At 34.4% G+C, this 72,089-nt stretch overlaps 1 protein-coding gene and 1 pseudogene across 1 annotated transcript; both read left to right on the forward strand.

The window, feature by feature from the left end:
* The first annotated feature begins 16,682 nt into the window (after positions 1–16,682).
* On the forward strand, positions 16,683–19,191 carry LOC149541236 (U-box domain-containing protein 17-like). Its single transcript, XM_089802798.1, has 2 exons — positions 16,683–17,156; positions 18,601–19,191. Exons 1-2 carry the CDS (start codon positions 16,683–16,685, stop codon positions 19,189–19,191), a joined length of 1,065 nt encoding a protein of 354 aa, XP_089658924.1.
* Positions 19,192–39,198: 20,007 nt separating this feature from the next.
* On the forward strand, positions 39,199–44,163 carry LOC149541237 (uncharacterized; annotated as a pseudogene).
* Positions 44,164–72,089: the final 27,926 nt, after the last annotated feature.

The following is a 72,089-nucleotide window of genomic DNA, read 5'->3' on the forward strand; positions in this document are numbered from 1 at the left end:
CTGACCAAGTTTTCCAAAACCAATATTCTTTAAGCCTATCATATCTGCATTATCCTTAACATTATCACAGGTATTTTCAAGATTAGATTTAGGTGTATGACTTACCACTCTAAATTGACTTGTATCTTCAGACTCTATCTTTTCATCATCTATTTCTGGTTATGCAATGTATTTTCTCCTCTGTTTCTTTTGCGTTGGGCCCTTCTATTGATTAACCTTTTTTTTTCTCTTTTGCTTTCTCTTTGGCCTTTGGCGTAGTAGCCCTTGTACTTGCCTTGGTTGTTGGTGTTGTTGGCTTTTCTAGGTTGGGCTTCATAGTTTTCTTTGCTTTTGGTTTAGCCACAGGCTGAGCCTTGGCCTTTCTCTTCTTTGGTGCTGATGGCATTGGTGTCTCTTTGATTTCCTCTTCCTCGACACCTTCTTCTTCTTGGTCCTCACCCATGCCTTGGGTCAAAATTAGAGGTTCTAGAGCTTGTACCTCTTCTTCTTCTTCCTAATCACTTGCTTCCTCACCAAATTTTGCCTTTAATTTCTTTACCAATTTGTATTTCCTCTTCAATGTTGAAGCTGTCTTCAATTCTATTTCAACTTTAGACTTCATTACATCATAGTTTCCAAATATCTTGGTTGTTTTGTCAATCTCCTCTTCTAGGAGTGCATTAATGGTAGTTGCGACTTCATCAACATTAATTTCATAGCCTAGAGGTCTCAACCATCTTACCCTGGGTATTATTGCCTGAATGTAAGTGAAATAAATATCTACAAGGAAACATATGTCATTATAGTGTTGTTCTACTATTGAAATAGGTATCCTCAATCTCTACTTCATGGACTTCTTGAAGTCTTAAAAATAGCTTGTCATAACTGACTCAAAGTTCTCTCCCATTTGCTCAATATATTCATTAATTTGGATAGCCATTGATCTGTTGGTCTTCCACCCAACTTTGCCAAAAGATGGGAATTCATTTTGTACATAGAAGAATATGCACACAAGTATTGATCCAAATTTTCATTGTGCACTTTTTGTCTTTCTAATGGCACCTAGGTTCTCATTTATCTATTGTAATTGAAGTTTTGCAAGATCATAGGTATGATCTTTCTTAACAATTTTGTAACCAACATCGACTACTATGTAGGGTAAACTATTTAACTTACTTGACTGATAGAACTTGTGGAAAATAACTCTTATTGAAAATTCAAGTAAAGGATCTGTAATGGTATCTATGGTCATTCCACACTTGTTCCATTTAGCACATGTACTTTTCTCAATTACCTCTTTAGAGTCACTACATAGGGTCTTTGGCCGATCTAGGGTTGGATAACTAGTCACCCTATGAACAATTCTCTTTGAAATCTTGATAGGTGCACCCTCTAACTACAGAAATCCATCATGAATTTTGCTCAAAACTATTTTTATCCATTCAGTTTTGAAAATCGTGGAAAAATCTAATTCACGGGTCAAACCCTTTCTCTCCACAATCTTAAATTCTTCCTTCAAGACTCCATTTTCACACAATTTATCATATGTTTGTCTTATCTCCATTTCACCTATGCCTCCTACTTTGCAGTTGTAACATTTTCTCACATCTTGTACCATTATGACTTTAGGCAGAATCATGGATAATGCGCCTGACAGATCTTGTTTATAGGTAATGTCTAGGATGGCCTTGAAATTGGGTTGTTTGACCTCATTGCTAACTAATTGAACCTCAAAAGCTTCTTTCTCCTTTGAATTCTTTGAACTAGAGGCCATTTTGTTAAACTAAGGTTTACCAAATTTAAACTGTGCAACTCAACTTATGAAGAATACCTTTAAAATTTGATGAACTGGTGTTTGATCATCACTAGAATCCTTGTGAATTCTTTGAACTAGTTTGAGAATTGCCTCTTTTCTCTACTTGTTCTTGCTTTGAATTCATAATGACGAAAAATAGGTGAAAATTGACCTTATACCCTTCAAAATGTCAAATTTAATGCTTGATACTTGTACAGTTGTAAAACTCAGCATCAACACAATTACTATTCCATTCGACATCTATAGAGACTTCCTTCACTCAATAGCTACTACAAACTTGGCTCCAACTAATTTTGACTAGCAGCTGCATTAACTAGTTTTTCACTCGGCATACATAGAAGACTTTTCATACTTAGCAACAACATGAAGACTTGAGGATTTAATCTTGAACTTTCCACAACTTGCATCTTAATTCATGCTAATATAATCATTTCAATGCTAATTTATTTTGGAATTGCTGTATAATACAACACACTTTAATATTAGTCCCACATACCTCTTATTTGCTTAGTTTGATGCAGTGTGACCACTTGACCCACTAGGTGAAGTGATCCCTTCTTCATTTGATGTGTTGCTAGCATCTTTCTTCTTCCATGTCTTTTTCATATCATTCTTGATGTATTCAACATCTGCCTTGCCTTTACCTTTATCAAATTCACAACTTGGTGCCTTTGACTTAGTTGGACAATGCTTGTTGATGTGACTAGTCTTGTTACAACTGAAACATGTGGTTTGACTCAACCATCTCTTGTAGTTACCACTGAAGTGAGTCCTAATGCAATTTTTAGGTACATGTCCATATTCTTGACACTAGTGACAGCTGTATATTGTATTGTAATCCCAATTATAGGAGTTTTCATAGCTTCTTACCTTTGTTGGCTTGCTTGATGACCATGTGGACTTGGATTTGCATTCAAAGACTCTAAGTCCATACTTCTGACAATTATAGTAGTGTCTTTGAAATTTTGGTGCATGCATGATTTTGGTTCTGCATTCATGTGCCTGATGACCTTATTTGTTGCACTTGTGACAATGAGTCATGTTCTTAGGCTTAGCATTTTGATCTACATTCTTGCTCCTGCACACATTAGTTGTATGTCCTTTCTTACCACAATTATGAAAAGTAGGTTTGGAATTCTTACCTTAATTGTTTCTTTCCTAAATAGCTTTAGATGATTTTCCTTCTTAAGTGCTTGTGTAGCCCAATCCTAATGTATCTTTGCTAGATCTAGGGGATTTTAGTAGTTACTCAAAGTACTTGATGGCTTCATTTGTCTTGTTGAAGCTTTCAGCAAATTCCTTTTCTCTTTTTAGGTCATTCTATGATTGTTCATTATGCAACTTTAAAGTAGTTATCTCAATGTCCTTTACATTCAACTCATGATGAGCATTCATCATTAGGCTTAAGGTATCCATTTGCATGTTTGAGATCCTGGATAGCTCTATTGACTTTTCTTCCAATTTTTTTGCCAAAATTCTTTTTTCTTCTTCAATCATGGCCTTGTCTTCTATAACTTTCTTCTTTTGTTCAGCCACCTCACACAGTAGTATAGCTTGTGATTTTCGCACCAACTTGAGATTTTTGATCTCTTTAGCTTGTACTCTATTCTTTTCCATTAGATCTACAATTTTTACATCGAATTCACTAGAGTTACCATCTGCAAATAGCTTTGTGGTGTCAATCTGTTTGTATTGTATGTCATTTTTTGCTATAGCAATCTCTTTCCTTCTCTTCAGGGAACTCTTCAAAGCATCTCTGGCTTCATTCAGTTGATGTAGTATGAGATGTATCTCAATCTCCTAGTTCTCAATGGTCTTTCCAAACTTGTAGACTTCCATTTCAAGATCTTTCCTCTAAGATGCAAAGCTTCTTCTTCTGAGAACTTATCTCTGATACCAATTGATGGAATTACAAATGGGAACATACACTTCTGAGGGGAGGCGAGGTAGGTGAATTAGAAGCTTAAACTTCAACTACTAAAACTTTCACCATTTCATTAGATATGATTACCTAGAAACCCTCCAAATGAGAAGGTAAAATTGGGGTGGGGATGACACCCACAATTCTTCAATACTGCAGCAATAAAGTGTCACCAATTAAGGTTACAATGATTTGACCATGAGACATGATCTATCTTGTGAAAGGCCTACTCTGTTAAAGGCTTACAAGGACTATTAAATCCCACCTTCTTAGAGGATTTCAGAACCCTATTATAAGTGTGCCTTGCTAAAGGACTTTGAGAACATCCACTTGGAATGCCACCCTATTAAAAGATTTACAATAGTCTATTAGGACTACTCTACTTAGGAGATTTAACTAAAATCACCTGTTAGGATGTTTTAGCATAGATCTTGTGATTAGCTCTGGTAGCTTGATTAAAGATCAAATCTATACAGTGTCCTTCTTGATCCTCTCTGATCTGATATGTCAATGTTGTATCCTCTATCCTTTTTTCTTCTCAAACTGATTCTAAAATTCGGTCTCTACTACTTCTAAGCCTCCATGAATGCTTTTCTTTTTGCATGCAAACTTCATTATTCTTCTCCTTCAATTCCTTATACACTTGCTATGAATTTTAGGGTTTCGTCCTCCTTAAGAAGACTAGAAGACTTAGGGTTAGGTATGAATCTATGGCTAAGATTCCTCTTTTTTTGCCACTTAATCCTTCCCTTTTTGCCAAATTCGTTGCATGTAATTGCATAGGGAATCTATATATAGATTCGTCCTTATCTTCAAAAGATCGTATTCTATCCTTAGGTTAGCTAAAAAATGGTTTACGTAGTTGTTTGTGCAATCACAAAAAAAATGTCAAATCTATGTTGCTTGACACTTGAGGTTATTGATACTTGGAACATATTGTAATTCTGTCTTTTAATTGGCATCTAAACTGCTCAGCATCATTTGTTTTCTCGACACTTGAATCACTCAGCATGTATTGTCTGCTTGGCACTTAAGTATCTCAGCACTCATTGCAACTCAACATATACTACAAGTTTATTATGAACTTAGTAAATGACTTAAGTGTGTTGACACTTAATTGTCAAAACCAATCTAAGGTCAACAGGAACATCTATCCTTGACAAATTTCAATCCATTCTAACAAACACCAACAAGTGGTTGAAAATCAAAGGTCTTAAAAGGCTCAATCCAAAGTTGGGTTTGGATTGTGGAAGTTTTGGTTCTCCTGGAAGAAAGTCACAATTATAAATTGTTGGAAAAGATGGATCATTTTCTTTTGATATAAAGAACTACCTCAAATTCAAATTAAAAGGTGGAAAGGGATTTAATTATCTTATACACCTGAACAAGTTCAAGAGTTAGAAGGAGTATTAGACAAAGAACTTGATGAAGAATATGAGGAGAAATAAGAAGTCATGATCATATCTCCTTCGACACCTGGACAAACTCATGAACCATCAATTCAGGAAGTGCCTTTCTAGGTACGATAGATGATGATGTGGATTCATTTTCCACTATTTTTACACCTTCCATCCTAACTTTAAAACTCAATACATTAAATCTTCTTATATATTCAGTAGCTCTTCCTATTTTAACAGCTGAACAATGTGAACATGTAGAGATGTGTTTGAAGATTTTACAACTCTTACAAAAGGTCAAGTTTCTCAACTTGATGCATCCCTAACTAGTTTTGAGTTGTTCATGATAGAAACCTCCTATCATGCACATATGGATTCAATCGTGCAAACTAAATTGTTCTTGGTCACAATGGAGATAAAATCAGGATCAATGCCAATGGTCTCCAATGTACATGCTTCCATAGATGAAATTTTTAGCTTGCTTGCATGGTTAAGAAGGATCACAATGAATAGAAGAATGTTTGTAGTACCCTAAGATGATCTTCTTATTAAGAAAAATAAGTCCAAATATTTGAAAGATAAGAATGTTTCAAGGATCTTAGTTGATTCTAAAAAGACTAAGTTTGTCGAAATTGTTAAGCAATTGGTGAACAAGCCAATTGAAGAACTTACTCATCCTGATTACAAATTCACTAAGGTGGAAGTTGGGAAATAGTCATGATTGGGTTGTTTATAGGATGCTCAAAATGCATTTACTAATGTGTCAAATAGAAATCATGAACTATGGGAAAAGAAAAATTAGCTCAAGCAGGAGGTTTCTTGCTTAAATGAGGTTATTCAACAATAATCCTCACAACATGTGTTTGTTCTATCTCAAACACCTAAGGAGAAAAGAATAGTAGAAGTTGTGAAGTCTTATATGGGAGAAATCATTTCTGAAGGAGTACAAGTCATTATAGACACGACTAGAGTTCTTGGACGTATAAAAAATGTTGAAGAAATGATACGTGATTTTTTTGTATCTTTGGATCAGGAGGCTAATACTTTGAAAGAAATTTTGAATGATTGGGATGAGATTCCTAAATTTGATCTAGATGCCATGGTTACATGTGACGTTCTTCCATCCTATGAAATGTTCTATAGATGTCAATGACTAATGGATTACAAGGAAGAGACACTAAGAAAGATTGTAACAAAGTTGCAAGTTAGTTTAGGAGACTCCCAAGCAATAGAAGTTAGGATCATGTGTGACTTAGAACAAATGGGATGCCAAACTCTTGATGAACATGGTAATTTCATTTCAATTGAAGGCGTAACTTCATAATATACAATTAGTATTAGTGTTGATTTAGATTCTGAAGATTTTGGTTCTCATACAATGAACATGTTTTCCTTGTATAAGTCTTTAGCAAAGCACTTGCAAGATTCTTTGGCAAAAAATTCAAAGATTTTAAAAGAAACATATGCTGATGCAGTTAGAATGGAAGCCATATCAAATATAATGGATATTTTTAATCTTCCTACAATGTGTGATGTTATCATCAAATTCAAGGCACTAAAGATCAATCTTTAAGATTGTTATTTTGTTTTTATGTTTGTAGATCAAAGAGGATGTATTGCATGAAATTATGTAATTACATGTAATATGAGTTTCATGTGTAATGAAATGTAATTCAATAGTTTCTCTTTTAGTTAGATTCGGTCAAAGATTGGTTGAGTTGCTCCCACTTTTTCCTCAATATTTTTTTCAACTCCTTCACCTATATAAAGGAGTGTTTTCTTATTGTAAAATCTATCTTTTATTGTATGCAAGAGAGCTTTGGAGAAATTGTGCTAGCATAAATTTGATTGTGTAGCGTCATTTTGGAAGAAAAGTGAATACAAAGAATCAATTGAGACTTAACTTTGATTGAGTGAGATCGTTACTTATGCAAGTTAGAAGCTTTGACTGTGATTTGCATTTGTTGTCTTTGATTCACATGTTTTGCATTCTTGATAATTGAGTTTTAAAAAAGAGATTTAGAAAGCAACCATATTTGAAGCTTTGACTAGGGGTGGTTGTAGAGATATATATACTAGAAGCTTTGTTTGTAGCTTATATCTCTTTGTTGATTCAAAAAATAATTAGAACATCTTTACTTTTGGAAATCTTTGTGCCCCAGTAGTAAAGCTTATTTATATAGAATTACAACTAGACTTAGAGCCAAATTGATACACTTTCGACAAGCCTTTGAGCTAGTGTTGGTTTATCGATATCATTGTTTCTAGCTATTACATAGAAGTGTAGTTAGAGATTTCATCTTGCCCATTACTCACTCCATAGGTAAGTGGATTCTTTCCTAAAAGTTAAGAGGAAATAATATTGGTAACACCCCTTTATAAAATCTCTCAACTTCTTTCTTACCTTGAGTTGATCTAAGGAACGATGAGAAGGGGGAGCCTCCCCTTTAAGGTAGGAGAGACTGTCTCACACGATGTTGCTGGTCATCCTATTTTATGACTAGATTTTATCCAAAATTGTCGGTTGCAAAATATCCACCCAACACATGAAATGCATACACATTCCACATTTTGTATGCATGCCTTCTTGATTACTACTTTCAACTATGCATCTTATTTATTGAGCAACTGAAAGTCTGTAGGACTAGCTTTAGACTTTTCATTTTGAATATCTCTTGAATTTCCTATAAACTCTTCAACAATATCGGTATTTGAAGATACCATAATTATTTCATATCATTATTTAAGATGATATTCATTAAGGTTTTCATCAAACAACTAACTTGTGTCATTGGTCATGGTTCGACACTTTACATCGTCATCTAAAATTGTATTACATTGTAACATCACTTAGGTCATTCTGTCAAATAGTTTATGTGCAATCTCTATGCATCTATATTTCACGTGTCACTATTTGAAAATTTGCACATTAACATATGATAAACATTTGAAACTGTTATATGTATTTGATGGATGTCCATGTGGTCTTGAGGGGATCCTTTTTTAGTGTATCAACATGCTTGAAATGATCATAGATTTCAAATTCATGCCTGCCTAATGTAGTTTCTTGATTTTTTATTGAAATTTTATGATAGTCATTTTATTTATTTATTTGAAAGGGCATCTCTGTTAAGCCATTTGAAAAAAACAATTCAGTTTCTTAAGTTGCATTCTGTTTTTTACTTGCATGCACAATTATTCAAGGCATTTTGTTGAAAAAATAACTACTCCATTTATAAGATCTCATTTCCTTAGGATACTTCTATATTATGGTTTATACACATCTATATCTATAGTTTTCCATATTCATCTTCATGTTGTGCCATATCTTTATTCTTGTATGAAAATCATGATTTGTATCCCCTTTTATTTTATCTAATAAGGAGATCAAAACAAATGAATCCGTCAATATTCATTAAAACACAAAAAATTTATCTTAGAAAGATGTTAATTAACCTTTCATTTTTTACTATTAAAAGGGTCGCTAACTATTTTGAGTTTTTGGTAAGTTAATCAACCTTTGAATATGCTTTCTAGGCTTGACATTCATTCTGTCAAGGCATCCAGAAATTGGTGATGGTTTATGTATACATTATTTTGTAGCTATAAGCCCAAAATGAGTTAACATTAGCTAGTTCCCACTTGCTTATGGTCCACCTGGGGACGCAAATTTATCACAATCTGGTATACCATTGTTAAGCCTAGGAAGACCAATCTTGACCAGTGTAATATTTTCCAAGGCTTTTCTCTATGTTCTTGCCTTCAACATCTAGGTGTGCCTGACTGTAGGTGTTCCTTTGTGGACAACTTAAAAGATTTGAGTATATTTCTTGGTATTGTAGAAGAGCCTTACACTAATGGGTTTGGATTTGTGATTTTTTTTAGACTTTTTAGATCGAACCTTTCTCTTGGTATATGATCTTTCCATGAGATTTATGTAGATTTTTTTTTCAAATATTTACAAATATGAAATGCTTTAAGAATGAAAATCCTCTACATTTTATGGAAGGCAAGAAATAAAGTTTTATATACTTATAGCTTTCTTGCTATTAACATTTTTTGCTTTGTTAAATTATGCATGGTAATAATGTTATAATGTAGATTCATTGTCTACTTGCAAGAGTTACTCCAATATTTGAGTAGTGCTTCTTTTACGATTGGCAGAGTGCTATTAGATAGTTCTATCTTTGACAAGTATTATTGACCTCAGGGCCGCTAGCATTGCCACCTTGTGGTAACCAGACTCCTTATAGGCCTAAAAACCATGCAACTCCCTTTACTCTTTGTTTGTCTAGATGACCAAAATTTGGCAGTGATTTTGGGTGGCCTAATTCCATTTTTTCCCGTGGCTAGCCTTTGATATTTATCCTATGAGAATGAAGAATAAAGAAGAGAACACAAAAGGATGGTCCATTTTAGACCCAAATTCAGACCCAACTAATGTATTAGAAAATAAGGATGATCATGATCCACTTGCTAATGTTGCTTTAGTTGCATAAGAAGTTCTTTTTTGTGTTGTTGCCTTTAGGCTCTACCCATGTTTATGTTTTAAATTAGCTTTTACAACACTCTCTGTGTGACTCTCATTGAGCCATTTCATATCCTCCAATCCATTTTTTGCGAATGATGTATTTTCACACAATTAAATTTAAATAGAAATCATCCACTTATAAAAAAAAGGATGATATCTGAATCTAGGCCCAATTTGGAAATATATGAGATTGAATACTTAATAGAATAAAAGTTGTAATTTAGAGTGCATCTATTTGACTAAACTTTACAAAATGCATATATATATATATATATATATATATATATATATATATATATATATATATATATATATATATATATATTGATGAATAGTCCTTTTCAATTAATAAAATTTACTAAGATTACAATTCACAAAAAAGGGCCAGGGGATACAGGATCACCCCGCGAATGACTTCAATCGGCTGAAGCCAGAGTAAACAACATGGCCGCAACTAGCAACTAGAAACTATTCATCAAAAAAAAAAATTTAAAACAACCTCATGTTGCCAAGGCAGTACCAACAGAGGGTGGAGGATCATCTTTATCAGGAAATCCCCACGCATCAGTGGGATTTTGAGGTGGACTAGGAACAGTCTAGCCTTTAGCAGCTTCTGCAGGATCTGGGATAGTTGCAGTCTCCGCATCGCTCTTGTCTGGCCGCGGAGGAGAAATTGCCAAGGCTAGCCGGGGAAACTTGCCAGAGTGCGCCCGTCCAGGGGGAGGAGCCTTAGACTGGCCAGAAGCTCGCCCAGGGGGGCGAGCCGGGGACCAGCCAGAACCACCATGTGTTGGGGAAGTGGAGCGGCGCCTCCAACCACCATGACAACTACTGGGAGAGCGGTGGCGGGGACCCTGGGAGCACGGCGTGTGTGAATGGCAGCCAGAGGACTGGCATCTAAGACGACGACTGCGAGATGAGGAAGCATCAGCCGAGGCATCCGGAGGCACTCTGGCAATGGTACAAGGAGAATTGCCCCAGTGGTTTAACAATTCCTCTAAGTGGGAAACCTCCAGGGAAAATTTATTAGCTTGCACCTGTATCTACATAATGACATTGTTACAAATGCATGCCTTAGTGTACATTGCAATGTTAACATCCAAAAAATTGTGAGTGAATAAAACTGCATTCCTATCTTTCCATAGAGAAAACAAAATTTCCATCCTAAAAGTATGCCAAATCTGGGAAAACTTCCAAGGAAATCTGGGGGAATCACCCAGCAGGATCATGTGCCATGAAAAAGGTTTGGGCCTAAAAGGCTTGAAAAAAGCATGGATCCAGTGCCAATAATTCTAAGCACGCTTGCAAAACCAAAAAATATGCAAAAAGGACTCAGGTTGGCCACATAAAGGGCATCTGGGATTAGGAACTCCAATGTTCTTGAGCCGAGGCCCCAGGGGAAGACCTTGGAAAGCAAGGCACCAAGCAAAGTGAGTAATCTTAGGTTCTGTAATGGCACTCCAAATGGTGTCGAACCGTTTTCTCCATTGAGAAAGCGAAGAATGCAAATGCCACCATTGATTAAGCGTGTCCACCATCAGAAGGTGGGGTGAAAGCCATCTGTATCCCATATTGGGCTTATTATTGGTAAATGGAGTGGCAGGAAACCACTTCCAATCATACCACCAAGGTCGAACAGACTTAATCCCCACTTTATGAAGTAAGTGCACAGGGATGGAAGACAACTGAAGGTCATAAGTCTGGCAATTGGCACGTACAAGGTGGTATTGAACTTGCATATCCTCCCAAGACCTGAAATTCATGGTGACTCTTGAAAAAATGTCCTTGGTAGTGTGAATGCCACATTTAAAGAAATGCAGAGCACTGGCACCTTGAGTCTTTGCAAGAGGAATACCCTGGAAGGCAAATAGGGGAGACCACCAAATGTTCTGCTGACTTAAGGACAGCCCATTGCGAAACTCATCACCTACCCAACGAACCCAAGGTTAAATAGCTTCCCAAGCTTTCCAGATGCTCTTTATAACAAAAGAGCCTTGTATGACCACTGGTTCACGCATAGTGAGAAGGGTTTGAAAACCAATCCCCTTCCACGTCGGTCTATTAGTAGGGAAGCTTGAAGAGATGCAATGCCTGACAAGAATTTTCCAGGCTTCATCTCCAGAAATAGCTCTGATAATCCATTTAACACAGAAGGCAAGGCCCTGCTTTCGAGTGGAAAGCAGGCCGAGACCCCCAGATTCCCTTGGGAGGCAACAGAATCCCAAGTAACTCTGTGAAAACCATGATGGTCAGAACCAGAGGCCCAAAGAAAATCTTTGAGCAAACGTTCTAATTTGAGATAGGAAGCTTTGGAGGGAGCCCGACAACAAGAATAAAACACATGGGTGGCAGCCAAAATCTTAGAACAAATCTAGAATTTACCAGCAAGAGAAAGCAGCTTAGTGATCCAATAATCAAGCTTTTTGCTAATCTTTGTAAGCACAGCATTCCAAAGTTCCACAGGGGAAGCCTGGAAAGCAAAGGGAATGCTAAGAAAGTGGAAAATTTCTCCATGAGTAACCCATTTCCATTGGAATTGGTTGAGCCAAGGTGGAGCTGGCAAAAAAGATTGTCGGTAGCAGAGCCAGAGGCTTGACAAAAAGTGTCAAGACAATTTAAAGCATTTTTGATGTTTTCTTCATCTTCAAGAAGAGTAAGAAAAGAATCATCAGAAAAATGACCATTGACTAACTGGGAGGAAGAATCAGGCAAGGAAATGCCATGGACCAGCCCTGAAGACATAGAATGAGCAAGTAAATAACCAAAACCTTCAGCAACAAGGACATAAAGCGCTGGAGCTAACAGACAACCTTGTCTGATGGAACGAAAAAGTCCAAAAGCTTCAGATTGCAAATTATTGATGGTGATGCAAGCATTAGCATCACCAAAGAGCATCTCCATGGACTAAAAGAAATTGGGACCAAAACCCAGAGCCTGAAGCATAGCCAAAATGAAAGGCCATTCAATGCGATCATAGGCTTTAGCAAAATCTATCTTTAAAAAGATAGCCTGCTGCTTGGACTTACTGGCCCATTCCATACCTTCCTAGACAGCAATGATGTTGTCAAGAATATACCTGGATTTGATGAAGCCAGTTTTTTCAGGCCGCACAATTAGAGGAAGCATATGGTGGATTTTGAGAGAGAGCGCCTTAGCAATGATCTTATAAGACACATTCAGGAGGGTGATGGGCCTCCAGTTGTAGATGTCCTCATGATTATAGCTTTAGGTATGAATTTAATATTGCCTTTATTTATGATCGCTCCTAAGCTTTTAGAATGGTATGCTTCAAGATAGACTTTGTGCAGATCAGGACCAATTTGCTCCCAAAGATGTTTGTAAAATTCACAGGGAAATCCATCACACCCAGGGGATTTGTCATCTTGCATGGAGTAAACTGCCTCTTTAAGGTCTTGGAGGGAAAGAAGTTGCTCACAGAAAGCGCGTTGCTCAACCATGAGGCGGTTTGGAGTAACAGTAATACACTTTTTGAGAGCCTCCTCCTGAGCAACCAAATGGCCCTGCGAAGCAAAAACGTTCTCATAGTGAAGAACAAAGCTTGCAGGATGTTTGGCAGACTGGAAAGAACATCAGTTCCCTGTTTTATCTTTTTAATCCCAACATTGGTATGACGGGCTCGGAGAGCTTGGAAGAACTCTTTTGAGGCTTTGTCGCCAACCTCCAACCAGTGGAGACGGGCTTTGATTTGAGCTCCTCAGGCAACATAGTTATCAGCAATTTGCTTTTCATGGCAAAGCTTGGCAAGTTAAAGTTGAAGATCCACATCAAAGGGGTTGAAGGTGAGCGCTTCAGAGGCTTTTTTGAGGGCAAGGGTGTTGGCTTCATAAGATCATTTTCTGAAAATTGCCAGCTGACGCCTGTAGATGCGCAAAAAATGAGCCATTCTGGTAATGGCATCATTCCACCATTGAATCCAACCTCGATGGGAATGTGGACGTGGTTCCAAATTCCAGACACGTTGTATGTGGGAGATGGTGGAGACATGCAATAGCACAGACATGTTGAGGAAGAATTGAGACTTAACCACTTTGGGGACAACTGTTTGCTAAGAAATGCCAAAATAAATGGGATAGTGGTCTGACAATGTCACATTTGTCAGGGGAATGACAGGTAGATCACGATCTTCAGAAAAATAAAAAAAAATATTGCGCCGAGATCATAGCATGATCAAGATGTTTCAATATGTGGTCAAGACCGGCTTGAAAATTGGACCAAGTGTGCCAAGCCCCATTATCATGACGACAGCTAGTATTGGGATCAAAGAGGCCCAATTTATGACACATGTAAAACCAGGCTTCTCTTTCCCCAGCTATCCAACGGAAAGGCAGAATGCCATCTTTGTCAGAGACCACTTCAACCATATTGAAGTCCCCACACAGGACCCAAGTAGCTGGCGGCAGGTTGTCAGCAAGCCAAACCCACATTTGTGCCCTTTTCACAACATCATTGGAGGCATAAACATTAATGAATCCAAAAGAATGATTGTTAATGGAAAGCAAAAGCCAAATAATACGGTGTGTGGGGTCAAAACCGTGTGAAATAATAGCAGAATGAAGGCGAGGTGACAGGAGAGTAACTACACCACCTCGGCCAGCTTCATGCTGAGAAGAAAACATGACGCTATCTTGCCAAATGACGCGGCATGTAGCAGAAAGCATGAAACCATAAATCTTAACTTCTTGCAGGCAAAGAAAATCTAAATTCCCAAGTCTATGATGGGTATCCCAGACATAGAATTTTCTGGGGAGGTCTATAAGACCTCGAACATTCCAAGAGAGGAAGTTCATGAAAAATCTTCCATATCATCCTCGTCCTCGAGAGAGGAGTAACTATTATGCAAAAAGGTAGAAACCGGGTGAAAGTCAGACGAAAAATCCTCTGGACTTGCAGCCTGCCGTTTGACCCCTGATATCTCCGCACGTCTAGGAGGACTGCGAGAATGCCTTGTTGTTGGTGGTACTATGGAAGAGACTGCAAGAGGAGAATGAGCCCCAGCCAAGGACGAGGTCCTGGGGGCTACCTTAATCCCCTGTGAACCAGCAGGGTTTGAAACCTGCGAAATCGGAACAAGTGCAACAGAAGCCGCTGGCGTCTCCACGCTAGCAGGCGCTAACACTTCAGTGGAAGTAGGAGGAATCACGGTAACTGCCGCATAGGATGGCTTGGGGGCCAAAGGATTCAAGGCAGGCTTGCCTTTGCGCCCAACAGTAACCCATTCTTTTTTTTTTCTTCGACCTGCTTGATAGGCGTCGCTTTAGGCTGGGGTTTGACCCTAGGCGTGGCCAAAGGGAAATCCCTGATCTTGTGTTCCGTAGACTGGCACCTATAACAGGTGTTAGGTAGGTTCAAGTAAAGCACCTTCTGTGTGAAGGTTTGAGTGCCAATCTGGATTTCCACAGAATCCTTGAGATCTTTAGAAAGATCAACTTCAATGCAAACATGCCGCTGAGGGCGAGCGTTAAAAAATTTCTCTGGCTCCTTGGTAACAACTTTGCCAAGGGCTTGGGCAATAGACTCAATAAAAGGCCAACAAGGCAAGGGTAGACCTGGGAATTCGACCCAAACAGGAACCCTAAGCTTTTTATCATCCGAGACAGAGAAGTCTCGAGACCATTTCTGAAAAACAAGCAGAGAGGAACGCACAGACCAAGGGTCGTTGGTAAAAATCGTGTCTGCTTGCGACGGGTTAGCAAAGCGAAATAAAAAAAAACCTTTGGTAAGGTTTTGCACAGCGTCAAGGCGGACTCCATGAGGAGTCCAGCTTTCGTTGACCCATTCTTTGAGCATAGCTTCAGGGGGAGTCCTACCAACAAAATACCCTATCAAGGTATGTTGTTCTAACCAGTTACATGCAGCATCAAATTCTTGCAAAGGAAGGACAATATCAGGATTACCTCGTGGAAAACCTTCGGGACAAACTTGCGCAGGCGTTTGTTCGGTGGCGGTGCCATGGCAGTCTGAAGCAGCAACGTGAACACCAGAAACAACTGGTTCACCGCTGGCCAGAGCCATTATAACCTAACCTAAAGCTCCCGCAGTAAATGTGGTATGACAAGTGCCGACAGAGGGGGAGTGCAAGCGAAAGGCCGTACGCAACAAAAACTGAAAGTTCGCATGAAGTAAGAAAACCCTAGCAGAGCAAAAAGTTCCAAAATCAATCGCTCACTCTGCATATATATTTTAATAAATACATAGGTTCCAACTTTAAAAAAATAAATCCATGCTCAAGCAACTTTAAATACTAGCAAATAATTTGGATAAAAGAAATATCTTTATCATAAAACTTTTGTAAACATCTCTAAAGATGAAACTATCAAATTTTCAATTTTGGCAAACGGTACATTGTTAAAAGTGCTCCTAATAATATATTAAGATTTTGAAATCTAATAATTTAGATTATTCCCATATGAATAAAGTCATAATTAACTCATAATAATTAATCATAACACATAATAATAATTAATCTTAACTTAAGCATCTGAAAAATAATAATTTTTAAAAACATTACTTAAATAAAAGATCTTAGCTTCTACTTACCACATAAAAATAATAAATAATTAAACTTCATTCTATTACTTCCAAAAAAAACATCATTCCCATTTTATTAAAATTGTTATACAAATAATTTAGATGATAAAAATATATTATTTATTTATATCCAAATTATATTTAAATTGTTAATTAATAGAAAATATCATTAAAATTTTCTTATTAATCTTAATTATATTGAATATTATCATTTTTATTATAGCAAATATTATAACTGTAATTAATGATTCAGCAAATATGACACTACGTAGCAATTGTTGAAATTTCAATTTGCATTTTTGTAACTACATATATTAGCATTGAACCAATCTCCCGCAAAAGACCTTGGGAAAATCTAAATCAACAAGAGCCTTCCGAAGTTTACCATGTTGAAAACCTCCGAAGTTTACAATGTTTGAAAACCTCGGGAAGATCACCAAAAAAATATATTAAGTCTACAATGGAAAGGCCTTCTGAGAAGAAAGCGAAATGCCTGGAAATATGAGAGAAGATGCGAAGGGAAATACAGTCATGGATGATTTTATCTCAAACATAGGAAGCCAAGATAGGCTTTTAAGAACGCATGCTTTGCAAGGCCTTAGAAAATTGACAAGACTAAATGAAGAAAACAGGAATTTGGTGGCACATAACAAATCTGCAATCCCTTCTCTTTTGGAATTGCTATCTTCTTCTTCTTCATGTGAAGGTGGTGATCTTGAAACAAAGGAGCTTGCTTTGAAAATACTGCTGAATCTATCTGTGAACGACAAGTTAAAGGAGAGTATGGGGTCTCTTGAAGCCATTCAATGTATTTCACATTTGATAAGATATGGTGATTGCAATGGCAGTGAAGAACTGAGAGAAAATGGGGTTTCAGTTCTGTGCAGTCTTGCTGTTGTGGATAAGAATAAAGGAAAAATGGGTGTTGGAGGGGCCATTCAGGCTTTGGTCTACATGTTGGAGGTAAGTAATTGTGAATTTGTTTATATGATCTTGGATAGAGTGGTTTTGAAAAATTTCACATTCTAGACATTGATTGCTTAGATGGTTCAATCGGTTCTATTGAAAAAGTGAATATGGTTTTAGATAAACCAACTAAACAAGTCACAATTTAGATTGTGCTGCTTATGCCCATAATTGTCATGGTCTTAATGATTCTATAATTAGATCGTAGAATGATCTGAAAATTTTCAAATTCTGAACGTTGATTGTTTAGATGGTTTAATGGGTTCTACTGAAAAAGTGAATATGATTTCAGATAAACCAACTGGACAGGTCACAATTTGGATTGGGCTTAAATTTTATTTTCTTAGAAATTCTGTTAATGTTGATTTGTTTATAAACATTACTTGGAAGGATTATGTATGTGCTTATATGATTTTAGATAGAATGGTCTTGGGATAGTAGGATATATATTTTTCTCTGTCACTTAAATCGGGTTCATTTTAAATCATATTAGATTGGGTCTTATTGAAAAAGTAAGTGCGATTTCAGATAAACTAATTAGAATGTGCTGTTTGAATGTGACCCATATATCTCATTGGTAAATTTCTTTGAAACTTATTTAGAAGGTATTGGTACTCAGTCATTTGTAAGAAATCTAAGTTACTCAGTCATTATAAGATGTAATATTTGGTTTGGCTTGAATCACATTTCTAAAGGTTGATTGGTTTAAATGGTTTATCTTAAATTATACTAGATGGGTCTAATTGGAAAAATGATTGTAATTTCAGATATAACCTAAACAAATCTCTGCTCAAAAATTGTGTTGTTTAAAATCTGCTTATATTTCTGTTGATCTTTATTTCTTTAAACTTATTTAAAAGCCATTGAAGTTAGTCATTTGTAGGAGAATCTAAATGAGTATGGTAGCTTATATCTGTTAGGTTTATTGCATTAATTAGGTTAGTTTTTGTGTTTAGGTTAGATAAATAAAATCAATTCAATATATAGTTGCTGGGAAGTTAATATATAGTTATTTCCATAAGTAGTTGTTGCAAGGGAAAATAATACTATATAAAGATGCTTAGACATCAATGTAAATATTATTCAATATTATTATTCATATCATTCCAGTATGATATTCAGTATGGTTTCAGCATCAATTCAGTTTGTATCTAGCCTCTTAACGTGTTAATTAAACTCAGCCCATATTTGTGTTGAGCTTTTATTTAAAAGCTATTTAGTCATTTGTAAAAAAATCTAAGATGAGTATGGCAGAAAAAAATGATCAATAACTTTTCATTTAATTTCCTCTCTATCTAGACATTATATTGATTTCATGTTTGTTCAAAAATAAAGTTCCCTTGGCTTCTAATTTGGTTTTTTTTCCAAAATATTGAATTGATTATATTTTGGACTTATTAAATTTCAATCTCCTTTCTAATGTGAAAAGATCCAATTGCAGGCAGATCCTCCCATAGGAGCTGCTTTGAATGCACTGAGAGAGCTTCTTATTTACAATGGGAACAAGGCTATGGCAGTTAGAGCAGGAGCTGTACCTATTCTTTTCAGTTTCCTACAAAATGATGATCTGGCAGAGTCTTCCCTTGCAGTGCTTGCACTTGTGGTTGGTCACATGGAAGGGAAGAAAGCCATTGACAATACAAACGGTTGGATGGGTTCGTTGGTGGAGTGTATTAAGAGGAGAGGTATGCAGAGCAAAGAGAATGCCACTGCTATTCTCTTGGAAATGTTGGAAAGTAATCCAGAGAAGGTGAGGGAGGCAGATAAGGTGTATGATATTTGCTCCCTTCTTATTCGGTTGTCTATACATGGCTCATCCAAAGTGAGACATAATGCAAGCTTGTTGATGAAAATGGTGGAGATCATGGAGGCTGATACATACTCTCACACAGATCAGGTGGAGGTGGAGACTCCTTGTTATTTTATGGAGATGGAGACTCCTTGTTATGTTTCTGCTACTGACACTGGTCTTGAGAGTGATGTGTCCTCTCCTATTTCATCATTAAAAACTAGTAAGGAGCTATCTGAGTAATCCTTGTTGTTTGTGTCATTTGCTTTATTATTAGGTTATTAGGTTATTTCACTTGGGTTCAATGGAAGGAGGATAGTTAAGAGCCATAATTTTAATCTTACCTTCTTCGCTAACATTGGTGGAGTTGGTCAGCATAGTTATGATGATGTTTCATTTCCTTTTTTCTTTTTTCAGTTTGTAAAAACTTTTATATGAATAATTTAATGGAAGCTTTTGTCATTTTATATATTGATGTTGTACTCTAGGTGGGCAGAAGATTATTTGTGAGTTTGATTTTTAAGTAGTGGTGACTTTGTTAATTAGACAATATCTTGAGAGTGTTCGTTGACACTTAGCTTTGGTTATTAAATTGATTCTATCTTGGAATTTTTTTTTTTAAAAATATTCTTAGAGAGTGGAATTTTATCTAGATTGCTTGACAAAATGGACTTCACATCAAATGCAAGATTGTGATATAGTGAACAACAAACAAATACTTCCTAATATGTTTTATATGTTAGATCAATTAGTATGTAGTGTCAAAGTGAATAGGATCAAGGTTTTGTAGTACTCTATTGACTAAGCACTCTACTCCTTTTGTATTTCTTTTGTGTTTGAATAAGTTTTTACCCTTTATTTAATGTTATGGTAAAACTCTTTCCTTTAAACTTTTTCATAATAAAAAATATGATTTTATTTTTATTAACATTTATAGGAATTTCTTAAAAAATAATCATTCTTTGGGGATAGATTTAATATATATTATATCCATTATGCATGCCAATGTCTTTTCCACCCCCCTACAAATTTTAAATGCCCACTCCTCTTTTCTTCCTGCCTACAAAAATTGTGTTATGGCAAGTTGTTGATGGGAGTAATTACGTTTGTTATGGTCATCTGCTATTAAAGCATGTTTTACAATTCCTAGTCCCTCCATTTTGAGAACTCTCCCTACTCTCAAGGGCCCCTCTTCAATCGTTGGGCTACATGCAATTATTGTGCTAGCAAATGCTCATGCTATGCTACCAAATCTGTGGCTACCATCTTTCTAAAGGTGAAAACTTGTCTCATTTCTTGTGCAAAGATCTCATTTGTTGTGGTGCAGCCTTTAAGTGGTCCTCTCTTCTAGATATGCACTATTAGGTAACTAAATTTTGGAGGCCTTTAGTTTTAGGTGGCATTAAATTATACACTTAAGTTTATGGGATTTTTTATCGCTTCATTTTAATGTATAGGTTTGGGGGAATCATTCATTGTTGGCCAAACTTTAGTTAGTTTCATTCAACCCTCTTTGTCCATTTGGTATGGGTTTGGCCTCTGCATCTCCCACTTCATTTGTGGGAGATGTCATACTTTGAGGCCATTGGGAACTTGGCCATTTCATCGAAGTTAATGAAGCTATGTCTACTATGGAACATTGTGATGTTTTTCTTATTTTGTTTGACACAAATGACTCCCAACCACTTCCAAGGGACATGGTACTCGTGGTTGGACAAAGGCCATGGACTCGAGCATATTGGATTATGAGGACCTTCCCCACTATTGTCAACATTGTTCTCTACTAGGCAGATGGCTATTGATTGTGCTCTTTAACACCAAAAAGAGTTTTGCTACTTAGTGGAAGGCTACAAGTAATGCTTATCAATCAGTTCATGCTTAAGTAATGATTATCAATCAATTCATGCTTTTGATGCCCTTTCTGATTCCTCCTCTAAAGATTCACAAGCCGTTGACAAAGAGGAAACCCCTACAAAAAAATATTGATGATACCTCTTTGTTGATAAGGGTCAAGCTTCAACTATTAATCCAAGTATTTCTCATGCTCCAACTCTTTTTCCTTCTCCTAATTCCACTAGTGCAACACCCTTTGGCCACTTGAACTTAAATTTATTGAAGCAAGGAAGTACTTCATGCAATAAAGAATTTGGAGCGTTTATGACATAAAAGGCTATTATACAATTATAAGCGATATTGACTAAGTGACACCTCTATAAGTAACATATGGATAGGATTTCATAAGTAACATTTATTTGCCTAGGTGACATTTTCATAATCAACATTTTTATAAGTAACATTTTTAAATATCATAAGCGACATTTGTATAAGTAACATTCATTTGGAAATGTGAAACTTTGAAGCACCATTTTTTAAAAGTAACTGTAATACAATTATATGTGATATTGATTAAGTGACACTTGTATAAGTAACATATGTACAAGATGTCATAACCAACATTTGTATAAGTAACATTCATTTGTCATGTGAAACTTTGAAGCATCATTTTTTATAAGTGACAGTTATACAATTATAAGCGTTATTGACTAACAATGTCATATGCATAAAACTCTTAATGTAACTCTTATGTAAATATAATTTGCAATTCATATGCATAAAACTTATAGAGGAATGCAAATAATCCGCACAACAGTTTGAGAGCATATAGTTTAAAATTGTTGAGATCTGACTAGAAAGATTCAAATTAAACCCATTGGCGTACGCACAACAATTAAGGTATTAAGCAGGATGAGTAAACAATGAAATCAAAAGAAAAGGCTATGTACAAAATTTAGGCGCAACTGCAAGACAATGCATTACCTCAACCGTGCTGCACTAATTCATGAAAGATGCAAATTGCAATAACACAGTAATAAAACAAGTTCATATTCAAGAGTACCCGAAAAGACAATTGAATCACTATGATCCGACCCTTACAGGATATATTGAAGGGAAAATAAAATGTGTGCACCATTTGACACATACGAACCACAATAAAAAGGTATAAATGGTCAGATCGGATAGTGGCATTTTAGTAGTGTTTTCACAGGGCTAACAGAGAATCTATGTCCAAAGGGTAACTAAGGGAAGGCAGCATAAAAAAAATCCTTGTGAAAACAAAATAACTGAAAACGTAAGAAACAGGTAACCCTGAGAAAATGAGAAATTGCGGACAGCCATATGCTTCTATGAAATCATTACTATAGCTACGGCACTGGGCAAAGGAGGAGGAACATTTTGCTCATCTCTTGGTACATGTAGCCTATTGGCTATTACATTCTATTCGATATAAAAATCTTTCAAAGAAAGTGCTAATACAAGACATAGCAGCACATCCCAATATCCCAATCACATCTTGAAAATGAGCATATCAGATATAGATATTAGAAAAGGGAAAACATGCCCATAAACCATCAGATCTTGAACTCCAGAGTATGCAACATGTCAAGCAAGGATCCTTTCAATTATAACGTCCTACTCCAAATTCATTGCAAGTTCAAACATGCCCCAAAATGCATGTGCATGGGTGAAAGCAGTGTAATTGGACACAATTCAAACATGAAATTGAAAGAATGAAAACAAGCTTTAATGCAGACCGAGTGCTCTTGAGAGAAAAGTTTGCTATTGTTCAAGGCCAAACTCCTGGTAGAGAATTGTTGCCAACCTAGCTTTTAAGACAGGATAGTAGATGTCAACTTAAATAGCTAATATATCTGTTAACAGAGGCTTTTCAACAGATCTGTGACTGTTGAACGCAAGTCTCAAATTAATGAAGTATTATCAAAAATAAAATAGCATTGCCTTTGTTCAAAATGCAGTTAGTCATTTTGATTCTTTTTGCACTGTTGCATGCCTTCCTGCCTGTTCATTATCATTATTATGACTTTTTTGTTCTATTGTGTGAACATCATTAGATTCCACTTTGCACAAGTCAAGGGCGTCCAATAATTTTTCACAGCTGTTGCTAGGGCATTCAGAGCAGTTGGTGTTGTTAACGTCTTGATCAACATTTTTTCTCTCTTCAAAATAAGGCTTCAAGTGCAGCGGCAAGTAGCATGAAGGTTTGAGATCCTTGAGTGATACAAAGAGACCCTCTTCACAAAGTTTCAATATTTTTTCTGCAGTCAAATGCACTGTAATATTGATGAATTAAAACAGTAGCATAAAAAACAGAGCAGCAAAAAATAAGACTCAAATATATCAAAGAGCTATAAAGTTTCTTCATGTTATTACAGCTGAGAGGAATTCTCTATTTATAGAGCTCATACATATTTCTAGAGGGTTCTTGAGAAGCTTCAAGAAAGGAAGCACTCTAGAGATTTCTACATAATTTTAAATTCACATTTTGCACAAAGAGAGAGGCTCCAAGAAGCAAGTAGAAAGTTCTGGACTGTGCATTAAATGCCCAGCTACTATAATAAACATTATTTTTAACACCCCCCCATAATGTTTATTTGGACAGAGTAGAAACATCTTTGAGTTGCAATAGATCTCTAAATTTCGTAAATTTTACAATAGACAGTGCTTTTGTAAATATATCAGCAAATTGATCTTCTGTTTCGCAAAATTGAAGCTCCACCTCTTGTCTTTCAATTAGATCTCGAACAAAATGATGATGCACTTCTATATGCTTGGACCTTGCATGATATATCAGATTTTTTGCTAGCTTGATAGTACTTTGATTATCACATAATATTGTTGTTGGAGAGTCTTGTGGATGATGCAATTCTTCAAGTAACCTCCTAAGCCATAATTCTTCTTGAGATGCCTTTGATAAACCAATATATTCAGCTTCTATAGAAGAAAGTGACACTATTGATTGCTTCTTGCTACTCCACGAAATTGGTCCCGATCCAAGATGGAAGATATATCTTGAAGTTGACTTTCTATCATCAATGTCACCTACATAATCAGAATCCGTATATCCAACTAAAGTAGGTTCTCCTCCATATTTGTATTCAATGCCAAGCTGGTAAGTACCCTTAATATATCTTAATATTCTTTTAGCCGCTTTCCAATGTTCAATGTGTGGATCTGCCATGTATCTCGATACAATACGAACTGCATATGCAATATCTGGTCTAGTTATAGTAAGATACAAAATATTTCCAACAAGCGGCCTATATAATTTTCCATCCACTTTATTTTGAGTAGAGTTAGCACCTAACTTTACTCCTATTTCACATGGTGTATTACATGGTTTACAATCACTCATATTGAATTTTTTAAGTACATCAAGAGCATATTTAGTTTGAGAGAGCATGATTCTTCCTTCTTCTTGCTATACTTGCATACCCAAAAAATAGTGCATTAGTCCTAAGTCAGTTATTTCGAAAGCTTGTTTGAGTTGATTTTTAGTTATCTCAATATCATGTGTGTGATCTCCTATAATAATCAAGTCATCCACATACAATACAATGATAACAACCTTATTATCACAATATTTTACATACACATCTGGATCAGCATTACTTCTTTTAAATCCAACTTCTAGGAAGTACTTATTAATTTTTGAGTACCATTCCCTTGGTGCTTGTTTGAGAACATAGAGTGATTTTCTTAATCTACACACCAAATTCTCTTCTCCATACTTAATAAATCCTGGTGGTTGTTGCATATAAATTTCTTCTTTTAAGTCACCATGCAAAAATGCACTTTTTACATCCATTTGAAAAATTTTCCAACCAAACTTTGCAGCTAAAGCAACTATTGTACGAATGGAAGTCATCTTAGCTAATGGAGCAAAGGTTTCAGTAAAGCCTATACCTTCTTGTGAGAAACCTTTAGCCACTAACCTTGCTTTGTATTTTTCAATAGCTCCATCTGATGTGAATTTGGTTCTATAGGTCCACTTGCAACCAACAACATTTTTGCCTTCTAGAAGTGTTGTTAGTTCCCATGTTCCATTCTTCATCAAAGAATTGTATTCTTCTTGCATAGCTGCTTCCCATTCTTCTTTTCCTTTTGCTTCTTCATATGTGTTTGGAGTGTCAACCTGCATCACCTTAGTCATAAGAGCATAGTTAGGAAATATATATCTAGGACCTTCTTGATAAATTTCTTTGATGCTTCTAAATTTCTTTGGATTTTCATTATCACTTTCTTGAGTCTCATCCCATGTAGTGGTTTGAACACCTTGACTTTGACTATTGGTAGAAGTAGAATTTTCTTCATCAATCAAAATTGGAAAGAAAGATAATGTTGGAGAATTATCATTCTTAACATCTTCATCAAACCATACATTTCTTTTAATATAGATTTCATTAGTTCTAGGATTGTATAACCTATATCCTTTCGATTCCTCACTATATCCAACCATTATGCACTTCTCGCTTTTCCTTTCAAGTTTGCTCCTCCTTTCATCAGGAATGTGAGCATATGCTTTACAACCAAAAATTCTAAAATGAGATACTGTAGGCTTTCTTCCACTCCGTGCCTCTTCTGGTGTTATGTTCAAAACTGCCTTAGTAGGTGTTCTATTCAAGATATATACGGCAGTATGAACTGCTTCAGCCCAAAATTTGGCTTCTAGATTTCTAGAATGAAGCATGCACCTAGCCATTTCTATTATAGTTCTATTTTTCCTTTCAGCAACACCATTTTGTTGGGGTGAATAAGAGACAGTTGATTCCTTTTTAATGCCATGTTCTTTACAAAAATCTAAAAGAGCTTTATTCATGTATTCAGTCCCTCTATCAGTTCTTAGTATCTTTAAGTACTTTCCACTTTGTTTTTCAGTCAAAGCTTTAAACTCTTTAAACTTTTGAAACACTTCATCTTTCTTTTGTAGAAAATACACCCAAATTCTTCTACTATAATCATCTATAAAAGTGAGGGCATACCTTGATCCTCCAACTGATGATGTTTTGAAAGGACCCATTACATCACTATGGACTAAATGTAGAGGAGTTTTTGCTCTCCATGATTTACCTTGAGGGAAACTTTCCACATGTTGTTTTCCCATTGCACATCCTTCACACACCTTAGGGCTTAATGATATCTTTGGCAGCCCATGCACTATTTGTAATTTCTCCATAAGCTTGAGACTTTGAAAATTGATGTGCCCCAAACGCTCATGCCATAACCTACTCATATCATCATATTGGGCAATAGCACACATATGTTTATCTCCACATTTAGAAGTAAATTCTTGAAATTTATATAATCCATTCTCCATTTTACCAATTGCAATGACTCTATAATTATCATTGACATCCTTGATTAAGCACTTATCATTGTAGAATTCTATTTTATGTCCTTGACTCGCAATTTGAGATACTAAAAGTAGATTTGTTTTTAATTCAGGGACTAATTTCACATTTTTTAACAAACCATTATCAACTTTGACATGACCAGTCCCTTTAACTTCTAAAGCACTATTATCCCCCAAATATATTTTCTCTATATTATTTTCACTTATTGATTCAAATTGATTCTCATTATGAGACATGTGTTGTGTAGCACCAGAATCAATAACCCAATCTTTTTTGAAAGTATTATTTTCTTTAAGTGCAACACAAAATGCATTTCTTTTAGAATCTCCTAATTTTGGATAATTATTTACTTTCTTTTCTACATCTCTTTTCTTCTTGAAACATTCATTTGCCTTATGACCCATTTTACCACAATAATGACATTTCCATTTACTTCTATTATGATCTATATATGAAATATTCTTATTTTCATTCTTCCAATTTCTTTCTTTAGATTCATTTTCTTGTGACTTCTTATAATATTGTTTTCCTTTCATTACAAATGCTTGAGATTCACCATCAAATGATTCTTTTTCTTTAACTTGTCTTTTCTCTTCTTGAACCAACTTAGCACACAATTCTTCTGATTTAATACTTTTTAATTTATCTGCAGTATCTAAACCCCTTATAAATGATTGATAAGATCCTGGAAGACTTTGTAATATAATTTGCACAAAATCTTTATCATCTATATCTTTTCCAAGAGAAGCAAGCTCATTTTTCTTTTCCTTTAACTTACTTAAATGTGGGACTATCTCTTGTGAGCTTGATAATTTCAAATTATATAATTCAGTTGTGAGAGATAAGATCCATACATCACCTGAATTTTGATATAAATCTTTCAAAATCTCCCAAACTTTGACTCCACTTCTCTCATTACGAACTTATCGAAAAACTTCTTCTAAAAGTGTAAGCTTGATTAGTGTTGCTGCCCTCTTGTCCCTTTTATCCCAATTATCTTGATCATTTCCTAGATTTGTAGGCCTTTATTGACTACCAGTCACAATATCATAACAATTTTGAAGGGTTAGAGTGATTTCAACATGAGATACCCAATCATAATAATTTTTTTCCATTTAATTTAACTGTAGGCAAAGTCACACCAAGTGATTCCATTGTTAAATTCTCTCCTTTTTTTGGATGAGAATGAAAGATATTTAAAAAATTGAACACCCAAGCTTGAAACTGAAAAAATCTCACCAATTTGTTGAAGAAAAAACCTTTTCTTTTGCTACAATATCCTTCCTTTGATGTAGTTTTTTTTTTTTTTTTTGTCCCAAACCAAACTGCTGTTCACTCCTTAGTTACAACCTACAAATGTAAAGATTCACACAAGAAAAACACATATATTCATTCCAAAAGAATCATATATTCACAGCCCAAAGAACTGAAAATGCTCTGATACCATGATGAATTAAAACAACAGCACAAAGAATGAAAACAGAGCATAAAAAATAGAGCAGCAAAAAATAAGACTCAAATATATCAAAGAGCTATAAAGTTTTTTCATGTTATTACAGCTGAGAGGAATGCTCTATTTATAGAGCTCATACATATTTCTAGAGGGTTCTTGAGAAGCTTCAAGAAAGGAAGCACTCTAGAGATTTCTACATAATTTTAAATTCACATTTTGCACAAAGAGAGAGGCTCCAAGAAGCAAGTAGAAAGTTCTGGACTGTGCATTAAATTCCCAGCTACTATAATAAACATTATTTTTAACAAATATTAACCTATTCAACAATGGAAACAATCCCAAGTCTATTATAATACTAAGGATCCATTTCACCCCTTGGCAGAAATATTCATTCCCCTTTATACATAAAAACCATTATATCCCACTGCTCAGTAAATAAAATCACCCACAAGAAATTGGAATTTTCATTCACCCCCTATAGGTAGACCCAAACAAACATTGCAATATAACAACATGATACCAAACATTCCATCCAATGATGTTACTCATGAGCAAATTCTTTTTTTACCAAACCTTGAACTGGACTCGCCACACATTCCATCCAATAATGTTACTCATGAGAAAATTCCAAACATTGACAGCGAAAGAACAATGAAAAAATATACAAACTTATGACACCTTACATACAAACATTTTGGAACTCCATTACTGCTGCAAATATGAATATACTTCTCATTCGTACATATTTTTGTATCATTGAACCCAAAACAAACCAAAAGCCCAGAGGTAGTTTCCAAATATGTTAGAGGTGTCCCCAGCCAATTATCCCCTAAGTAGTAAAGAAAATATATTCTTGAAATGAAGCCTTACCTTCTTCTTCGGAGGCGCACTCACACTATCATCGAATGACGTATTGCTGGAAGCTGCTCGTTTGCTCTTACCAGAATTCATCGGAGCTTTTCTCCTCCCCAATGGAAAATCCATTTCCCCAATCTGTCCCTCTCTAAGCCCAGCCATCAATAAGACATCCGTTTCTGCAAAAGCAATTAAAAAACATATGTCACATCTAGCGATTAAAAATATATGTCACATCGAGCGATTAAAATTATTTAATTGGTACGTCTTGAGATGTACAAGTGAGTTGGGCCGTCAGTTTCTGATTCTTTCATACGGAGAAAAATCTTCAACAAATCTTGTCCATTATGATTTGATATAAGAAAATCTAAAAATTTAGCTTGTTAGATTTTAATTCTTTTGAGCTCTTTAGTTCGAAGCATATTTGAAGAATCTGATAATAAATTAAGCATATCCACAATGAATGTAAAATGTTTTTGTAAGAGCCGAAGCATTACAATTTGCTTGGATACTTTGGAATTTGTTTATAATAAAATTAACAGGCTTAGGACATCTCTTGCAGTCTACAAGCAAAGGTGGATTTACGCTAAGAGTTAACAGGGGAAAAATGCAAGTAGAGAAACTTAAGAGAAGAAAAGAGGCGAACATTTCTTCTGAAAATGGCTAGCGTTCAAAAGGGTACCAAGAACAAATGATAAAAATTGCTCGCGCAGAAGATCTCAAAACCGAGGAAATAACAGAGCAATAGTGATTTAAGAGGCAAAAGGCAAGGTTTTCAAAAACCCACATATGTGCAGATGCTTGGACATCAGAAATTTTACATTTCAAAGAAACCCAGAACAGACTGGTAGAACCTGCAATTGCTCGTCAAATAAAATATATATACAAAGATATAATTATAAAACCAGATTAAAAACTGTCGCTATAACAGATAGAAGTAGGGTTTTAAAAGAAAAACCAGAAGACATCTGCGTTGCTACCTGTCAGTTTTGCTATTTTATATGCTCAAGCTATTTTATATTAAACTAACAATCTTATGGAAGTTTAGGCTATTTTATATGCTGTGGAACAATGTTGCTTGCGGGGATGGAGTAAGATTATCTGTGAGTCTGATTCTCAAGTGGTGGCAGCTGACCACTGTTGTTAAGCAGATTATTCTCTTCTCTACCTCTTTTTAGTTCATTAGGTTCACGTATATTCCTCGTGAATGGAACATAACTGCTGATTGTTTAGCCAAATGGGCTTCTAGTCATGATCCAGGTTGAAATATTAGGGATAGGAGGCAACTGTCCTTTGAGATGGTGCAACAATTTGATGATCTTGTTGCTCAAGATCGAGCTCCTTGTTGAGCTCTCTTTGTTATTCCTTTCTGTCTTAATAAAATTTTACCCCTCTTTTCCACCTGTCAGTTCTGCAAACTCTTTTCTTCTGTTACCAATGCCAAGAGCATTCTCGCAGCCTTCTCTACGCAGTCCGACTGATAAATGATTGAATACAAATGGAGAGATTTCTGAAGAACACTTCAGGTATTAAAAGTCCAATCTAGTTAATGAGTATTCAATCTGTACCAATCAATACGCATTCAATATGTTGGTGCAAATTTATATCTCACAAGTGGATCTTGGCCTAGTGGTGGAGAACTTGTACTCTTGAAAGAGAGGTCACAAGTTCAAAATGCCTCGTTTGTAGCGCCAAGTGCTTCTCAAAATAGAGTACGAGGTAGTCCCATAACCCAAAAATAATATTTTGTCTAATTAAAAAATATGTTTATAAAAGTAACATTTTAATAGACCTAGAAAGTGGAAAAATACTTTAATTTTATTGGTCAAGTTGATATCATATTAGGGCAACGGCTACCCAGGCAAGAGGATCGACTCTCTGGATTGCCGCGTTTCTCAAATGCCGTGCCAATTCCTCCCACACCCTGCCCCCTCCACTAACAGTGTCAGAGAGAGTAAATCATGCACCAACAGAATGGAGATGATTTTTCTTTTTTTTTATAAATTATTAACATACTTCACATTGCATGGTTTTTCTTGAATAGTTTTATAATTTGTTAATATAAAATTAAGTTTTTATAATTGTTTATGAAATATTTTTAGAATTAAATTAATTTCTATAGACTTAATTTTATGTTTTATTACTTTTTTAAATTATAAGGTATATTCATTTTATTTTATAACTTAATTTATTTTGTATTTATTAAAATATTTGCATTAATCGTATTAAATTCAAATTAATTTTTTTTAATCTTATTAAAAAGAAATCGTTTGTAATACTTTATTATAAATTTTGCTAGCTAAATAAATAAATAATATTTTTTAATACTAGCAAAATTTATAATAAAGTATTAAAAATGATTTCTTAATACTAGCAAATTTTACCTAATCGTTTTTCAATTACACTAAAAGACAATTTTTTTTTTCATTTTCTAGATTTGTAGTGCTTTATTTTTTAGAACAAATATTTTAGTAAAATTTTACAAAAAAATATTTGAATTTAATTAAATTCTAATTCATAATAAAGCTAATTAAAATTAATATCTTTTATTTGATATAACAAATTTATAATTTTTTGTAAAAATGAACTCAAATCTATTAATATTCAAGTTGGTTGAAGTTACAACATTTTTTTTGGAAGATTTTTTTTAAAATCAAGACTATATTAAGTTAATAAATTTTATTTAAATCGTGACTATATTATTTACATAACTTAATATATTGACCATCTCATAAAGGACAAAAACAATGGAAATGTCAAGTTCAAGACGGTGAAAATTAGAACAACGAAGCACCTTCAATGATTATAGAATTTACATAATTTTTTTATTATATCTTTATTTTTATATTAGAAATAAGGAGATCAAAATTACAAGAGATCACAGAGTATCAAAGTTCAGAGGCCAAGCCTCACACCATCAAAATAAGGTATATACAACGAAACAACAGAACAAAATCATAAACCATGACACCAAGTAAAGCTCAACAGCCTAGGTATCCACCCAAGCTACCCAGCCCAAGGGGCCATCCATCCACACCATGCTTTTCAGATCTTGAATTTGATTCTACATGTAAACCATCTCACTAGAAGCATTGTGAGGTCTTCTTTTAATCTCATTGCTAAACCTACTAAAGGTTTGATTGAAAACATGTATGTTATCCAAGTGCAACCTCCAGAAGTATCCATGATTAACCTCATTCACAAAAAAGGTAGCATGATCATCCTTGAGCAGCCTTTTGAATTTAGCCTTGTTGATTTTCATGGTCATCTGAATCTGCGAAATTTTTTTAAAATAAGTGAGACTTCGGAAAACCTCAGTAAGCATTCTGGGGATATTTTGAAACCTTTCTTCATTTTTGCACTTCCAAATTTGTCATAAAATGTAAGATGAGGTAATATCCCAAAACATATTAACATCTTTTCTAGCATTAAGGATAAAGCCAGTAATAACTTCAAAAATACTGAAATTAGAAGGGATAAAAATACCAAACATTAACCAAACCTCTTTGGAAAAAGTGCACTCAAAGAAAATATGCTTTCCCGTTTTTGGGGTTCTACAAATGCTGCAATAGTTAATATCAGAGAAGGAGTTCCTAATAGGCAACTTATTAAGAATAAGTAACCATTTAAAACTTTTAATTTTAGGATCAATAGAACTTTTCCAAAGATAATTAAAAACCTTCATCCAAGAAGAAATATCCAAATCGGTAATCCAAATATTGTTAATATGATTGATTATGTCAACATTATAATTTAAAACAAAATAAATATTCTTCACTTTAAGTTTGGAGATGATGATACCATCAGGCCATTTTATCTTCAAATAACTATTAGAGTGCACATGACATAGGGTAGGGATATCATTACTAGCTTTAACAATCATACTATAAGTCTTTTTATGAGATTCAGGAAGTTTAAATTTATTCTTTAAAGCATCCTAAGGGATAAGTTCGTCCATTTCAAAGATATCATTGAATTGCTTGATTCCAAGGTTAGCCCAATACTTAGCCAAGCACCCTTGGGTAAGAGCAAGGGGTTTATTACCAAGCTTAAGGTTCCACCAAATGGATCTTTCACCATGGAGGGTTTTATTATCATAGAAGTCTTTGTTAGTGATGAATTGCCTAACATGGTTCCAAGCTTTCCAGATGGATTTAAAAACTGCCGAGCCTTGAATTATAATAGGAAATTCACCACAAATGAGATCAGTGAGAGGAAGATTTTTCCAGAATTTAGCATTTTTAGGATATCCCCTCTCAATATTATTATGAATCAAAACTTTCCAAGGATCACCTCCCTCTAAGGCATGAAAGATCCATTTGGAGGCTAAAGAAAGACCACAAAGTCTTAGATCTTTCAACCCAAGGCCCCCAAGGAGCTTATCAACATGACACCAATTCCAATTGACAGAATGCAACTTTTTATTTCCCTTCCCATCAGACCAAAGATAATTTCTAATAGCTTTCTGGATTTCCAAAACTTGGTAGTCATTAAACATCCAAGCAGAGGCATAATATATATTGTAAGAAGACAAAATCTTTTGGCAAACTTGGATTCTTCCAGCAAGAGATAAAGACCTATTGTGCCACTTGTTTAGCTTATTATGGATCTTATCCTTGACTCAACCCCACATCTCTTTTAAAGAGGGATCAACAGAGAAAGGGATACCCAAGTATCTAACAATTTTAGAGGGACCACCCCATTGGAAATCAAATTTACTAAACCAATTAGGAGGTTGATCATTCCAAACAAGACAAATAGATTTGGCATGAGATAATTTAGCTCCACAAATTTTACAGAAGAAGTTAAGTTTATTGATCATGGCAACAAAATTCTCTTCAGAGGCTTCATGAAACAGAGAAGTATCATCAACAAACTGACAGTTTATAATCTCCTTATTATTAGGAAGGATGATTCCTTTAACAGCAGGGGATAAAGTGTTGTCCCTAAGAATATAAAAAAGAGCTTCAGAGGCAATAACAAAAAGAGCGGGAGCAAGAGGGCACCCTTTCCGAATCGATCTTCCCAAAGGGAAAGGGGTAGATAGGGATCCGTTGACATCAACTTGAGCATAAGCATCCTTGAGAAGAGTTTTAACAATACCACAAAAGAAAGACGGGAAACCAAAAGCCTCGAGCATCATGTTAATAAAATTCCATTCAATTCTGTCATAAGCCTTTTCAAAATCCAACAAAAACATAGAAACATTTTACTTAGTATGCTTAGCCCAATTAAGAGCTTCCCAACTAGTAATAAGATTCTCTAATATATATCTACCCTTCACAAAACCAGTTTGGGTAGGGCAAACAAATTTGGGGAGAATAGCTTCAAGCCTAGTTGACATAATCTTAGCCAAAATTTTATAAGAAACGTTTAAAAGAGTTATAGGTGTCCAATTCTTAATAAGGGATTTATCACCCTCCTTAGGTATGAATTTAATAATTCCAGAATTAATATCCCTACCTAGGGTTCCAGCATCGATGGCTTCATTATAAATATTAATTAAGACTTTGCTAATCCATTTATTGTTAGCCTTGTAGAATTCTACAAGTAGCCCATCAGGCCCAGGAGCTCTATCATTATTAAGGGAATTGATTGAATTCTCAATTTCCTCAAGAGACAAGGGCTACTCTAGAATAGAAGCGTCCTCAACCGAGATCCTTTTAGGAATAAGATTCTTACAGTGATCTCTAAGGGCCCTAGCCTCCTGAGTATCCTCTAAAGTAAAAAGATTTTTATAGAATTCAGCAAATTCATTCTTGATAATATCAATATCAGTAATAAGATGATTGTTAATAAGCAGTTTATCAATAGATTCTTTAGCTTGCTTATGTTTAATAAGATTAAAGAAAAATTTACTACCTCTATCCCCATAATGTAACCAATGGGCTCTTGAACGAATTCTTGCCCCCAAAGCTTTTTGATGTTGATGTTTTCTGAGAGCATTCTTAGCATGGGCAAGCTGGTGACCGAGATAAGGATCATTCGGGTTATTTTGGATATCCATTTCAGCATTATAAAGATTATTATTAAGCCAAGATTCCTTATATCTATAATCTTTGGCCTTCTTTTGACCAATAGTTCTTAAAAAATTCTGCCAGGTAGAAACATCAAGACTCCACCTACGGGTATAGGATAAAGAGGGAAAATGAGACTCATTGATGAGCCTTATAATAGAAATGGCAGCAAGAACATCATTATCCTCTAGAAGGCTAGTATTGAGAATGAATTTATGGTTAGAATAATTGCTATAACTAGGTGAGCAGCCAAGATTGACAGATATAAAAATAGGGTGGTGATCCGAAAGAGTGGAAGGGGAGACAAGCACTAAGCTATTATTCTTATCCAGAATCATAGAAAAGAAATTGCTATTAAGATAGAATCTATCAAGTCTAGAGTAGATTCTATACTGACCCTTCTGAAAATTACACTAAGTAAACCAGAGGCCAGGGTTATTATTCTTGCTTCCTTTTAAAGGATCAAAAAGGGATTTAGCCCTTTTAAAGTTCTTCCAATTAAATCTTTCCTGCTCTTTCCAAGAGAAAGGGAGACCTCCCATTTTATCCTCTTGATTCTCTATCATATTGAAATCACCTCCAAACATCCAGGGAATGTCAGGAAGCGAGCCGAGCCAAGACCAAAACTTACTCCTTTCCATATAATCATTGGCAGCATAGACATAACATATACCAAAATCCATATCATTATGACTAAAGATCAACCAAATAGCTCTATTACAAGGTGAAAAACCAAAACTTTTAATTTTAGGTCCCCATTTGGGGCTGAGCAAGATCGCCACTCCCCCTCTACCCTGAGGGTGATTAGTGGAGAATTTGATAGCATCTCTCTAGATAAAATTAAGATTGGATTCGAGATTGAATCCAGTAGACTTAATTTCTTGAAGCATAATCATATCAATATTGTTTCGAGAACTGATAAAGTTCTTAATAACAAACTTTCTATCAGGACATTCTAGTCCTCTAATATTCCAAGAAACACAATTCATTGAGACGAAATTAGAGAATGAGATGCCTCAATACTCATGATGTGCTCCATAGAAGAAGCATCCTCAGAGTCAGTTTGATTTTGCTTCTTACTATTCTTGTTTTTATTCTTGGATCCCGGAGGTCTTCCTTTCCTTCTAGCAGTGAGGATATCCTCATTATCAGACAGAGAAGGGGAAGAACCTTCAGCTCTGGAGACTGATTATTAACAATAACAGGGGCTATCGGAATGACTTCAAGTATGAAATCATCCGAGATCTCTTGAAACACTTTCACAGGGGGGTTCTGTTTTGAGGAAATGTGTTTGGTAGTAGCTTGATGAGAAAATGGAGGGGGGACAGAGGGATTAGCCTTATCTTTAGAAGTCATATTAGCCTCTGAAAGAGGGGATACAAAAAACATATTTGGGGCCGAGTCTTTTTTACTTGACCGATTTTTCCTTTTTTTTGTAATAGTTTGAAAACCATCTGTATCCACTATGCTAGTAAATGACACATTTTGAGAAAATGGAATTTGAGGCGGAGAGGGGAAAGATTGTGAGGGGGGAATTAAGGAAGGCATAGGGTTAATATTAACAGAGGAAGGGGGAATCAGGTGGGTAGAAGTGGGGAGGTTAAAAGGATTAGTATTCTTTTGGGTTTTATTTCTGATAATCGGGCAATCTTTCCTAAGATGCCCCTCTTTTCTACATAAAAAACACGCGTTCAAACCTCCTAGGGTTTCCACAGGACAAGAAATTATATCTTTATTTGTTAAATTAATACTAATTATATATTTCACAAATAAATAGATAAGAATAATTTTTAATTAAATTTATTAATATTATTTATATAATTTAATAAATACACCATTTAAAACTTCTTTTTTTCCTAAAAATTAAAATACTTAAAAGTTTACACATAAAAATGAAAATAATTGCTTCTTAATTATTTATATGATTATTAATTAAAATATTTGAACCATTCCAAAATAAATTTAAAATTTAGAAAACGAAAAAAAATAAATCTTTTAGTGTAACTGAAAAACGATTAGATAAATTTTGCTAGTATTAAGAAATCATTTTAAATACTTTATTATAAATTTTGCTAGTATTAAACAAAATTATTTATTTATTTAGCTAGGAAAATTTATTATAAAGTATTACAAACGATTTCTTTTTAATAAGATTAAAAAAATTTAAATTTGAATGTAATGTTTTATTAAATGATATTAAATATAAAAAGTAATAAGTTCTTGACAATTCATTTTAATCAAAAAATAATAATCTTTTTTTTAAATTAAATATTTGTAAAATTATACAATAAATTTATTATTGCAATAAATACAAATGTTATTTCAATAAATACAAATGTTATTTATATATTGTTATTTTGAAACTATTTATATGATTAATACAAATGTTTTAATAAATACAAAATAAATTAAGTTATAAAATAAAATGAATATACCTTATAATTAAAAAAAGTAATAAAACATAAATTTAAGTTTATAGAAATTAATTTAATTATAAAAATATTTTATATACAATTATAAAAACTTAATTTTATATTAACAATCATAAAACTATTCAAGAAAAACCATACAATGTGAATTATGTTAATACTTTATAAAAAATAAAAAATAAAAATCATCTCCATTCTGTTGGTGCACGATTTACTCTCTGACACTGTCAGTGGAGGGGGCAGGGCATGGCAGGAATTGGCACGACATTTGAGAAACTCGGCGATCCAGGCAGTCAATCCTCCTACCTGGGTAGCCGTTGCCTCATATTAGCATCTACATGAATGCGTAAGTATTCCCGGGAACTAAAAATATTGTTGATCCTTTCCTTGTCTAATACATTAAACTAATATTTCATTATCTATTTGAAAAGTTTTTTAATTTAGTTTCAATATAATTAATCTTTAGAAAATAAACTAAAGTGCTTCTTGGTAATCTTAATAAACTAAAATATGCTTCACCATATGTGTATAATGTACAAATATGCATCTATTATTTGGGGTATAATATAGTTCCTCTTTTTCTAAATACAATGGCATAGGAAGATAAAAAGGGCAACATTAACAAATAAGTTTTTAGATAAGTGAAATTATAGAGCCAAAATTTGGATTTAAATTTAATGATGAATTTGAAGGCACAAATGATGTGATCTATTCTTAGAAATCAACAATATTTATAATGACTAGTCTTAGAATAAGGCAATTTAAATTATCTATCCTCGTGTCTTTTTTAGTTTTAATTGGCAGCTAATGTTATGGTACTATTAGTTATTGTTCTATAGCTAATATTTTTGTATAAATAATTTAATAGGTATAAATTTAATTGTTATAACTAAATTATTTGTACGAAGATGATTTTATTTGAAAGGGAAAAATGTGAACTTCAACAGGCAATCTTTAGCAGGTGAATCTAATAGCAGATGCGATTGCAATTTTCTTTTTCGAGACATTTTAATTCGGCTCCCGCGCACCTGGTGGCCGTCGACTGGTTGGAACAAATTTTGAGCCGAATCTTGATCCCATACTAGCGCACCTGCCTATGGCATTTTTGTGGAGGAGAGATATCTCCTCCACGTAGAGTACCTTCTCCCTTCCCTCTGCAATTGAATTGAATTTATTTTAATTCTCTCTATCTTGCTTATTGTTTTTTATTTTATATTTTTTATTGAGCCCGAACCTATTATTGTGCCATTTCCCCTTGATCCCGGTGCCCTAAATCTGCCGAGGAGATCCTTTGCTGAGACGGTTGCCCCTCCCAGCAATGGTATCTCCTCTTCTGCAAGATTTATTCATGCTCCTCCGTGCAATCAACCCAGAACCGAAGGTAAGGGCTCTGGTAACTCCTTGGAACAAGTCTTCATTATGCCAAATGATGAGATGTTGCAAGAGATTTCAATGGAGAAATGTAGGTTAAGTTCTATTGCTATTTTCTTCTCCTATGTTGATGTTGATAAATGCCCTCCCCATAAATTTATGGATGACTGGTTTCATAGCTTTTAGAACTTGAAATTGGGATTAAAAAAAATCATTCTGTAGGTAGATTCAAAGGGGCTTGTTTATCATTTTCTTCAGCACTCATGAATCGTAGGTTGAGGCCTTGAAAAAGCAGTATTGGACTGTTGGTAAAACATCCTTTCGTGCCCTAGCTTGGTCTTAGGATGTGATTAATGAGGAAATTATTGCCTTGTCATGCCCTCAGTGGGTTATTGTTAAAGAACTTCCACCATTCCTTTGGAAATTTCTTCCTCACTTAATGGACAAATTTGGGAAAATTATATGTATAGATGAGACGTCTAGATTGGTGCCTAATTTGGATGCTTGGATGTTGATCTCTATCAAACCTGAGATTGACATCCCTCCAAGCTTGAATCTTAATATTGGTGGTGACATTTTTACTTGCCCTGTTGAGATTCTAGGCGGCCTAAATGCTTTCTTTCTTTGTAAGAAAGAAGGGCATCAAAGGAAAAATTGCCCTATTATTGTGAATAAGAAAAAGGCTTCCTCAACTGAAACCCTAGATACCTCTAAAAATGCCAATACCCCTATGATTTCTCCCAATTCGACTTCCCCCATGACTGTCTCTATTAACCTTGTTAACTCCAAGGTGATTATAAACAATGTTAGTGATAAGGGTGCTTCTTCTTCACCCTCTGTTGGTACTCAAAATTGAACCTAATCCCTTGCCTTCTCCCTCTGGCCTCATTGACCTACATCATAGTGTTTCCCCCATGGAGGAGATAAGGGATTTCAACCCTGACATGGTTCCTCCTCCTCCTAACCTTGAATTCAACTCAGAAGAGACTCCTCCCAACCCCATTGTGCCTTCCCTCAAAGAGCTTGATGATAATGTGGTTATCGAGGTTATTTATGCCAAGCCTAACCCGGTCCCTTCTAACTCTAAGATGACTCTTAAAGACTCTGCTCTTCTTACTGATGATATCAGTGAGGATGAAGATGCTTTGATTAAGTCTGGCTAAAAAAAAAAGGGTCGACCTCTCGGTTCTAAAAGCAAGAAGAAAGGTGGGGATTCTGATCCCCTTACTAGCTCCAACAAAATGCCTTCACAATGAATATTATCTCTTGGAATGTGAGAGGCCTTGAATCTCCTGACCGTAAGATTATTGTGAAAAATTTCATGGATTCTCAAGCTAAGTCTGATATTATGATGTTACAGGAAATTAAGACTGTTGTCTTCAACCTTGATACTACCCTTAACTTTATCTATAAGGATTCCTTCAAGATCGTGACTAACCATACCAAGGGCAAGGGTGGAGTTGCTCTCCTTATCAACCTTAAGTGGACTCAATTTATCACTAATTTTGGAATCTCTCCTTGCAACAGAGCTGCTTGGGTGACTTTTAATATTAATAACTCTCACTTTGGAATTTGTTCTATATATGCTTCTAATGATTATAATGAATGAATCATCCTTTGGGATTGGCTCACTTCCCTCCCTAGCATTCCTTGGTTTTTTGGTGGCGACTTTAATATGATTGAAAACCCTGGAGATAAAATTGGGGGCTCCCCCTTTGAATGGAAACACACTGAAAAATATCACTAGAATAAGTTTAAGCATCACTTTCATCTCTTTGATCCCCTTGGAGGAGAAACACCTGGGAAAAGGTCTCTTTGGTTCACTTGGTGTAATTTCCAACAAGGAGTTAATCAAATTTACTCTAGGCTTGACAGATTTTATGCTGACAATAATTTCTTCTCCTACTACTCTATCTGATCATTGTCCCACCCTGGTCTAGATCAAATTTAGGTTGCTCATCTTTTCGATTTGTAGTTCCCCCCATAGATTCATCCTTAATACTTCTCTTCTTGTGGACCAAGATGTCAGTATTGTTGTTAATATGATTAGACTCATCAACTTGCAAAACAACTCCTTGACTCATATTGATAGATGGTAGCTAAATATCTCTTCCTGGACTAAGATCTTTCAAACCTTTGGCCAAATGAAAGCCAAAAACTATAGATGAATTGAGAAGGTGCTCTCTAATCGGATCTTTGTGGTTGAAACCAATATCCAATCTCAACCGAACTCTACCATCCTTGCTGAGCAAGTGTCCCTTGCTAGGAACTCTCTCAGGAAACATCAACATATTAAAGCCAAAGGGGCCTTCATCAAAAGCCGCAATCACTGGCTTTAGTTTGGTGATAAAGGTACTAAATATTTTTTTAATCTACTCAAGGAGAAACAAAGAAAAGAGAGGATTGACAGAATCTTTGACAATGATAAGGAGTTTCTTACAGGCTAGTATATTTCTTTGGCCTTTGAAATTTTTTATAGGAACCTATTTACTTCTAAAGATGATGATAATTCTAGGTTAATGAGACTTAGATGTTCTGAGCTTATTCCCAAGAAGCTTGTAGAGAATGATATTTTTGCCCTCCAAGGGCTTGTTTCCCAGCAAGAGATTGTTGATTCCATCCAAAAGATAAAAGATAACAAAGCCCCAGGTCTGGATGGCATTCCTACTGAATTTTATTGGATCTCTAAAGACCTATCACTAGTACATTTGACTCGAATTTTCAACCAAAAATTTTGACCATTTTATAATTTAGGGTCAATTTGGTCGAATTGTGATGACTTTTGTTAAAGATGAGCCCGTGTTGGTCAAAATTTTGACCAACACAGGCTCACACTAAGCAAAAATTGAAAAAAGTTATGTTTGCCGCCCTAATCTTATTGTTACGCGACCCATAAGAATCGTGCACTGAACCATTTTCTACCACTATGATTTGTGGCTAGGAGTACGCGACAAAAGGGTTTAATAGTGTCAACACCGGTAGGGTTTGACATCTTGGGTTCTTTGGTGGTTGATTGTAGTAGAGGAGAGCTCGTGAATGCTTCAAAGTTGATCCATTGAAAGAGATTTCAGAAAGAAGGCGGCGTGAAAGGATCAAATAACAGCTAGAAACGTTGAAGAGTCTCCTTCCCAGTGTTACAAAGGCGAGTTGAAGTTTTGTTTTATAGATTGACATTTCTTGCCTTGTTTTGAATATATTTATATGCACCCTATACAATGTTTTCCTTTTTTTGGACTAGACATTTCTCATTTGCTTTGTTCCCTAACTTGGGTTTTCAAACTAGTGCTTATAACAACCTCCTAAGATATTCATAAATACCAGTAATCCAAAAGCAAGGCAAACAAATTTGACGAGTCAAAAAATAGAACACAAAACTATCAAGATCTAATCAATGGACACAAAAAGGCCCTCCAATAATAACCCTTATATAAAATCCAAGGTATTACCCCTATCATTTCTAAACTCTAGACAATTCAAATTCCAAAATTCTCAAAAAGAATATCTATTGTAACAAAGTTGAGTATCCCTGTCTAATTTGCATCTACTATCCCTGTGTATAATTACAAACTTATCCATACTTACAAAATTCATTCTATACACATGTATGCATCTTACTAGATCAATCTAGATGAAGCTTAGAAACAGTTTGCTTCAAAATAATAAAATCAACTACTAGAATAACCTACAAATCTATTATTATGCAATCGAGCCAACTATGCTAGATAGTTTGAGGGTATCATGCCAACGTTAGGGTTCATAGGGATGAGCAAAGGTGAACAAGTGATTAGAATATTAAACTTCATCAATAATAGAGTCTTCAGCCCTGTAAATGCTCAAAGGGCCAACTGACAAAAAAAGGTTAATGGTTTCTATTATTGGTAGCCTTTGGAAGACATTACAAGAAAGCAAAATCAAATTCATGATGTTATGCAGATGTTTCACAAGATAAAATATATACTGATGAACAATACACAAATTGTCTTGGCTTTATTTACATGAAGAAAATAATAGAGAAGTTTTCATTCTACCGAGTATAATGTACAACATTATAGCATGTCGAAAAATAACGTGAAATGTCAATTTAATTAAAATCTTGAAAATCTCACAATAGAAAACAATTATGTTGAATAGGCTCATTAGAAGACCTTTCTATCCTACAAGGCAAGAAACATATATATCAAACCCAAAGGTGATGGTTTCCATGGGTTTCTAGGTCTACACAAACCAGTCTTGAATTAGGCTTTTAATACCCCTTCAAATGGTTTGACCAATTTCTACCAAGGATATTGCATCTCCTTATGCATCCCCATAACACAATCCAAATTAATTTCTTGAAGTTCAATCCACTCCTGCAATGTCCCAGCACATTTCTCTGTCAACCACCTAGAGCCAGGTTGCTCTAGGGATCAACGCACTCATTGCTTGTTATTTCAAGTTTGGCAGAGAAAAGTGAGGCAATCAAATATTGCATTACATACTTGAAAGGAACATACCTCCTGATATGTGCACTTACAGCTCATTTTAGGTCATTGTAGAGTTGATAGGCTAGAAGAAGCAGTCAGACTCTTAAACCAACTAATTCTAAATGGTCAGGCTCCAAAAAACTTTATGTATAATATCATTATTGCTGGACACTGTAGGGTTGCCTGCACAAGTGTTGCATTCAAACTATTTGATAATATGGTAAAGAATGGTCTTTTGCCTCATGTGATTACTTATACTACTCTTACAATGGGGTTATGCAAGGAAGGTAATATATAGGAGGCGCATTTTCTTTTGAGGGAAATGTTTGGAGAAGGTTTGATTCATGACAAAACTGTACACAGTGTATTGATTGATGAACATCTCAAGAATGGTAATGTAGAACAAGCTTTTAAACTGTGGGCACAAATGGATAAGAAATAAATTCCACTTGATGTTATTGCTTACACTCCTTTTATGAACGGGCTTTGCAAGATAAGCTACATAAAGCAGGCACATAGATTCCTTACGAAAATGGTAAATCAACACATTTTTCCTGACAATTTCACTTATAGCTCATTGATTGATGGACATTGCAAGGAAGGAAACTTATTCTTAGCTTTTGGGCTAGAAAAGGAAATGATTAAAAATTGCGCTTGCGCCTAATGTCGTTATTTTTAATACTCTCATTAATGGATTTTGTAAACAAGAAATGATAAGTACAACAAATCAGCTTTGTACCCTCATGTCAAGCAATGGCTTGTCCCCTAATATTTTTACCTACAATATTTTAATTAATGCTCACTGTAAGGCAGCTGATATGAAGCTAGCTTTGGAGATCATGAACATGATATCATGTAGTGGTTGTGCTCCTGATGTTATTACCTACAATACTTTGATAAATGGTCTTTGCATTACAAAAATGACTCAGCTAGCTTTTAATATCCTTGAGAGCGTTGTTTCCACAGGATTTTCTCAAGACACATTCACTTTCAATACAATTTTGGATGGGCTCTGCAAGGATTCCCTTGGTCTGGTTGTTACTTTGTTAGAAAAACTTTTTAAAATGGGTTTTGTCCCAGATACAGTGTCCTATAGTACACTACTTATCATTTTTGTAGCCTTGGAATGCTGAATCAGGCTATGATGTGGCTAGGTAGACTTATGAAAATATTTTTTATTCACAATGCTGTTACATATGAGATATTGGACACTGTTCACTTTGGTGGGAAATGGTCTACCAATAATCCAAAAAATGTCACTAGAGAAGGATATCTTTGCATTGTGTAATGTAGTCAATGAGTAATAGATCAAAGAGGCAAGAAGGCACTCAAATGACATTTGTAAGTCTTAATGAGAATTTGGACAGTGTAATAAGCATAATTGATATTTATTCTAAGGCTATACAAGACAGATGATAAGGGGCATCAACATGTTTTAAAGAGTGACGATTGGGATGATTCAACTTGTAATAGGCTGATGGTAAGCTGTAGAAGTGGTCTCTTTTCCAAAGCAAAATCAAAGGTAGATGAATTCTTCAATAGTTGGTCAGCTGTAAAATAGAAAACATTAGAACCCCATGAAATAGTTAAAATTAATGATCAAACTTGCTCTTTGCTCACAGATTGAAGACACAGATATAATCTTGAACAGATGATGAACCATAGTGCCAAAATTATGGGCAAGTCCTCTCAGTCTGTTGGTCAAAAGTTAAATTTCAGAGTCCAAACAAAACCTTTTCTTCCTTTAAGAAATTTTTAATTTCAGCTCCACAATTTTATGCTTATTTTAGCGCACTATTCTATACAAAAATTTATGACAAAGATATACCAAATTAAATAATGTCAAAAAGTGTTAAGGTCAAGAAGAAAGTATCCCTTCTTAAACAATAGGCTGTTGGTAAATTTTTTCCTAAAACAAGAACACCGTTGTTTCCTCTGGAACCATAAGTTGAGCAATGCACAAAGGCGAGTTTAAAAAAATAATTCTTTATCTCTTCTAAATCCATTAAGGTGGATACTTGTGAAGGAATATTTATATGTTTTAGCATTACATGCATATGGGGCACTAGTGTCTCTTAGGTGATCAGATAACCTGATAATTGAAGTGAACCAATATTAAACCACATTTAGTAGAACATGCTTTAGAATTATGTTAATCTATCCTTATAGCACTGGAATGCCTATGTATTCCCACGAGATCATTGCAACATGTTTAACTCAGTGTTTTGATCAAATTTAAGAATTTTAATTATAATTTGTCTTCTTGATAGTTGTATAGCTTATAAACATATTAATTACAATTAACAAATATTTGAGCATGTGTTAATTATTTCTAGAGTTGATCAATAGATGAGCATACTGAAGGTTTGATCAATAGTCCATAGAGATATACTTAAGATAAATAGGATTTGTGGCATGTCATTGTAATGGAGGATAGAATTTTGCTGCTCTATACAGTCTAGCATATGATATGTACTACATCAATGTCCTTGTGGTGTAGCCCTATTTTATCTTCAATTGTCCAAAAGATAAGAAATGAATGGAGCCTATAGCTAAAGTTGGTGTTTGGAAATACAAAATATATTCTCACACCTAGGGATAGCTGGTAACAATAGAAAATTGCAACTCCTCCATTCCAATAAAAAATGACATAATGTATATAGAGTCTGCTTTCATTTCCCATAATTCCATGCATTTTTAACCACAAGAAATGAATCTAGACTCCATTCTTTTGAAACAGCTTGGGTTTGTCTAGTGACCAGCAAAGTACAAAATAATAAGTATTAACCCAACAAAACTAATCAAGAATATACACAATTATGTACAAAATATCAAGACCACATACTCTAACTACTAAATGTAAAATAACTCAAATTTCAATAAATATGATTGTGGATGTTCACCATTGCATAGCTGTACAGCCAAAATTGGTCAGCATTCAATTGCTTCTAGTTGAAAAACACAACATCCAACCATACAAACTAGTTTGGATGGGTTTAAATAGCCTTCCTAAGCCTTCCCAAAACTGAATTTTGGGAGTGGGTGACTAATTGGTAAAATATTGAACCAAGTTACAAAAGTTTCACATAAAGTTGTCAAACTTGCAACTTGACAACTTTTCAATTTCTTGACAACTTTTGGAAATGTTTGGTTCCTTTCAGCCTAGGTGTGTAGAACCTTACCAAATTGTTCCCCAATCTCACATGAGTCTAGACTCTATTCCAAACCATTCTAGGCCTTGGATCATATACTATACTCCTAGAGACAATTGGACCCATTGACAACTTTTTACCTAGGGAATGCAACTTTACATCTTTTTCCACAAGTTTTGAATTTTGACTTAGAAAACATGCCAAGATGCACTTGGATATCACTTTGAGATTTTATTTATCTATTATTAGATACCATGGCCCATCAAAGAGCCAAACACAAAAAAATTTCAATAGGACCTTGACATGTCCTAGAGTGCTACTACACCATTCTCCCCAACAAAAGAAGTCCTCATGGGACTGTGGGAGAAATCAAGTTGAGATCTATTCCCTTCTTCTTGAAATCAGTCACTGGTATCCATGTAGCTTCAATATCTAGCTTTCCCTTCCATTTGATCAGGTATTCCATGTAGACCTTGTGCCTAGTCTTCTTTCCCAATCTAGAACTCAACACCTTCTTAGTCCATGGAACTGAATTAGTAATTTTTGAAAATTTCTGAGCTATCACTGAAAGCTCCAAAGTCTGAAGAGAACACAATATCTTTTAAGAATAATTCTCATATTCAATTAGACTTCAGAGAACCCTCCAGCTCATGGAAATTATGTGGAATGAGCTTCCAAGAAGCATCAAGAGGTATCTAAAAATACATGACTCATGTTGCTCATATGATTAGAGGATGAGTATCTCACACTTCCTGAATTTTAGAAGTTATATCCTCTATCTACATTTTAAGGGAAAAAGCAGCTTTTCCTCATACTTTGAGAATGAATGCTAATTTTTGGCATAGAAGACGTCATATATTATAGAAAATAAGGCCTAACACAAGGAACAGCTCTTTTTGTTTCAACCAAAGACTTGCTGAGCTGTACTCTTGAACATGTTTTGTATTTGCAGATCATGTAGCTGCAAAACAAAATTAGTGTATTACTTAGCAAAGATCTTCCCATAGAAATTCATTTGTCAAAAAATACTTTTAAATACATTCAAAGATATAGCTACCTCATTCAAGCCCTCCAGGGAAGTTTCTCGCAGTTCTAAAATTTGATCAGCTCTTCTTTCTCCAATACCCTAGAAAAAATTTTATCAACAAAATTAGGCCAAGAATAGGCATAAACATAGCACTAGTTAAGATTTCAACAAAACATGAGTTTATAGCTAAAGACCAAATAAGAATATCCAATAATCTAAATCATATGGTCTTCTTGTCTTTTATATTTCTTTATTCACTCAGGACGATTGAATGATTAATATAGACTGATTGAATTAATTGAAGAAATTATTGCAAGTCTATTTGATTCCCAACTAATGTTTGATGAATGATAGAATGATTTCCTTTGATTTGACAATTTGATAGTTAGTAAATGATGACTAAATGAATGTTGTAATTCATAAATTGAGGAGTGATGATTGTGTGTTGATTTAATGTATTTGGAAGTGATGAATGGTAAATGATCATAAAAAAATTTCTTCTTTTATATATTATTTGTGGAAGGTTCAACACCTATCATAAAAATTGAATCACCACTTTAAATTAATATGTTATTCCCCAACTTTATCTCCCTTGGATGCCCTCCTCAAATGAAACCTCTTCTTTATATCTTACGATGTAAGAGTCACTTCTCTTCACCACATGTGCCCCTTGTATTGGTCACAACCTTTCACAATTACCACCCTTCAAATAAGGTCAAACTCTTCATCATTTTTGACAAAATGAAGGTACTTCCTTACTATCTTCCCCTCCCTTCTTCCATCAATCCTTCCTTAATTCCTATGCTCCCTTTATGAATATCAGAACTGTCTTATATATTAGGCAGTCTTCCATGCCTTCAAAAGATGTCTTTCCCCCCTATTTATATCTAAATGAGCCTTTTAGACAATGGGCAATCATCTCTAGAGAAAGAGATAACAAAAATTTCAAATTTAATGTCAGAATCTGTGTCTAATCTTGATGCATTTACAGATTCTGATCTTCAGGGCCAAGGGTGCTTGCAATCAAGATTTTCATCTCTAGTAGATGATGTATTTGAGTTTGACAAGGGAATGCCATTATCTTGATATTTACCAAAACATAATTTTCTTGTTGAATCTTCACCATCAAATCATCTAAGTGTTGTGTAGGGTATTCAGCAAGGAGGAAAGTATGGTCCATCAACTACATGGGATAGGAACTCTCAGTTGTCCTTAATTAATAATACTGGAAAAACTTCTATTGGAAGCTCACCTTTTAACACTAGGTTGGTGTCTGAACCAAATCATAAGAATGTATGGCAGACTGGCTCACGCCCCTCAACTGGTGGACACAATTATGGAGTCAATACATCCACACTCATCCCTACAAGGATCCAGTCTTTTAATAAACTGTCATTAGCTACAAAGTATTATTTTAACCATGATCTCACTTCTTCAAAGTCTCCATTGCATATCGGAGACACTTTAGGTTATCCATCAATGGAGGATAATCATCTAAGAAAAGTAATGGATTCTCCAAAGGAGGGGCTCCCATCACATTCTACTCATTGGAAAACTAGTTTGTCATATACAATAACAATATCATTAGTGCATAGGAATTCCATTCAACAGTTAAGGTCTTCTCTTATTAAGACTTCAACTGGTGGTCAAACATCAACTGTATTCAAAAGCTTTGCAACTAGCTTTCACATGATCCCCCTAGCATGCAAGTTTCTATTTCTAATTCACTATACTTTTGAGATGGAAAATGGTAGCATGTTGGGTTGGGCATGTCAATTGTGTCTGTTGTATGCCTTCTATTTTTAACTAAATATCATCTAGCTAATGCATGAGGTATACATCTTATAGGTCAAACATTAGATTCTTTAACTTTTCATGGTAACACATTTGACATAACGCCAAAAATAAGTAGTCGAAAGCATTGCCTTTTAGATATTGTGCAGTCAATTCCATCCTTGCAAGGAATATCAATTTATGGAGAAAATTAGAAGAAAAGAAAGACCTTTGAATCAATTAATACACAACATGCTTCTATTCAACTAAATGCTTCCAACACTTTGGGGAGATTTGCTAGCCATGCATGTGGGAGCATTCTCAGAGAAGCTAATCATGGGAAAGCACCTTCAAGTATATATGTATATGTTATTCTTCAAGTGATTAGGCATTCTTCTTTATGTATTAAGCATGCCCTACTTACAGGCCAAATGGAAGTCCTAAATATCGCATATATCAAAGATGTGGGCTTTTGAAAGCCCTTTATAGACATATGGTTTTGGCTACCCTATTCAAAAGAGGATGCATGGAAACATATTTTTTTGTGTCTTGGTAGACCTGGAAGCACCTACTAGAATGTCAAGGTAAATGATGAACATCGGAGGCCTACTCTAAAAGTGGATCTCTCCTCTTTAAGAGTGGTATTAGTCAATAATTCCATATGAATATGTTTTATTTGATTGAATTAATTTATCATTAGTATCGACATGATACCTTCATATCATTTGACTTCTTAATGTGATTCCTTATCTTCTAATTCCTCATATTGGTGCACATCAAACTACAATATTTGCCAATATCTTTCTTAAAATAGTAATGGATGACTAAGATCCCAGATAGAAATGGATGACCAAGTTGTTACAATGAGTATCCACCAATTAGTGCCAAGACTTTTGAGTGCTCTTAAAGGATTTTGATGTGCCTTGTTCTTCCTGACTTGCTATGCCCAATTCAGGCAATATGATTGACATAAGAAAGTAATGCCTAGCTTAAGATGGCTAGAAGTATGAACTACATAGCTATTTATACCATCAACTGAACATGTGGACTATGAAGTTATTAGCAGCCCAACTCTTCATGGAAAAGATTCTCACATGAAGATTTATTGCGAACTTTACTATTATATTTCTAGCTACTCTAATAAGGTTTTGATGAGCATACCTTATTCCTTCACAACAATATACTTTAATTCACCATAGCCTCTCCAACCAATAGAAATGGTTAAGTTTATCGTAGTGCCTATGTGGCAATATCGTGGTGCCTAAGTGGCATAGTAATTGTAATGTGTGCCAGTCACTTCCAGGAAACTTTACAATGTAGATCTTTGCTAACATTTAAGTATACTATAAGTTGATCTCTTGTGATTGTAAAGGCTTTTGGTCTTTTTCAAAAGTTCCTCGAAGGATACAAAAATTGTTTTGTAATTGGAACCTTTAAACTTCTAAATCAAGTAACAAAAAAATGAGATTGACTGTTTCTGTCTGTTTATCCATTGTGTAATTTTATATGGAGTATTTGGTTTTCTTGATTATCTAGTAAGCACCACAATTTTTTTTAATGAATTAATGTCTTTGAATAAATGAATTAATGATGGTCCTTCTGATTCTCCAGCTCTAGCTAAATCAAGTTCTAAAAACTCAAAAAAGGCAAATGGTCCTGATGCTGTAGCTATAAGTCTTACATTCAAAATCAACAACAAGGTTTCATACATAATAATACTAAAAGGTGTGTGTCTTTTTGGGGTTCAAGTTTCAAACTGCAAGTGCACATATTTGTATATTAAATTGGCACCTTCTATGCTCAAATGGTTGCTGATCTTTGTTTCATGGCTTTCTATTCTAGCACATAGTGCACTTGTGTTGAAAGCAGAAAGTATAGCAGATAAAACAGAGTGGGTTAGCAAAATTAGGACCTTATTCAACCTTCCAAAGGCGTATCAATAGAAGGACCAGTATTATTGTTGTCTTGATCTTATCCATTATTGTATACTAGGTGTGTTCTTTTGGTAGAAGGGTGGTACTGCACATTTTGCAAACATCTACGCCTTCTAGAAATTATAGGATCATTTTAGTTACATTTGAAAACATTAATCAAGAAAAACCATATGTGTAGATATAAACATTAATCACAACATGTCCAATTTATTTGCAAATATATTTTCCTGTGAAGAAAGACCACGCCTGACAATATGAATGTTGAACAAAATGAGACAATGGCTGCATTGTGGGCTTAGTTCGAAAGAAAACCTAATAAATATTATTGTCCTTGCAAGAAGTGTAAAGGCTTAAAGACTCGAAGAATTCTAATCACAATAGCCCAGAGTCATAGGAAATATGGTCATGTTGAAGGGGGCCACGATTTTCGTCCATTTTTGAATGTGGATTTCCTACTGGAGGAACATGGAGGTGTGAATATCCAAGCTGAGGATAACACTCTCATGGAAGAAGATGATAATGTGCCAGAGGACATGATTGAAGAAGATGGTATTGGGGAAGGTGATGAAGAGGCTCACAATGATGGTACTAGCAAATCTGATAATGATGATGAAGATGGTCTTGATATACCTTTACTTGAGAATGCACACGAGCCCTTATACGAAGGCTCCCAAACAACTCTACTCTCGGTTATAGTGTTGTTGGTGAACTTAAAGGTTATGAATGGTATATGCAATGTAGCAATGTCACGTATGCTAAGGTATGTCATTTTTGTCATCTTCAATGTTAGCATACAATTACTATTCATTATATTAACAATGCATATTTGTTGTTGTAGGTTGATTAGTGAGTTTTTGTTACCACCATCAAACATTTTGCCTCGTTCGTACCAAGAATTATCTAACATTATGGATCAAATTGGAATGAAGTATCAAACAATACATGCATGTCCCAATGATCATATTGTATATCATAAACAATATGAATTTGCAATAGAATGCCCTGATTGTCATAGTAGTAGATATCGGTCAGATCAAATAACAAAAAAAGTGCTTACAAGGTTCTTCGATACTTTCCCATTATTCCACGTCTTCAATGGTTATTCAGGTGTGCTACCTTGGCACAATTTATGGATTACCATGCATGCAATAGAAGTCAGGATGACATTATGTGAATGCTTGCTGATGGTTTTTCATTTAAAGAGATAAAAGAAACATGGTCACACTTTAAAAGAGAGCCTCATAATTTGAAGCTTTCATTGGCAGAGGACAGTGTCAATCCATATGGAGATATGAGATCTGTTTACTCAGTGTGGCCTATTTTTGTTATTAATAATAACATTCCTCCTTGGATGTCCATAAAGAGGGAGCACATAATGTTGTCAATGATTGTGCCAAGTATTTTTATCATTTTATAGTTATCTAAATTAATTTATAAATAGTGCATGAAAATGGTCATAATAATAATGTAATGTTTATGTTCATTAAATTGCTAGGTAAATACCAAGTGAAAGATATGAACGTGTATATTGAGCCCCTAATTGATGAGTTGTTGAAGTTATGGAATGGCATCACTATGTATTACATCTCTAGACCAATAGGACATCGACAATTTCAATTCCATGCAATGCTTGTATGGACAATACATGATGCCCCTGGGTTAACTCATTTTTGTGATATGTTATATTGTTAATATCACATATTTTTGGTCTATTATAGTGCTTACACATTACTATCAAATGTTTAAGTTGCACATGATAATTGTACATGATCCACTTCTACATGATCTTGTAGGTCTTCAGACAAAGGGAAAATTTGCATGTCCAGTTTGTGGTCCGAAGATGAAATCTCGTCATTCGAGAACTTTAAGAAAGCAGGTGTTTGATGAGTATAGACACTTTCTGCACAATAATCATAGGTATCAAATTGTCAAAAAACATCTTTTCAATGGGAAAGAAGAGACATCATCAAGGCCATGAAGAATGACACCTCATTTATGGAAGTTGGAATATGATTGACCAAATTATCGAGGTAATATCCAATTTGTCGTCCGAAGTTTAAAATTTGTATTTTGATATTGTCTTATATTTACTAACATTGTAATTGATGCTTGTGAAGATCGTCAAGGCATCAATGACCAACTTCCTAGAGGAATGAAAAGTTATCCTACTCAATTTAGTAGGTTACTGTACTACAAGGATCTCCCAATTGTGCATTTGTTTGATGATATGCATATTGGAAAGAATGTAACAGAGACACTATGGAAAATGTTGGATGGAAGGCGTAATAGAGAACAAATTGCCAAAATTTGTACCGACATTCATGAATCCAATCATGCACTAAAAGCTTCCATTGAATCAAATAGAAATGGAGACTGCATAAATACAAGCACCCTTCCTTGGTTATTAACGGAGCAACAGAGTGATGCATTAAAAGAAGTCATAAAAAAAACAAAATTTTCAACAGGATTTGCTGCAAATATAAGCACTCTTCTATCAAAGAAAGGTGATTTTGGGCCTGGGTTGAAAACACATGATTGGCATACCTTCGTCAAGGTAATTTATGTTCTCCATTTATAGTATATTTGTAAGATTGAATGTACTACCTATTGCATTATTTAATAATATATTGAAATGATCATTTTTAATGATTGTAGTTTTTCCTACCTCTATCCCTTCCACAACAGTATTAAAGAAGTTATATATGATCTTGGAAAATACACGAAGTTAGAAGTGTTTTTTCTTAGATTTGTAGCTTTCTCTTAAATCTATTGTATAATTTTATTTGAAATCTTGTTTATGTGGTTTTGTGTGTTGAATCTCTTTTAGGTGGTTATCACCTAAAGAAATTAAAAAAAAAGATATAAAATATTGGAAGAGAAAAATTCCACAGCTTATGTGTGAAATGCAAAAGTGTTTACCTCCAACCTTTTTCAATGCTCAAGAACACTACCTCATACATCAAGTTGAGGAGATTGAATTGTGTGGACCTGTACAAGCTAGATCAATGTGGATGGTTGAGAGGCACTTGAAATTTATGAAGGGCTTGGTTCGACAAAGAGCACGTCCTGAGGGTTCTATGATAGAGGGATATATGATATACCAGACCATGGTGTACATTACTGAATATCTTCCAAAGTTTGCAGTAGATATCCATGTAGATCACATTTGGGATCCCAACTCTAATGACAAATTCGAAGGGGTGTACTTGAGGGGGAAAGGTAGATTGAGGAGGGTGAGAGGTAATTATAAGTTTTTTTTTTTTTTGTAGTTTAATAATTATTATTCATCATCAATATATATAAGTTGTTTCTAACTAGTGTAATTGTCTTCTTTATAGTTGGTCATGAGTGGGATGCACTACACTTGTATATTGCAAACAATCTTGATTGGATGACGGTATGGATTGAGCAGTCTCAAAAAAATGGTTGCTCATTAACATGGGATGGTGTTGTATCATTGGTTAAATAAGCTCATTGTAATGGAGATCCCAATGTTACACAAATGGTACTTGATCTAATATATGGCTTAAGAGATACAAAGGTACGCATAAGATTACTAATCATCACACATAAGTTTAATATCGACTCACAAATTGATGCAAATAATCTTGACATGTTTGAATAATTGCAGGTTAAACACCACAAAGCTATGTACTACCATGGCTATAAATTTTGCACAAAAAAGTCAGATGAAGCAAAGAAAACGTGTGATTCTGGGATAAGTGCTATCTTCATGGTCACCAATATTTCATCTAGAACTGACATACATCCTCAACGATCTAAAAATTTATACTATGGCATTTTGGATGATATACTTGAGTGCGACTTTAATTCATTCAAAATAGTTCTATTTGTCATCAAATGGTTCAGGTTATGACTGAATCAAAATGATCATGATAGGACTATTATTGAACATGATAGTGGATTTACTATGATTAATACAAGGTCATTTGAGCCAGTCGGAGATGAGCCCTATGTTCTTCCAAGCCAGTGCGAGCAAGTGTTTTATTTTGGTGTTCCATAGAAACTAGGTTGGTCATTTGTTGTTAGACATGACCCAAGAGGAAGGCCGGTATAGTATAATGTGATCGAAGAAGAAGAAATTGAAGAAGCAGAAGAGGAAGTAAATGATTATCAGGAACAACAGTTACCCAGTGGTGAAGATGAAGAAGATGGTGATGATTTTGGTCATGCTGACGATAATGGTGATAATGATGATGATGATGTTGATGAGGATCATGATCATGCTGATGATGGTCATGATGATGATGGTGATGAAGATGATGATGATGGCGATGAAGATGGTGATGATGGCGAAAAAGATGGTGGTGGTGATGACAACGATTAAAGTGACAAGTACAATGATGGTGATGATGATGATGATGACATGGATGAAGATCATCATGATCAATGAAATGTCCAGCTAGGATCAATGTCAACTATGATGGGGTCTTGTACGACCAAAATTTTCTTTCTAAACCATATGTGCACATATAAACATTAAGTAGAACATGTCAAATTTTTTTTAGATATACTCATTAGTTACACTAAATTTTTAACTTAAGACAAATGATTTACATATACAATCTACTTTATTGTTAATTTTTTTTTGGGTAAGTCTATTACTTTAATTTCGCTGCTGATTTCTAAGACTTAATAATTTTTTTCACAGGGCGATATGGATGCACCATCTCAGACACCTTCAGTAGAGGTAAACATTAAATATTTTAAATTTTAATGTTAATATATAAAAAAATGTCATATTATTATGTTCTTTACTTTATGGCTTTGGAGTTGTTTTGATGAAATTTTACTGATATTTAATGTCACAAATGATAGGAAAAAGCTAGAATGACTGCTGATAAAATGCGATCTGAAATATGGGCTTCATATCTACATAACATCGCCCTTAGTACTAACCCTGTGTTCATCACCCAACAAATCAAGAAAAGATACACTGATGAACTTGTTAACATTATCATCGAGGGTGACAAAAGTGAGAAGAAAGAGGAATTGAGAACAGAATTGGGCTTTAGAAACCAATCTTTGCAGGTAAGCAGTAATTCGACTAAAGCAATAATAGAAGTTCAATAGATATGAATATTTTATACTATCTTATGGATCTTGATCTCTAATTTTATGTGTACTTGTATAGACATTTGTGCCATTTGTGACATCACATGGTGAACATGGTGATGGTCATTGCGCACAACCTTCGTGTAAGTAGCACTTTGTTTGTTTTCATCAACATTATAACACTTACTTTTTTTTTGTGGACATTTCTAGCTAGTATCCCATTTGATATTTATCTATTGCAAATGTCTTTGCTAACAGTATTGTATTCCTCAGCTCATGATGACGTGCAGACTCCTCCTTTGGTTGCCGGTCCACTATTTCCTAGTGCATTGTCGGCAACAAGGGCCATGCAAACATCCTCATCTATGCCCACTAGAACTGGTAAAACCTTGTTTTGCTATATTTTGTAATGTATTTGTACAAGTTGATGAACAACAAAGTAGCATATCAGTGCTTAAATTATGTCTACAGAAGCCTGCATACACACAAACACATGCATACACACACCACACATGCATACATATATTGTACTACGTAGGCAAGATTTTGTGCTACTTTTTGAATTAATGTTTCAGATTCACATGGAAAAAATGTTCTAACCTGAATTAAATCCTTAATGGAATGTGAGGAAAAAACATTTTTGCTAGTCAATTTCTTCAATTTGATTATATCCATAAGTATGCTTTAATTCATTTGGTGTCTACTTTAATTGTCACGATGTTTCAGTTGATAGACTAGCAGAGAGCAGTACTGCTGAAGTTGATCCATTTCCTGGAGCAGTTCGTGTGATTAGTACTGGTTCATATGAAGGGACATTATTGCCGAATAAGAAAACTATGTTTCCGTTAAAAGAATGAAAGCTTCCAGGTGCTTGAAAATTGTTTTTATTTAAAGTGTAAATTTAATTTATTTTTATATTACACATTTTGGACTGATAAATCCTTTATGTTTTTGTAGGTAATAATGATTTCTTTGAACATCTTTTTCATATGACATTGAGACTATTCGGACCCACCATACGTAAAAGGTACGTAGTTTCATATCATTTCTACATAATTTTTCTTTTCTTTCATTTACTGTAATATATTAAAGCTATTGATCTAACAATCCATTTGTTTTTAAAAAGGTGGAATTTACAAACCGTGGAATTAAAAAATCAGCTCATTGCATCTTTTGACGAGAAATTTTGAAAAGACATGTTTGACAATGGCCTACTTCTCAAAAGAGTAGCAAAGCATATAAAGACTGTGAGGGATCAATATAGAAGGGCTCTTAAGGATAACCCAAAGTACGATCGTCCAGCTATGATTCCACCAATGGAGTGGAATGAAATAGTAGAAGATGCAAAGGAGAAAAGGCTATGCGAAGATAGAAGTAATGAAGCAGCATAGGGAAAAAAGAGGTATGTCATGATAGTATTAAGTACATTGTAATCATGCACTAATTATTCATATTTGTAAATATATAATCTAAGATGTTTGAAATTGTTCATGGATTGCAGGACACATCCGTGGCTACAATGGTTGGAAGCTATTTTTTCCCACAAAAATTATCATTAACAACTAATAGACTGGAAGAAGATACCTCTACCTCTAACGTATGATTTGTAATTGCACCACTTGCTGCAACAAGAATTGTGGAAATTACAAAGAAAGAAATGAACCCATAAAACATATTTGATTCCAAAAAATATTAGGAACCATCTCATTACTATCTCGATAACCCCACCAAAACAATAGAAAATGGCCTTTGCATACCTGTGGATGAGAAAATGCACCTTCAATTTTTTTTGCAGTCTCAACAGGAATATCATAAGTTGCACATCCTTGAGAGCATACCACAACTTCCTCCAAAGGTGGAATAAAGCCATGGTTTCTTGCAGATAGAATATTTGATACAAATTCTAGAACACATATGTTTGTACATATGCCTGCAACTAATACCTAGATTGACAAATATCACTAACATAACAATAAAAACCAAAGGAAAAATGTATATGCAAAGCTTAAAAGATGTCTAAAACACGAATCAAGAAAAGAAAGGAAGAAGAGGCCAGATTTCAGAATTTCTTTTACAATAGGTGTCTTGTTCTTCAAACTTATATATAGGCTCTTTTAAATTTTTTCTTCTGGCTCTACTATTTTTCTTCTCTTACTTGCAACGTGTATGAAGTTGATTGAGCTCTTCTTCTCTATTGCTCTATTGGATTGCATTGTCAACTCTTCTATTTCTATCTATCTAGTTTCTCTTTTTCTTCCTTCTATAATTGCAGTCCAACATAAATCAGCTTATTTTTATGAAAATCATGAGAAGATTCTCCCTTGATTTGACTCTTCTTTTTAGGCCATCACAAAGTAACTCCTACCAATTAGATCCATCAGAATTGGTGATATAGATCATTCATTGAGATTTGATAGCTACAATCATTATGATTTGGTTAAGGTGTTGCCGTAGAAATACTTAGGAAGAGAAAACATCATTCATGTTTCACAATTTTCTACTAAAGATCCATAACATTTTTTAGTTCTTTTCCTGGACCTCATCATATTGTAATTAATTTAAGGAACCATTAGTGTGAGCTTTAATCAATGTTGCTTCTCAAAGTTGTATCATTCTTTGTCGATTTGGAGTTTAATTTTTAGAAATGGATGTCTGTCCACTGTTCGATTTAACTAAAGCACATAGTCACTTTATGATTATTCATGAGGACAAGCATCATTTTAAGAAGGCCCGCTAAATTGATTGTTGGAGTAAGATGAGAATCTTAGAGAAGCTTGAGAAACAGAGATGTTAAGAAATGAACATACATGAATAGACATGAAAATACTGTGCCACACATCATCATACTGTACCTTTTAATCAACTTTGTCATTATACTGTTATTACTGCTAGGCAGACTTAACTGGTAAACAATAACATCCAACATTGTAGTTTGTAGAAATTATAAGTAATAAAGAAGCTCAAGGTAATTGAAATTGTAACCCAAAGTTTGCAAGAAAAACATGCCATTAGAAAACTAGCAAAAAGACAAGCTAGACGACTAAAATTATTAAGATCAAAAAGACTGGAAGCAACTACAAGCAGGAGATGTAGAAGAGGTACCAAAAGCCTTAGCACTAAATCCACAGAAATGAAGTGCTACATCAAGATGACTGAACAACAAAAGGGAGTTATGCAGTATTTGATCTCTATTACTATAAGTCTGTTTAGCTTGCTTCGTGGGTACACAATGGAAGCTTCAAAACCTTTGTAAATTGTGGATTTATAGTGATATTTACTATGCATTTTACTTTCCAAGAATTGTTTATTGATAAGTTCCAAAGATGGTAGTTTAATTTTACCATTTGGAAAATATCTTGATAGTGAGCAAAACAATCAAGGAACCGCCATTTCATATGAAAGGCTTTGAAATAACAAAAAACAAAAATTCCTCCCATACAACATATAAAGTGAATATTATTTCACTATTTAAACACCCATGGAAAACATACATTTAAGGCAGTATATTTTAATGTTGTATTTAATATATTTATTCAAAATCATACATCAAAAGCATCAAAGTAGGCAAAGGCCTTGAAATTCCATTATAACAAGAAACACATCCAATGTTGAATAAGGGTTGATTTTTTGATATCCTCTAACAAAAATTGGATAGAACAACATTTATAGGAAATTATCATCATCTTAGACTTAGATTTTCACATTGGTCCCCACTCTTATGGTAGATCTCAAATGTATGTCTTATTGTAAGAGGAAGATCAAGGATCATTCCTCAAAATTTGTAGGTACAACAATTGTGAAGGATACACTAGCAAAACTGCACCCTTATTGACAAAGAGATTGGCTCAGTTGCTTCCTTGGTACAAGACTTAAAGTTTTCTTTTGTGCCAAACAGATAAGCCTTACTTAGCACTTAGCAGAAACACTCAACATTCATTACATATCATTCGAGATCAAATGGGTGTGTGGGATTATACGCATAGTAAATAATAAAGGAGGGAATTGAACCCTCCCTGATGCTCGCACTTGTTGAGGTTCACTTTACTAATGGCCCTTCTTGTGAAATTGTTGTCTAAAAATTTTCTAATGAGATAATGTGTTATGAGCTCTTCATCTGTGGGATGGAACGTGAATCTAGGAGGCAGTTGTGCATTACCCATATCATGACTATATATAACTAAAGTTAAAAGCCTCTATTATTGAATTCTCTTCCCTATCACCCATATTCATTTCCTTTTCTATTCATGCTTCACACGGGTGTCTTTTTATATGATGATTTATTGTCAATCATGTCCATTTGCTACGAAACAATTCTTATTCTATAAATTCGAGATGCTAGAACTTTTGTGGATGTGCAGGCCATCAGAACATACTATAGGGAGGATGACGAACTTAATCTCAACTGTCAGACTCAGACAAGTGATGTTTTATTGTAGAATCTTAACATATGGTTGTTCAAATTTTGTATCTCCTAAATGATTTCGTTTTAGCATATAAGTTGTTGTGCATAGTTGCCAAGTTTTGTTATTGTATCGGGCATATTAATGAAGAAGCATATTAGTTATTGTTAGTGATTACGACAGTTTGATTAGTTATTGTCGATATTTTTTAGGCATTCTATAAAACAGTTCACATTCCTTCTGTATGATATGAAATTTTGCATGCATCCTATAGTCTCTCATCCGGCTGATGATGGATTACAGAGAGTGATTTGAAATGATGATGCTAAAAGACATCACAATCAAATCCAAAATGAACTTGCATTACAAATGGATTGTGGAAATCTGATATTGTTGCTTTTGCATGCATGTCTACCAGGACAATCACAACTTAAACATATTTAAGTTGTGATTGTCCTGGTAGACATGCATGCAAAATCAACAATATCAGATTTCCACAATCCATTTGTAATGCAAGTTTATTTTTGATTTGATTGTGATGTCTTTTAGTGTCATCATTTCAGATCACTCTCAATAATCCATCATTAGCCAGATGAGACACTACAGGATGCATGCAAAATGTCATATCATAGGCAAAGCATGTGAACTATTTTATAGAATGCTTGAAAAAAAATTTACACCCAGGCGTTGGTAGAAATTTCTACCTTCATTGGTCAAAATTTCTACCTTCAGTGGTCAAAATTGTCGACCTTCATTGGTCAAAATTTCTACCTTCTTGGTCAATATTTCCTACCTTCAATGGTCAAACTTTTTGACCATCATTGTCAAAATTTCTACCTTTCTTGGTCAACATTATCTACCTTCATTGGTCAAACTTTTCAACCATCATTGGTCAAAATTTCTACCTTTCTTCATCAATATTTCCACCTTTGTTGGTCAAACTTTTTGACCTTTATTGGTCAAAATTTCTACCTATATTGGTTGAAATTTCTACCTTCATTGGTCAAAATTTCCAACTTTCATGGCCAATACTTTCTACCATCATTGGTCAAAATTTCTACTTTTATTGGTCAAAATGGAAATCTTCAATGGTCAAAATTTTGACCAATTCTAGGCAAAACTTGCAATGTGGCTATTGAAGTTTTTCGACCAACGTATTGGTCAAAATTTTGACCAACCAGAATGTTGGTCAAACTTTTGACTGGAAAAATTCTGACCAATGCATTGGTCAATGTTGGTTGAAGTTTGGTCGAAATGTGGGTCAAAATTTGACCAATAATGGTCGAAAAATGGCCTCAAATGTAGTAGTGTATATGATTTATACTTTGAGGCCTTCTCGCATGGCACTCAGGGGACTGCTATTAACACTAGTATCATAAAACTCATCCCTTAAGAGGGAGATAGAGCTTTGATTAAAAATTGGCACCCTATCACTTTATTTAATGTTTCCTATAAAATTCTTGCGAAAGTGTTGGCTTCTTGGTTAAAGACTATTCTCCCCAAGTTTATCTGCTCCACTCAGATTGGATTCATTAAAGGTAGATTCATCCTTGAGAATCTCCTTACTAGGTGAGAAGCCATGGAATGGGCCAATACTTCACATCAGAAGGCTACTATGCTTCTTCTAGACTTCGAGAAGGCCTATGATAGAGTTGAATGGGACTTCATCTTGATGATGTTAAAAGCTTTTGGATTCCCTAATATTTTTTGTAAATATATTCAAATTCTTCTAAAAGATGCTTTTTCCATGATTGATGTTAATGGTACCCTATCCAATCCTATTTCTCTATCTCGATCCATTCGGTAGGGGTGCCCACTTGCCCCTACTCTATTTGTTATTGCTTCTGATGCTCTTTATTATATCCTCAAAGATGACACCATTTCCCCTAAGGTGCGCAGTATCACACTTCCTAATGACTCTGAGCTTCTTAATATTCAATTTTCTAATGAAACCTCTCTGTTCTTAGAGCTTAGCCTGGATAACTTCATTTGCCTTCGCAATAAAATTGATATGTTTAGTAAAGCTTCTGGAGCTCATATCTCTAGCTCTAAATCCATTTTGTTAGGATGGAATGATCTTCCTCCGGATTGGCTTTCTCAATTTGGTTATTCTTGGGGAGGACCTAACAAGATTGTTAGGTATCTTGGTATCCCCTTTTCTGTGAGCCCTTTCCTTAAGGATATGTGGTTATGGATAAAAGAGAAAATCTTCAGAAAACTTAATAAATGGAATCACAGGCTCCTCTCCCTTGCTAGGAGAGTTCAACTTTGCTAGAAGATTCTCTCCTCCTATAGTATCTACTACTCTTCTGTTTGGATGTTTAGTAACTATCAAATTTTGGAAATTCAGAAGGCCATCAGACATTTTCTTTGGTCGGATGGCAAAATTACTAAGAAAGCCCATTTTGTTAAGTGGGCTTGGTGCCATCTGGAGAAAGGTCTAGGTGGGATTGGTTTGAAAGATCTAAGACTTCAAGGAATGGCTCTTGCCTTTAAATGGATCCTTCAATCCCTTGTTGGTAATGAGCCTTGGAAAGTGCTTGTCATAAGTAACATTCAAAATGGTGTGCCTAAACCTGCTAAATCATGGAAACATTTGCCCCTCAGTGATCTTATTTTTGGTAACTTTCGTGTTTCTGTGTAGGGATCCTGGGTTTTTCATTCCATTTGGAAAGCATGGGAGAACATTCACCACCATATTGATAACTTAGCCTTTGATTATCACTATACTCTTCATGGTGAGCGTTCATTATGGTGGAATCTTCTCCATCAGGGCAAACCTCTTGCTTTGACTAAAGGATATTCAACTAGATTTTGGGCCAACAAAGGCGTTAAGTATATCATGGACATCCTTGAGCACAATTAGCCAATCAACTGGGATGTCCTTGCCAATCAATATGATCTTTTTGCTTCTCATAAGCGTACTTACAATCTTATCAAAATTGCTTATTCTCAGCTCAATCTTCCCCATAATACTGATGTGGATTTTCACCGATTTCTCTCCTTTAGATGGGAAGATGGTATTCTCCTCACTTCTGTCAAAGCTAAACATATTTACAGATTTCTTAATCATGATACCTCTATTTCCCACCATCTTAATGACATTTGGTACTACTCCTTTACCTCCTCAGACTAGCATAAATTTTTTGATAAACTTTGGAAAGCTCCTATTTAGCTTAAAATTCAATATTTTAAGTGGCAGCTCCTACTGGACGAACTCCCCATAAGAAACCAACATGATTCTATCTGCAGAGTTTCTGAGACTATGAGACATATATTTTTTGATTGCTCTTTTGCTAGAGAAATCTGGCTCATGTTTGGTATATGCATTACTCATTATGTTTACACTTTGGATATTATTTTTGGTTTTATTGAGGGCCTTAGAAATGATGCTAATTTGTTCTGGCAGATTCTCTCATCACTCATCCTTTGGCATATATGGAAATTTAGAAATGATTCTAAGTTCCAAGGTTTTACCAAATCTCATACTGAATTTCATAGAAATCTCATACATTTTAAAATTGCTTCATAGGTTTGCTGTGTGCTGAATATGGAAAAAAGGAAGTTGCTTAGATTTTTGTAGGATGGTCGAGCTACCATGTTTATCTATGAGATGCAGAATGGTTATGAGCTGGCTAGTATAATAGACAATTAGGTGGCATTTGATGAAGCCAAACTCATGCAAGAGATCAAGAACAACAAAAACCCCTCTGCAGATAATCTCCATGTCCTTCACCAACTGCTAAATCAGAAAAAAGCCATATGGATGGAGAGACCCCTCGATTGGACATCCTGGATCAATAAGTTTGAAGATGCTATCCCGTAGCTTTCCTTTTGCTATGACTCTGGCTCACCTTTCTCCTTGTACAACTCTAATGTATTTGTATCTCAGATAGTTGTCCCTCTTGGTGGACCATTTCTTTTGTTGTTTTTTCGATTAGTTGGTTGAGGCTCTACCTCCCTCCTTTTTGATGTACCTTTTTGATCCCATGATTTTTAATAAAAAAATAAATTATTTGTACAGATGTTCTAATTGTTGTGCACTATTGAACCAATAAAGCTGCACAATTCTTCTAATTATTATTATTTTCTCATCTACTAGATAGATGAATAAGCCAATATTGACACACTTGATAATAGTTTAGTCTCATTTTGATTGGTGAAATGCAATGGATAGACTATTCAACATACAAAGGAATATCAAACATGAGTCCTTTCCTTATCATTTAAATTTTTGCTATACTTGATCTACAACTTATCATTTGACATTTATCTCTATTCTTTACCATTACTAATAATAAATCATAAAGTGTGATAAAAATTATTGACTATATGTAATATAGACATTATCAATGACAATAATCATTTACAAGCTACCCATCTAATAATAACAAAATAATAATCTCTTGGTTTAGAAAATCTCATAACAACATGTTTGTCTTGTTTGACTATTATGATGAGCAAGAAAACTTCATAACAAACACTTGAAGATATGAGCACCTTGACCATAGATTGGCCTAAGAGTTTTTATCCAATAGTAACATAACCATAATGGGCAAACATTGGAAGCTCAACAAGTTTTGTTCCTTTTTATATCTATAAACTTGAAAATTTGGTTAACAATACTTTTTTTGTAAATTTATATTATGATTTTTCTACTTTCTCTCTTAAGGATACAAAACCTACTTGTGTCATGTTGGAGTCCTCTTTATTCCCACTTTTGAGGTTGTCACAATCTTTCCTTTTCAATGTCCTTGTATGCATAAATTTGAACATGAGAAATCATTTAGCAACTTTTAGAGAGAAAAAAAAAAAAAAAAAAAAAAAAAAAAAAACCCTAGCTGACAAAATAATGATGGAACTTATTTAAAATAATAAGTAGAGGGATACAAGGCAAGAGCCTACAACACAATAGTAAATTATGAGCCTCTTATCTGGGAGGTCTTGGGGTCAAGGTTAATAAATAATAATAATTAATCACAACACATAATAATTCTAAATGAATCTTGGCTTTGGCCTCTTACCGATCAAAAAATTAAAAAAAGTAGAGGGATACAAATTAATGTATGATTCATATGTAATATTATAGTATAAGATATCGTATTAATAAATATCCTTAACTAGATATCCCAAATAATATTTAAAAGGGTATCCTATACTATAATAACTATTAATATCTTATAGAATATGAATAGTTTATTATATTCTATGGATATACTATTAATAATAATATACTAATAACTATGTCCCACTTATAATGTTAGCTCTAGAAATATTAAAATGTGGGATACAAGAGAAGATTGTTTCATTATTAATAATATTAATATTAATAGAATGTTTTACTAATTACATTCTACATTTTACACCATTTAATCATATGTACTTCCTCTTTTCAATCAAAATCATTTTCCTTTTTCCTATGAGTTTGTGTTGGCTAGTCATGAATATGACTCAAATAATGTACATGTATTTAAATGCAAAACAAATTGTTTCAAGAATTGTACATTTTAAACCAATTCTTCAATTGGAATGTAGTAAATTAAATAAAATAATATTGTTGTTCAACTTCTGAATAAGTAAATTGTACATTACCAAATTGAAATCTTTCTTTTGTTTTACATCTCTTTAATTTTGCTTTAAAAAGAAAAACCTATCGGCGTACCTCTTGCACCTCTTTCTAGTGCAAGTGCTAGTATTTAGATATCTTATAAAAATATTAATCAATTTGAAAATATTTCTCATAAGATAAGAATAAAGTTGCTCATCTTGCTTCATAATACATAGTGGACAGATGCATGCATAGTCGTTGAGGGAAGAGACATAGTTGTACACACATTTATTCCACAAATGATGTCTCTAAAATTTTTAGAAACACAAAGCCATGCTCCCACATGCGATGCCCAGCCATGATGGCGTTAATCATTGTCATTATGGATGTAGTTAGTGGCCGTAGATAGTGACCTACAAATTAATAAATTAGATTTTTCATAAGTCGAGGATGACTTCTTTCAATTTTGATAAATTAGATTTTTTGCGTAAGTCGAGGATGACTTCTTTCAATTTTGATAAATTAGGTTTTTTCATAAGTTGCCATTTATGTTTTTTTTTTTAATGCTTTGGTAGTCTTTTGCAAGGTGATCTTGTATCCCTTGACTCTTTTTTTGTGAATTGTAATATTAGTATATTAATTATTAATAGAAAAGGACTATTCATATAAAAAATTGGCCTACGAAGAGACATAGTTGTACAAACATTTATTCCAGAAGTGATGTCTCTGTGATTTCCAGAACCATGAATCAACATTTATTAACATTGTGTTAGGATAACATCTAAACAACTTAATACATATATCTTATCAAGGGGACACTTAGTTTCTTTATCAAACTCCTTTTATGTTTGACGTTTTAAGTTGTTGTTTAGCCATTACCCCATCCAAATTAGCAGTGGCTATTGAGAGGCCAAAATTGTCCTGTAACATTGTCTAGATCTAAATGACATATATCTATAGGGTGAACCATTAGAACATTGTTATGTAACAAAATACTATGTATTTGTTATTTCATAAGCAGATTTAGGAAATCAGTCAAATATAGGGTGTAAGCAGACACAAACCCTAAATCCAAATCCTCATCATAAATATAAAACACTAATTTTAAATATTGAACTCTAATCCTAATGATAATGTAAGTTCATACCCTAATTATAATTTATTATTAAAATTCTAATGATGATGTGAGCTCATGCTCCAACTATAATTTCTTATGGAAATCCCCCTCATAGTTTGAAATCCTAATTATAAACCCAAAATCCTCAATCCTAACCCTAACCCTAAGTATAGCTCTTACTTGAACCATAACTTATAAGGTAAAATATCATGCTAATCCTAACTATAAGTCTTATCCAAACCCTAACTCATAATGTAAAATGTTCTACTAACCCTAAATCTCACCCTATCCCTTACCCTAACCCTTCGTATAAATCATACCCAAACCCTAATTATATTTTAGCTAAAATGTCCTACTAACCCTAACACACACCATATCCCTAACCCTAACTATAACTCTTACTCGAACCCTATCTCATAACATAAAATATCTTACTAACCCTAAATTTCACCCTATCCTTAACCCTAACCCTAACTATAACTCTTACTTGAGCCCTGACTCATAAGCTAAAATGTCCTACTGACCCTATCCCTAACCCTGACCCTAACTATAACTCTTACCTAAACCCTAACTCTAAGCTAAAATGTCCTACTAACCCTAACTCTCACCCTATCCCTAATCCTTACCCTAACTCTCACCCTATCCCTAACCCTAACCCTAACCCTAAGTCTCGCCTTATCCCTAACCCTAACCCTTAGTGTAAATCATAACCATTTTTTTGTAAGTGACAGTGATACAATTATATAAGTGAAGTTGATTAAGTCACACTTGTATAAGTAACATATGTACAAGATGTCATAACAGACATCTGTATAAATAACATTTATTTGCATAGGGGACATTTTCATAATTAAATTGTTTATAAGTAACATTCTTAAATGTGGCTTATTCTGGTGCAATTTATATGTTACTTATAAAAATTTAAATGTTTGCAAGGCTATTTGAGAGCCTACTTGTATTGCATTTAATGTTTGTATGTTTTAGATGTCTACTTGGCTTAGGAATTATTTGTTTCATTCAGCCAACTTGTCGCTAATGATTAGTATTTATAGGGATGGTTGGTTAGTTGTTTATGGAGGGAGTTTTCAAGTGGATATAATAAGTGAAGTTGTGGAAAGATCCTACGAGATCTTACAAATCAAATTGCTTTTTGATAGTTGGTATTAACAGAGGTAGTGGTTGCTTACTTGGAGATAAGGAGATTTCTTGGAGGCGTCCGAGCTCAAGTTCAGATCTACCTTAGGGTTTCCATTAGTTGCTGATAGTTTTTAGAACTAGAGTAGCTTAAGTGTACTGGATCTTGTGATCTTGCAGAATAACTTCTAATTGTAATTGGCCCTAACTTAGAAGGCCTTATAATCGAGAATATTAATGAAAATATGTTTTGAAAAACCTTGTTATTGTGCCATTCTACTGTGCAATTCTGAAGTAGCAAAGTTGGACTGTTCTTAAGTGGATTCTCCTGCCTTGGTTTGCATCAAGTGGTATCAGAGCAAAAGGTTGATCTTGTTGAAGTTGAGGTTGATCTTATCAAATCTAAGTTCATCTTATTGGTTGAAGGTTGATCTTGCGAGGGCTAAACCTACAAATTGACCTTGTTGGCGAAAAGATCATATGATCTTAGTTGCAAATCTCTGGCATTGAACTTGTGGAATCTTTCCGACATCAATTGTAATGTATTAGCACCTATAATGGCCTATAAGGTCATTCCATGCAATGCACATGGAAAATATGTAATAAGTCTTAGAAGGCCTAATAGGCCTAAAGACCAAAATAAGAGCCTAGGATTGTACTTGGTGTTACAAGTTTATAATAGTTTAGATTTGATTTTAATAATGCTTAATAAGTTCATTTGGGTCACATTTAAGAGTCTTAAGGCTTCATTATTTTTAAAAGTTTCAAAATTTATGAATTTGTAATGTTGCAAATTCAAAATTTCAAAATGCAACGGTTATTAGAAAATGGGGGGAATTGGATTTTGTTATGTCTTAGTGCAAACTAATCCATCCAAATGATTGGGATTGGTTGGGGTAGTTTCTAGGAGTCCATCAAACATATCAAAGTTTCATTATATGATAAAAGAGGCCTGGTGTAAGGATTGTAATGATTTTTTTTTTGGATTCATTTTGTCATTGTCTTACATTTCAATGCATTTGGAATAGTTAGATATTGATCCTAGACCACATCTATGCATTTTTGAGGTATGTATTTGTATTTTTACTCAATTAATTCTAACTGGCAGAGTAGTTTCAGCCATTCCTTTGACAGTTTTGTGAGTTTCCAATTGAATATGGTCATTCCATAATCTCTGACCATTGTAACACATGGAATGACTGCATATTAACATGTACTATAGTTTGAAAAAGGTAAATCGAATCGCAAATTAGCAGGGAATCACCAGTGAATTGGCTATGAATCAACAAAGTGAAAAAACCCTTGAAATTTAAAGATTTTAATGATTTAAAACTTATTTCATGTACCATTTATTGAATATGACTTAATAAGCACACTATAACTGTCCATCACATACATTACACGTAAAATGTAAATTGTAGCTAAAGTACATAGAAACCATAGGATCATAAAGAGTCAAATCATAGAATGTATGTATGATGAAGGGCCATAAGACATCAAATCATAAATGTATGTAAGATGAAGACCCATGAAACATATATCTATCAGTATTTGTAAGATCCATAATACTAAATCATTTCATAGTATGAATCTATGATGCTTGATCATTAATCAATGCCAAATGTCAAAGTCTTCATAAGTAGATCTTAGGTAGTATTTGTTGGTGGCTATTTTCAAGTTCCTAGGTCTACCAAATGAGGTTTGAATGATTTGGCCCTGTTGGGAAGTCGTGCCTGTCTGGAATTTCGGTGAGAGCTAAGCTAAGTTTGTCATAGAGATGGGGTCAGAACTAAGTGATTTGTGATAAAACGAGTTTAAAACCCTTTGAGAATCCTTTTGCCAGCTTCAGTTTGACCTTAGAAAGTCATGATGGATTGTGTGAGGTATTTTGCTAAAGGCTCATTGAAGCCTGAAATTTGGTTAAGTCTAGAATTTCAAAATCTATAATCTGCATCTTAACTCCTATGAAGTTGGAACCTATCTCAAACATCCTGAAGTATATATATCTTATAATTTATAAAATTATATCTTAAATTATAAGAAATTAAATAAATCAAACTTATACTTAAATGTTATATTTGTATAAACTTACAAGTATAACTAACGCAAATGACTAGACCAATAATAAAAACATATTGTGTTATTTTTTATTTTTTAAGTTAAACTTTTATGCTACCGCGACTCGATTCATGAAGTCAAAAATTGGCATTTTTTGCCTAAATCAGCCATGAATCACTATTTAGGCAATTTTTGGGGTTTGAATTAGTCGATTCTATTTCTGACTTGAAACAAATTGGGAGGGGTGAGTCAGATTGCCAAATCGCCAGAATCACAATGATTCACGATTACTTTGATTTAATTAAAATGTTTTAAAATTTTGTTATTATAATTTTATTTCAAAATTTATGATATTGTTTACAATTTTTAAATTTAATATAATATTATTTAATCTTAATAAATAATTAATTCAATTTAACTATTTAATTTCAAATTTATTTAATTTTTTATAATAATTTATATTGATAATAATTATTTTCTTATGTTTTTTAATAAATAAGTATATTGATACTTTTATATATATTATTTATGTCTATTAAAATTTGAAATTTATATAAGGCAAATATATAATGAGTTTTGGTTATCTGCAGGTCTAAGCGATCTTGGGACTGCAACTATGTTTGTACTTGATATTGCTTGTCTCAAGATCAATGAACACACACATATATAGTGTAATGAAGGGGCATGTCCATCGTAGGGACATGACTCTATGTGACCAAAGGCCACATAGCGTCATGATCCAAGATCATGATCATATGGCAGGATTTGTTAGGTTAATACACATAACTACTCTGATACATATTCGGTGTTAAGAATAACAAAATATCAAGCCTGATACTTATCGGGAGTAATACAAAACCTTGTATAACCATTCAATATGCACAGTAATTTATATCAGGATTTATCTAAGATAGCATGCAGTCTGATTCAACATCGGATACTATAATAAGACATAGCAAGATTAGTGATTAAGAACCCAATCCTTGACTGGTATAACAACAAGTGTCACTAGCCAACCTGATATGAATCAGAGGCACACGTAAACTCAAATACTTATATACATATCTATACATATGTATATCTATGCATGTACTTATATGCATGTGTGTGTGTATGTATGAATAGGTACGTATAATCTGATAATTACTTTGATAGATGCTAAACTTCAACACTTCCTCTTTAGCAAGGGAGGAGTAATAATCCAAATATTAGAATATCTAATATCTAACATTAGATGCTCCACTTGAGGGAGGAAATGATAGACAAGTGACTATAAAATGGCATTTTTCTCCATGTCAGGGAGGAATATTGGAAATGATTGACAATTCACTGCAAAATCCTGACAGTTTGAGTTTAAAGTTTGTTGTTTAGCCACTACCTTGCTTGAGATCTAGGGTACCTTCATTTTTTGTGGTAGTACCTAATGAAAGAATTATTCCATCCCTCACCATGTGATTGAAAACCTATGGTGTCCTACTCCATGTGAAGGATGGAATGATTGACGATTGACTATAAAATTTTTTGAAAGCTAAAAATGGTAGTTTCCTCAATGTCAATGAAGAATTGAATGATGATTGATTGCAAAAGCCTTTAAAAGTTTAAAATGGAAATGGTGATGTCCTCCATGTGAGGGAGATGGTAATTGAGATAGTGAAACTCAGAGAAAAAATGGAAAAAGCCATGACTAGCTCAAGCAAATCAAAAGTTGAAGTCCACACGTATTGGGAGTCGAATGACCTAGATGAGAGTGACAGGAAAAACCCTATTGCCAGGAGGCCCAAAGAAGAGAAATGAAAGGCAGTGGTTATTGTTGTCACTTAGGTTTGCACCCTTGTCCAAAGCCTATGCGTGAGGACAACCTAGTGAAACATGGAAACAACCTCCAAGCTATGGGACTTGAACTGTGAGGTTGAGTCTCCAGAGAAGGTTGACTTCCTCTTACTATCAAGATGCACCTAACTACTCTTGGAGAGGAAAAGGGAGAAGGAGAGCATGAAAGAAAATCTACCTAATCTAATCTAAAGAGGTGATGCACCAAAATAGAGTGTTCAAACCAATCTCTGCCCATATATGCACTATTGAACCAGAATGAAACTAAGGATATACACATCCAGACTTTATTT

This window comes from Cupressus sempervirens, chromosome 9 (genome assembly GCF_028749045.1).
Source record: "Cupressus sempervirens isolate cs-2001-9-10 chromosome 9, ASM2874904v1, whole genome shotgun sequence".
Classification (NCBI taxonomy): domain Eukaryota; kingdom Viridiplantae; phylum Streptophyta; class Pinopsida; order Cupressales; family Cupressaceae; genus Cupressus; species Cupressus sempervirens.

Excerpts from the sequence above, each read along its gene's own strand:
- LOC149541236 (XM_089802798.1), top strand. The coding sequence starts at position 16,683 with ATGCCTGGAAATATGAGAGAAGATGCGAAGGGAAATACAGTCATGGAT. Across the intron at positions 17,157-18,600 it reads CTTTGGTCTACATGTTGGAG|GCAGATCCTCCCATAGGAGC; the intron begins GTAAGTAATTGT and ends ATCCAATTGCAG.